The 72,089-nt window shown below is 37.3% G+C and overlaps 2 protein-coding genes across 6 annotated transcripts; both read right to left on the bottom strand.

Annotated features, from left to right (window-relative positions):
• Positions 1 to 25,973: 25,973 nt before the first annotated feature.
• LOC122035065 (SPX domain-containing membrane protein OsI_21475-like) lies at positions 25,974 to 30,930 on the bottom strand. Of its 5 annotated transcripts, none has more exons than XM_042594436.1 (6): positions 30,731 to 30,930; positions 29,560 to 29,861; positions 29,277 to 29,444; positions 28,744 to 29,186; positions 26,464 to 26,514; positions 25,974 to 26,385 (listed from the first exon to the last, which is right to left on the bottom strand). In XM_042594436.1, exons 3-6 carry the CDS (start codon positions 29,307 to 29,309, stop codon positions 26,007 to 26,009), a joined length of 906 nt encoding a protein of 301 aa, XP_042450370.1. In that variant the 5' UTR covers positions 29,310 to 29,444; positions 29,560 to 29,861; positions 30,731 to 30,930; the 3' UTR covers positions 25,974 to 26,006. The 5 variants fall into 5 exon arrangements, with proteins under 5 accessions (XP_042450370.1, XP_042450371.1, XP_042450369.1 ...); XM_042594437.1 differs by lacking the exon at positions 30,731 to 30,930 and adding an exon at positions 30,284 to 30,357; XM_042594435.1 differs by lacking the exon at positions 30,731 to 30,930 and having other exon boundaries at positions 29,560 to 30,071.
• A 752-nt stretch (positions 30,931 to 31,682) lies between these two features.
• Positions 31,683 to 51,052, bottom strand: LOC122034390 (probable pectinesterase/pectinesterase inhibitor 12). Its single transcript, XM_042593627.1, has 3 exons — positions 49,979 to 51,052; positions 32,158 to 32,543; positions 31,683 to 32,074 (listed from the first exon to the last, which is right to left on the bottom strand). The coding sequence occupies exons 1-3, from the start codon at positions 50,919 to 50,921 to the stop codon at positions 31,772 to 31,774; spliced, it is 1,632 nt and encodes a 543-aa protein (XP_042449561.1). The 5' UTR covers positions 50,922 to 51,052; the 3' UTR covers positions 31,683 to 31,771.
• Positions 51,053 to 72,089: the final 21,037 nt, after the last annotated feature.

The raw sequence follows: 72,089 nt of genomic DNA, 5'->3' as shown, positions 1-72,089 counted from the left end.
TTAAAATCCGGTGTTAATGAACCAAAATAAAATATTTTAATTTTCCCACCAGCCAAAATTTACAACACTTCACAAAGTTCCTCCAAACCTAAACCTATATCGCGCCCCTTCCTCCGACCATCTCTCTCAGCCTAAACCTAAACCTAAACCTCCGACCATCTCTCTCAACCTCATCTCCCTCTTCCCCTTCCTAGCTCGACGCCCCTTCCTCTCTCGATTAGGATCAAGACACGACGCCCTTGCTTCTCCGTCCAACCACACCGCATCTCCTCCAACTCCTCCCTTTGGGTGAGAAGAGGAGGCCTTCTTCGCATTCTGGTAGTTTTTCCTTCATCCATCTTCGGTCCAGCATTCACTGCCACCGCTGAAGTCCTTCTTCACATTTCGATAATTTTTCCTTTATCCATCGTCGCTACTGAAGTTCTTCCTCATCTTTGACAGTTTCATCTTCTTGATCCCTTGTTTGCAAGTATTAATTGATTGATGCATGTAATGTGTTTGATGAATTTCGTCAAACACTACCTTGAGTTGATTTTATCATTTTTGTTTGATAGATTGAGGAGTTGTTAGTTCCTATTGCTAAGTTGGTTTTATGTAATCCTTGAACTATCAAGTTTCTTTTATGTCTATGCTAATTCTTTTCACTGATATGTCATGGTTTCTGGTTTAGAAATTTACCTCTTTTTGTTGTTGTTGTTTCTACAAGATTTGTGTGTTGGGCTTATTAGATGTGCTACATATACAACTTAAAGGCTTTGATCATTAAGTGAGTATTTTCTTTTGACCTTCTTGTTAAATCGATTCATGAACAAGTTAATTATGATTTTGTGAATTTCTGAATCCATCTGAATAGTTCCTAATATGGTTTAGGGTTTAGGTGATGATTCATGAATGATTCATAGTTTATTTATTGGTATAATGATGAAGTACAAATTTTGTTTGTCATACTAAGTTAATTGTTGATTCTGAAAATATGAAATAGTATGTAATACGACTCATTGTTGTAATTGTCTTGATATTTTTGATTGATTTTAGATTCATTAGTACAACAAAATGGACAAGGCATGGATGGCAAAGGATAGATTATCACATGAGTTTGAACTTGGACTAGAATCTTTCTTGCAATTTGCACTGCAACATGCTACTAATCCTACTAGTATACCTTGTCCTTGTAAGAAATGTGGCAATCTATCGAACAATAATATTAATAGCATAAGGGCACATGTGTACGGTAATGGTATAGACTTAACATACAAAAAATGGATATGACATGGGGAAGAATCTGTATTAGGAGATTTAAAGAAAGAGAATGATGCAGTTGGAGAAAGTGAAAACTATTTTGCTGATAAACCTGTAGATATGGTACACGCTGCATATGAAAGTTTAGAGAATCCAAATTAATTTATAAAATTACTTGAGGATGCTGAGAAACCTTTGTATACTGGGTGTACTAAATCTACAAAGTTATCTGCAATTGTGCAATTATATAACTTGAAAGCGAAATACAGCTGGAGTGATAATAGTTTTACTGAACTACTTGTCTTGTTTGGAGAAATGCTTCCCGTTGACAATGAATTGCCTTTATCTTTATATGATACAAAGAAAAGCTTATGTGCAATGGGGATGACTTATAAGAAAATACATGCTTACCCTAATGATTGTGTCTTATACTGGAAGGAGTATGAGGATTTTACCGATTGTCCTACTTGTGGGTTGTCAAGGTGGAAGTTTGCCAAGAATTCTAGGATAATTGAAGGAGTCCTTGCAAAAATTTTATGGTACTTTCCTCCTAATCCTAGATTTCAAAGAATGTTTCCGAGCAAGGAAATATCTAAGGAGTTAACTTGCCATGCTAATAAAAGAATATGTGATGCCTATATGCGACATCCAGCTGATGCACCTTGTTGGAGACTTGTGGATCATAATTGGTCAGATTTTGCTTCTGAGACAAGAAATCTAAGGTTGGCCATAGCAGCTGATGGAATCAATCCTTATAGTTTGATGAGTTCTACATATAGTTGTTGGCCAGTTATAATGATCACCTATAACCTTCCTCCATGGTTGTGTATGAAGAGAAAATATATGAAGCTCACGTTGTTGATTCCTAAACATCTGGGAAATGACATTGATGTGTACTTGGCAACTTTGATTGACGATTTAAAAGAATTATGGGATGTTGGTATTGAAACATATGATGCACACCGAGAAGAAAGATTCTTACTTAGAGTTGTCCTATTGTGGACAATTAATGATTTTCCGGCATATGGAAACCTTACACGATCCACTGTAAAAGGATATCAAGCATGCCCTATCTATGGTGAGAAAACTTGTGCAAAAAGGTTGAAGCATAGTAAAAATCTAAAAAAAAATTATTAGGGAACATATGACACACTTGAAGCAAAAATTTCCTATTAAAGGTGCAAAGTGGTTACAAGATAAGCACCACAGAAGTTTTATTTCTTGGTTCCATGAACATGTAAGTACCATAAATATTAGCATGTTTATTATTTAACATAAGAATTTTAATAATTAAACCCCCTTATGATGAATTGTAGGTTACAAATACAACATCATCTTCCTCCAATCAATTATCAGAAAAAGTGAAGTTGTTGGCGAATGGACCTAGCAAGCAAGTGCTAAAATACTCTAATTATATGATCGATGGGGTCACTTATTACAGGAAAGAATGTGATAATACACGAGTTGTTCAAAACTCGAGTATAAGCTTTCTCGCACAAAAAATGCAAGTTGCAAGTTCAAAGGATAAGAATCCAATTATAACACACATGATGTATTATGGTGTGATACAAGAAATATGGGAGCTCAATTACCATGATTTTCGAGTTCCAATGTTTAAGTGTGATTGGGTAGAGAATAACACTGGTATTAGAGTAGATGATAATGGTTTCACCTTGGTAAATCTTAAGAGAATGGGATTCAAATCGACCCATTTATCTTGGGCACTCAAGCGAAGCAAGTGTTGGTTGGTCCTAGGAAGATCGTACCGGTTCCACAGTACAAAAATTTTGTACAAGTGTCGAACCCTTTCTAAACAACTTATTGTGTTCTTTAGAAGTTAAATTAGGAATCGCAAACAGAACTTAACATTATTGATTCCAAATTTAACTTATCTGTTCTTAATGGTTTAGATTTGGATCGCAAGCGGAACTTAACACTATTGATCCAAATCAACCTATGTTATAAATCCAATTAAATATTAATTTTCAAAATTGGCTTCCAGGACTGCATGGTGAGGCACATGACCTTCTTGGGTATGAGAGCATCCACCACCACCTAGACAAACCCTTTTAAGTAAAGTTAATATTTAATTTCCTTATATAACTCTAGGTTTAACCAAAAGGAATAATCGAATCACAAATTCGAAAAACAAACAAAAAAAAACACAACTTCGAAACAAATCCGAAAAACTAGAATCTAATGCCTCTTGTGTTTGGAATTCATACAAAGAAAAATAACTAGCATGATGCGGAAGAAAATTACTAGTTATACTTTCTCTTTGTATGCTAATGACCTCAAGATCTTTTACCGTATTCCTCGCCTCGCCTTGGACGTCGTGTGGGCGACAAACCTCCAAGATGAACACCACCCAAAGAGCTTCTCCTTCTTCTCTATGTTTCGGCCACCACCACCACCACCACCAAGGAAAAGAGAGCAAGGGAAAAGGAAGAGGGGAGAGGTCGGCCACAAGAGGAGCACCAACAAGAGAATAAGAATTGTTATCTCATGAGGCCTCCTCTCCCCTTCTTTTATATTACTTGCCCAAGGCAAATAAGGAAAGACTTTTTACAAAAATTAAAATCTTTCTCTTGTTTTTCCTTTTTCCTTTTTATTTTTCCTTTTCTTTCCTCTTGATTGATTTAATCAACAAACATGGATTGATTAACTTGATTGGCTTGCCCCTTGCTTGGGCACCAAGCAAGGGTAGCCGACCATAATAAAAGGAAAGAAATATTCTTTGTAAAAAATTTTATAAGGAAAGAAAAACTCTTAAAAATTTTTTACAAGCTCTCTTTCAACTTCCTAAAGTGAATGTTAAAAAAGGAAAGTTTTTAAAAATTAAAACCATGTTTTAAAAATTTAAAACTTCTTTTCTAAAATTTCCTTTTTTAACATGGTTAGAAAATTTCAAATTTAAAACTTCGTTTCCTTTTTTCTTAAAACCATGAGGATGGTTAAAAAAAAGAAAGTTTTAAAACTTTTAAATTTTCTTTTAAACCATGTGGCCTAATTCAAATAAGGAAAGTTTTATATTTTAAAACCTCTCTTTTAAAACTTGTAGTTTTCTACAAAGAGAAGATTTTAAAAATTCAAAACACCCCTCCTATTTGAATTTATTATGGCCAGCCCTTCTTTGCTTGGACCCAAAGCAAAGGGTCTGCCCCTTTGTGAAGAAGATTGGCCAGCCCCTTTGGCTTGGTCACCAAGCCATGGGTCGGCCTCTTCTTGGACACCATGAAGGGCTTTATATGGGTGGACTTGAGGCTTTAATGAGGCTACGACAGGGACCTAGAGGAGAAATTGGTTTTGTCCTTCCGATGAGCTTGAGTATCCCATGTTCGCCCCGAACACACAACTCAAGTTCATCAATAATAACTCATTCCACTAGAGAGTTATTATTGCATTACCGCACCAATCCCAAATTACATTATGGGCTCCTTCATATATGAGTATGTTAGTCTCCCTGTGTTTAAGATAACGAATGTCCACTAATTAAGTAAGTTACTGACAACTCACTTAATTAATATCTAGCTCCAAGAGTAGTACCACTCAACTTCATTGTCATGTTGGACTACGTACACCTGCAGGGTTTAACATGACAATTCTTTTGAGCTCCTCTTGGGGACATTCTCAACCTAGATAACTAGGACACAAATTCCTTCTATAATCAACAACACACACTATAAGTAATACCATTTCCCAACTTATCGGGCCTATTGATTTATCGAACTAAATCTCACCCTTTGATAAGTTAAAGAAATAAATACTAAATATATGTGCTTGTTATTATATTAGGATTAAGAGCACACACTTCCATAATAACTAAGGTCTAGTTCTTTTATTAAGTCAGTATAAAAAGAACTTACCTAAAAATGGTCCTACTCAATACACTTAGAGTGTACTAGTATAATTTATTAGTCAAGATAAACTAATACCTAATTACACTACGACTATTCCAATGGTTTGTTCCTTTCCATCTTAGTCGTGAGCAACTGTTTATAATTTATAAAGAACTGATAACATGATCTTCTGTGTGTTACACCACACACCATGTTATCTACAATATAAATTAATTAAACAACTACACTTAACAAATAAAATGTAGACATTTGACCAATGTGATTCTTTTATTTCAAAAGTAAATGTTTACAAAAACTAGGCTTTTAGTATACACTATAACAATCTCCCACTTATACTAAAAGAATAAACTGCCATATCTGCTGCAATACATCTGATTCCCATCCCCTCCACATGCCGATCAAAAGCTTTCGCCGGAAGGGCCTTAGTGAAAGGATCTGCCAGGTTATCTGCTGATGCAATCTTGGCGACGACAACTTCTCGCTTGACGATGTCTCGTATCAGGTGGTACTTACACTCTATATGTTTACTCGTCTTATGGGCTCGTGGTTCCTTCGAGTTTGTAACTGTACCACTATTATCACAATAAATTGTGATGATTTTGGGCAAATCAGGAATCACATCTAAGTCCATTAGGAAGTTCCTGAGCCATACAGCTTCTTTGGCTGCCTCAGAGGCTGCACATACTCAGCTTCCATGGTTGAGTCTTAAACGCATTTCTGCTTAACACTCCTCCATGCAATGGCTCCACCTCCTAAAGTAAACACATAGCCTGATGTAGACTTACTATTGTCCCTATCTGATTGGAAATCTGAATCTGTGTAACCCACAGGGAGCAAATCGTTTGCTTGGTAAACTAGCATATAATCTCTAGTCCTTCTCAGGTACTTTAATATATGCTTTACAGTAGTCCAATGTCCTTGTCCAGGGTTACTCTGATATCTGCTAACCATGCCCACGGCAAAACAGATATCCGGTCTCGTACACAGCATTGCATACATTAGGCTTCCCGCAGCCGAAGCATAAGGAACTGCCTTCATGTCCTCTATCTCCTTTGATGTCTTTGGAAACATCTCTTTGGATAAAGCTACTCCATGCCTAAAAGGTAAGAAACCCTTTTGGAGTTCTGTATGTGAAAACGAGCAAGGATTGTATCTATATATGAAGCTTGAGATAAGCACAACATCCTTTTCTTACGATCCCTTATGACTTTGATCCCAAGAATGTGTGTACATTCTCCTAAGTCCTTCATATCAAATTATTTGGATAACCATACCCTTACGTCTGATAACACTTTGACATTGTTGCCAATTAACAAAATATCATCTACGTATAGTACAAGAAATACGACCACGTTTCCGTTACACTTCTTGTATACAAAAGACTCATCCGGACACTGAATAAATCCATATGACTAGATCACTTCATTAAAACGGATGTTCCAAGATCTTGAAGCTTGCTTCACTCCATAAAAGACCGATTCAGCTTGCACACTAGATGCTCTTTGACCTTTTCAATGAACCCCTCTGGTTGCTTCATATGGATGTTTTCTTCAAGACTTCCATTAAGAAAAGATGTCTTGACATCCATTTGCCAAATCTCATAATACATATGAGCAGTAATGGATAAGAGTATCCGGATAGACTTTAGCATAGCTACCGGTGAAAAAGTCTCCTCATAATCGATTCCCTCTTTCTGAGTATACCCTTTCACAACAAGCCTTGCCTTGAAGGTTTCTACCTTCCCGTCTGTCCCTCTTTTCCTTTTGTAGATCCACTTGCATCCAACGGCTTTTACACCATCTGATGGTTCTACAAGCTCTCAGATCTTATTAGAATACATAGACTCTATTTCAGAATTCATTGCCTTTTGCCAAGATACTGCATCTATATCTTGGAGTGCTTCGTCATATGTCCGAGGATCAGGTTCATATTTACCCAGAATCAGCAGTCTCTTGTGGTACTTCATCTTGTACTGTTGGTACTGAAGTAGACGTGTCCTCTCTCATTTGTTCTAGAATAATTTTACTTTTGGGCTTGTGGTCCATTATATAGTCTTATTCTAAAAATTGAGCATTGGTGCTAACAATGACCTTCTGGTCTTTAGGACTATAAAATAAACCACCTTTAGTTCCTCTAGGATAACCCATAAACACGCGAACTTCTGTACGAGATTCTAACTTATCAGCATCTGCTTTCAGCACATGTGCTGGACTACCCCAAATACGAATATGTCTTAGACTAGACTTTCGCCCATTCCACAATTCTGTGGAGTAGAAGTTACTAATTTAGAAGGTACTAAGATCAGAATGTGCGCTGTTGTTTCCAGAGTGTTTCCCCAAATTGAATTTGGTAATTCTGAATAACTCATCATCGATCTAACCATCTCTATAAGAGTCCTATTCCTTCGTTCTGCCACACCATTCTGTTGGGGGTGTTCCAGGTGCAGACAACTGGGATTGAATCCCGGCCTCTGATAAGTAATTCCTAAACTCTTCTAAGAGGTATTCACCACCACGATCAGACCGTAGTGTTTTGATACTTTTACCATGACGTTTCTCCACATCAGCCTTGTACTCTTTGAATCTATCAAAGCACTTAGACTTGCGGCGCATCAAGTAAATGTATCCGTATCTCGAATAATCGTCTATAAAAGAGACAAAGTATTCAAAACCACCTCTTGCCTGGATAGACATAGGACCACACAAATCAGAATGAACCAGTTCTAATACATCTTTGGCTCTATACCCCTTGGCCTTAAAAGGTCTCTTGATCATTTTTCCTTCCAAGCGAGATTCATAGGTTGAAAAGTTTTCCAACTCTAATGTACCCAAGAGTCCATCAGCTATAAGCCTTTGAATCCTACTTAAGTTAATATGATCAAGCCTTAGATGACAAAGATATGTTTGGTTCATTTCCGAATGTTCTTTTCTCTTATTAGAGTTAGAAGATGTGTTATTAATTTTCATTTGTTGCTTTATGGGAGAAATTGGATTTAATGTATATAAATCGCTAACCAATGCACCAGGACAGATAATAACTCTATTTCTCTTTATAACTACATTGTTACTGAATGAAACAGAATATCCATCCAAATACAGTTTAGAAACTGAAATTAAATTCTTTTTAAAACTGGGTACATAAAGACAATTTCTTAAAACCAAACTTCTATTCCTATCAAAAGATAAGTACACGTCTCCCACTACAACAGCCGCCACCTTAGTAGCATTACCCATGTAGACGGTTATCTCTCCTTCAAATAGTCGTCGGGTTTCCTGGAACCCCTACAAAGAGTTGCAAACATGATCAGTGGCTCCCGTATCTACACACCAGGTGCTGGTAGATAACACCACTAAACATGTTTCAACTACTAGAGAATGAGATATACCTTTATTGTTCTGATTCCTATGAGGGCAGTCCGCCTTCCAATGTCCTGACTGTTTACAGGTGAAGCACTTGCCGTTCGGCTTCTTCATTCTAGCTTTTTGTCCTGTACCCTGAGGTTTATTCACCTTTTATGCTGAAAAGACCTGTTCTTCTTCTTCTTGCCTTTCGACATAGAAGTAGAACCATTTTCAGCATAGTGAATATGAGAACTGTGATGAAATATACCTTCTGCTGCCTGTAGTTCTGTCAGAAGTTCCACCAACGTATACTCCCTTTTATTCATGTTATAGTTCAGGCGGAATTGCTCAAAACTTCTGGGTAGCGTTTGGAGAATTATATCGACCTGGGTTTCCCCATCGATTTTACCTCCAAGGACTTGTATTTCATTCAAATAAGCCATCATTTTGAGGATATGATCCCTTACGGGTATCCCCTCCGACATTGTGGCTGTCATTAACTTTCTAATTGCCTCTTGTCTAGCAGTCCGACTCTGGTGCCCAAAGAGTTCTTTGAGATTGTTCATTATATCATAAACTGTTGGTAAATCTTGATGCTAATGTTGCAATACATTTGACATTGAAACCAAAATTTAACACCGCGTCATCTCATCTGCTTTTACCCATTTCTAATGATACTCAATATCCTCTGGGTTAGAATCACCATTAGGTGTATCTGGGCATACCTCTGACAGTACAAACTTACCTCTGACAGTACAAACTTATAGCTTTCAGCAGTTAAGACAATATTCAGGTTTCTTTTCCAATCTATATAATTGGGACCAGTAAGTCTATTCTCTTTTAGAATAATGGCCAGTGGGTTGAAAGTCATCCTAAGAATCACAAAAATAAACTTTGGTCAATACTCTAAATTTAGAATAATATTGATTCCTCAAACAATATTATTTTAAATTAACCAATACCTCAAATCACTGTGAATTTTGCATGCCACGATAGTGTGGATGTACACAAAATCAAACATTTGTAAGAGGAGGTTTTACCTATTAATTTTATTCTTGTCAATCTAACTTTATGACAAATAAAATTAATAGTTTGTTTTCCTTCGGTCACACAAATAATAGCAGTGACTTCGATGGGGAGGATACTATTAGACGTGCCTAAGTGTATACCATTACTTGACACTTAGTCCATTAATAAGATTGTGCCCCTTCCGATGGGGAAGATCACACACTCTTAATTAATTTCCTATAGTCATCCAAAATTGAAGTTTGATCTAGTGATCCACAAACAAGCTCATCCGATATGGAGGAAGGCACTCAGAGCTAACGCGCAAGTTTGTTTGCATCACTTACAAACCAGTAATGGAGACCATGGAATTTATTAAAATTCCTCTCCCACTTAGTTATTTAAAATTGAGGATTTTAACCTATGTTAGCATATCATGCACACATACATCACAGTAAATAAAAGCAATAAATTTGAAAATTGATTTTCCAACTATTATGGCATTTTCCATCACTGTCTTCAGTATGCTTCAACCCTAGCTGCTGCCATCTTTAGCCACCGCCATCGGGTCCAGTCATCGCATCTATCTTGCTTCTTATTCTGCTGCGTCTCTAGTCCTCCAATAGCACCACACCTTGCAAGATTACGATCTGCTACAAATATAGAATTTTATATATATCGATCCTATATTCCACAAAGGAATGTACATGTAATCTAGATCGAAAAATAAAATTCTAAAAACCTAGGGCTAATATAACTCCTTCTATATTAGTTAAATACAATCATGCACACAAAAAATAATTCCTTTGACATGTCCAAGGGTCCAATCACACATAATATCTATATGCCATAATAGTTGGAGCCTGCAACCACAAAGTTAGCACATCCTACTATTATCCTACCTAAATTATGTATGACATGTGCATAATTAATTTGAAAACCAAAACACACAGAGGCAAACCCTAGCTCTGATACCAATTGTTAGTTGATCCTAGAAAGATTGTACCGGTTCCACTGTACAAAAATTTTGTACAAGTATCAAACCTTTCCTAAACAACCTATTGTGTTCTTTAGAAGTTAAATTAGGAATCGCAAACGGAACTTAACATTATTGATTCCAAATTTAACTTATCTGTTCTTAATGGTTTAGATTTGGATCGCAAGTGGAACTTAACACTATTGATCCAAATCAACCTATGTTATAAATCCAATTAAATATTAATTTCCAAAATTGGCTTCCAGGACTGCATGTGAGGCACATGACCTTCTTGGGTATGAGAGCATCCACCACCGCCTAGACAAACCCTTTTAAGTAAAGTTAATATTTAATTTCCTTATATAACTCTAGGTTTAACCAAAAGGAATAATCGAATCACAAATTCGAAAAACAAACAAAAAAAACACAACTTCGAAACAAATCCGAAAAACTAGAATCTAATGTCTCTTGTGTTTGGAATTCATACAAAGAAAAATAACTAGCATGATGCGGAAGAAAATTACTAGTTATACTTTCTCTTTGTATGCTAATGACCTCAAGATCTTTTACCGTATTCCTCGCCTCACCTTGGACGTCGTGTGGGCGACAAACCTCCAAGATGAACACCACCCAAAGAGCTTCTCCTTCTTCTCTATGTTTCGGCCACCACCACCACCAAGGAAAAGAGAACAAGGGAAAAGGAAGAGGGGAGAGGTCGGCCACAAGAGGAGCACCAACAAGAGAATAAGAATTGTTATCTCATGAGGCCTCCTCTCCCCTTCTTTTATATTACTTGCCCAAGGCAAATAAGGAAAGACTTTTTACAAAAATTAAAATCTTTCTCTTGTTTTTCCTTTTTCCTTTTTATTTTTCCTTTTCTTTCCTCTTGATTGATTTAATCAACAAACATGGATTGATTAACTTGATTGGCCGACCCCTTGCTTGGGCACCAAGCAAGGGTGGCTGGCCACAATAAAAGGAAAGAAATATTCTTTGTAAAAAAATTTATAAGCAAAGAAAAACTCTTATAAAATATTTACAAGCTCTCTTTCAACTTCCTAAAGTGAATGTTAAAAAAGAAAGTTTTTAAAAATTAAAATCATGTTTTAAAAATTTAAAACTTCTCTTCTAAAATTTATTTTTTTAACATGGTTAGAAAATTTCAAATTTAAAACTTCTTTTCCTTTTTTCTTAAAACCATGAGGATGGTTAAAAAAAAAAAATTTAACACTTTTAAATTTTCTTTTAAACCATGTGGCCTAATTCAAATAAGGAAAGTTTTATATTTTAAAAACTCTCTTTTAAAACCTGTAGTTTTCTACAAAGAGAAGATTTTAAAAATTCAAAACACCCCTCCTATTTGAATTTATTATGGTCGGCCCTTCTTTGCTTGGACACCAAGCAAAGGGCCGACCCCTTTGTGAAGAAGATTGGTCGGCCCCTTTAGCTTGGTCACCAAGTCATGGGTCGACCTCTTCTTGGACACCAAGAAGGGCTTTATATGGGTGGACTTGAGGCTTTAATGAGGCTACGATAGGGATCTAGAGAAGAAATTGGTTTTGGCCTTCCGATGAGCATGAGTATCCCATGTTCGCCCCGAACACACAACTCAAGTTTATCAATAATAACTCATTCCACTAGAGAGTTATTATTGTACTACCGCACCAATCCCAAATTATATTATGGGTTCCTTCATATATGAGTGTGTTAGTCTCCCTGTGTTTAAGATAACGAATGTCCACTAATTAAGTAAGTTACTGACAACTCACTTAATTAATATCTAGCTCCAAGAGTAGTATCACTCAACTTCATTGTCATGTTGGACTAAGTCCACCTGCAGGGTTTAACATGACAATCCTTATGAGCTCCTCTTGGGGACATTCTCAACCTAGATAACTAGGACACAGATTTCTTCTATAATCAACAATACACACTATAAGTAATATCATTTCCCAACTTATCGGGCCTATTGATTTATCGAACTAAATCTCACCCTTTGATAAGTTAAAGAAATAAATACTAAATATATGTGTTTGTTATTATATTAGGATTAAGAGCACACACTTCCATAATAACTAAGGTCTAGTTCTTTTATTAAGTCAGTATAAAAAGAACTTACCTAAAAATGGTCCTACTCAATACACTTAGAGTGTACTAGTATAATTTATTAGTCAAGATAAACTAATACCTAATTACACTACGACTATTCCAATGGTTTGTTCCTTTCCATCTTAGTCGTGAGTAAGTGTTTATAATTTATAAAGAACTGATAACATGATCTTCTGTGTGTGACCCCACACACCATGTTATCTACAATATAAATTAATTGAATAACTACACTTAACAAATAAAATGTAGACATTTGACTAAGTGATTCTTTTATTTCAAAAATAAATGTTTACAAAAGCTAGACTTTTAATATACACTCTAATAGCAAGTGTTTTATGTAGAAGACCCTCAAGATCCCACATGGTCTATTATACTTTCAACTACAAATAGAGAGTATTTTGAATACATCACTGATGATAAGTTGGGAGATACTTCAATCCACTACCAATGCTTCACAAAAGGGATGCCATCAATGGATATTGACGAAACTGATGACAATGAACCACCCTGTATTCGTGGAGATTGTGATGAGATTTGGGTTGACAATGAGAATTTTTAGTTTAGTAACTTTATTTATGGTTTATATATGTGACTATTTAATTTATTTTGGTAACTTTGGTTCATTGTTTGGTAGTAGTTTTTTTTTTAAATATACGAATGTTTACTTTGTTGTGATTTTGAATGATATGCTCTGCTCTATTTCAAATTCCCACTGTTATGACTAGGTTTTGGACACTATGAACACTAGAAAAAAGGTCAAATCAGCATGTGATGATGAGATAGTTGAACAAGATAAGAATTCACAAACAAATACTGAGGATAGCCAGGACATAGGATCAGACAGGACGACCCAAACAACAAGATCAAAAAGAGGTCGTACACAAATGAATAAGCTTGTTGTTCAAAGGGTTCAGGGAGTCAAACAAAGTGTAAAATTTAATGAGTATGGACAGCCAGTTGGCCAAAAGGCTTCTGAATTGCAGAGTTTTATTGGTGTGCTTGCTCGGGAAAAAGTTAATATTAATTACCACTCTTGGAAGCAAGTGCCGAATGAAGTTAAGAACATGATATGGGAATCCGTCAATGTAAGTAACATGATACTTTCTTATGTGATGCATTTTTTTCTTTTCTTTTATTTATTTACTTAAGATATTTGTTTGTGTAGTTGGCATACCAACTGGACCCAAAATGAAGGAATGGGTGTTTGAGCTCTACAAACACCAAGTGGCGTCAGTATAAAACTCACCTCACTAGGGCATTCATCCAACCAAATAGAAATAATCCGAAGCTTCTCAACAAGGTACCTCAAGGGAATTGCATTTCACGTGAAGATTAGAGTAGTTTTGTGATTAATCGGATATCTGAAGACTTTATAGTAAGTTGTTTAAGGTGGCCTTTTTAAACTCTAGTTGATATATGTGGTTATAATTCATTTATCACTTTGTAGAGGAAAAGTGAACTATAAAGTCAGAGAAGCAAGGCAAACTTAAACCCTCATCGTCTTTCTCGAAAAGGATATGCGGGTTTGTCTTAAGAAATAGTAAGTATTTAGTTAGCATTAAATTCCTACTTATGGTTGTCGTAGTTGGTGTTGAGTATGTTGACTTCATGTGGTTTCTTTCTTACAGTCCAGTGTTTTATGTGATGACGATGAGATAAACAGAGCCATCCTCTGGAAGAGAGGGTGGCTCAACAAAGCAGGGGAATTTGTTGGCGATGAGTTGAAGCAAACAGTGAATAAGATTGTAAGCAAAAGTATACATAAATTGCTTATTTTGTACATATATAATATATATATATATATATATATATATATATATATATATATATATATATATATATATATATATATATATATATATATATATATATATATATTTAAAGTTATTGTATTTGGATGCATGATAGGATGATTATATTGTCCAAAAGAAGATGGTAAGTTGTCCTTTACCAAACCATTTGAAGATATTCTCATGAAGGCCTTGAATTCTAACGAACATGGTGGACGTGTGAGAGGCATAGGAGCAAATTTCACTCCATCATCCTTCTTCAAGGTTGCTAGAGGGAATGTGCAAATTGATAAGGATGCCTATGATAGGAAACAAAAAGAGTTTAAGGAGGCAAAAGCTATGCTTTCTGACCAAGGTGAAAGAATAGAAAAATTGGAAGCAATGATGTTGAAACTATCTGGTCGAGAATTTGAGAGTCGGGAGAAGGGTAGCTGCTCAGTTAAACCACAATGCCTCCTCGATATAAAACCTAAAGTTGAACGTCATCGGCGCCTCTCAAATGAAGGCCTAGAAGAACATGATGATGATGATGTGAAATTTATTGAGAAGGATTCGGCTTTACAGGTTAAATATATATTTCACGTTGATATTATTATCCCATTGTTAGTATCTAAAAAGGCTTGTAAAGCAGTATATGTTGATGATTCATGAATTGTTTGTCTTATAGGGAAAAACAGTGATGTTGTTATTGCAGCCTAACGACAAGACTGTTGCATATGGGACAATTGTCTCTATTAATGGACCTGGCAACTTTATTGATGATGTTCCATTACCCGTGAATTGCATGAGGATCGCCATTGATAAAGCAATTGATCAATCAGCACCACTTCCTATTGCAATCCCGTCTACGTGTCAGAGTATTGGGGATGCTGTAGGTGGCCATGTGGCTTGGCCTGTACACTTGATCAGCATGCGGATGAGGTAAATGTGATAAAGTGTTGTCTAAATTTTGTGTACATTTAAAGTATGTCACATATCTAATATATATATGGTTGCATCTACATATGTAGAAGACCAGGAAGAAAAAAGTTGACAACAGAAAAGAGAAGTCTAAGTTACAATCGTCCAATGTGCCAAGACCCTTACACATCTTATATAGTTATTTTTAGCGTCTTGATGAAACAGAGAATGTGATTTTGGAATTAGTTCCTGATGTATTTGGCATGGAGCGCACAGTCCATGTTAATTGCGATGACATATTTCCCTTTTGTGAATTGAAGCCAATCACAGACACTTGCATAGTTGTGTATATGTGGTAAGCTTTCGATCGAATTGGACTTTATTTATGTGTTTCATTAATTTAGATTTCATCATTTTTTGGGGATATTTTCCAATTGTAGGCATTTATATAGAAAGATGTAGGAAAAGATGTTGCTGTAGGATTTCAGATTGGTGGATCCAGTGCCTGTGGAGTATGTACCATCAAGAAATCAGAATAGAGATTTCATCCAAGAACAGTTGAATAAAATGGCTTGTTACTTAAGCAGTAGGCTAATTGGTACCTCAACTGGTCAATTGGTTGTTGTGCCATGCAATGTTGGGTGAGTAAGAATAACATTATATATCACTCTCACTTGCATATTTTGAGAACTTGCAAGATGCATATATACACTAATTATATTTCTTTGTGTAGTTTTTACTGGATTTTGACTATCATCAATGTTGAGAAGGAGATTATTTTTTTGTTGGATCCTCTTAGTCACCGCATTCATGATCAAGATTGGAAATATATTGTCAACATGTAAGTTTTTTGGCTTCTTTTCTTACCTTTGTTGAAACATGTATGTATTTTGATGTGGCAATACAATTCCCACGGGTTATATACATGAAGGGCCTTGAAAATGTATAATGCGGAGGCAGGAAGGAAAGGGAAAAAACAACCAACATGGGTAGTTGTCAAGGTATGTCCTTTTGATTAGCAACTGTTTCACTATCCTTGAAGGAGTTATTCCAATATTTCTTTTCTAATATAGGCTCCTCAACAACTGGATGCGAAGCAATGTGATTTTTATATCATGCGATATATGAAAGATATAATTGAAAATTTTGGAGTTGACCACAAGGATTCACTTCCAGAAATGGTAATAATACAAACTCATATTTGATTTGATTGATTATGAACTTCTCTTAGCTTTTCCCTCATTATATCAGATCTTGCTACTGCTGTGCTTCCCGTGGTGCTTGATGTGTTTCTATGTAGTATTATGTGAGATGAACAAGTAAATAGATCCCTTTTAGATGACTAGTTAGCATTTTATTCCATGAGACCATGGAGAGATGTCTTGGGACTAACTATGTGCAGCTATTATGCTTTAGAAAATGTCATTTTTTTATGGTGGAATGAGATGGTTATGCTGAGTACCCGTCATGGGAAATTCAAGATAACAAGCTGTATTTAATTATATTTTCTTATGTGATGCATTTTTTTCTTTTCTTTTATTATGTTTGTCTAGTGCTTGTATGGAGGTGCTCAGAAAGGACCCCAGTTAAGAGAGTTGGATCGTGGAGCTAATATCATTGTTGCTACACCAAGACGTTTGAATGATATTCTGAATATGAAAAGATTGAACCTCCATCAAGTACTGATTAATTAAATTGCAACTATGAGAAAACATTGTTACAATAATTTCTGGTTTGGAATATATTGTTAGTGCGGTTAGCACTAACGGTCTAACTCAGGTTTTGATAAATGATAAATTAGGTTAAGTTAGATTTGTCGTTGTCTAACACTCTAATCAAGTGTGCAGGCGAAGTCCAGACAGGTCGACGGGCTCACCGGATGTCTGGCACGAAGCCCAGCTAGATCAACAGGCCGACCGGATAGCTGGCACGAAATCCAAATGGGTCGAAGGGCTAACTGGACATTTAGCACGAAGTCCAGCTAGGTCGACAAGCTGACCGGATAGCTGGCGAGAAGTACAGACGGGTCGAAGGGCTGACCGAACGTCTGGCAGGTGAGTAAAGGTAAGTCACTAGAAGGGAATGACTGTGAGGACGCGTTCCCGGAAAGGGAACTTAGGCGCCGATCCGACTTAGAACCATTTTGGAACTCTAAGTCGAGATCTTGACTAGATTCTGGCCTCGGAGAGACGGAATCTAATTCATACTCTTTACGTTGAATTTATAAACTGTGCTAATACGTTGTTTTACAGGATATACATTATATATTTGCCTCGGACTAACCTTGTCTTGCAGGAGAAGGACTTTCTAGAGAAAGATGGTCCGGGTGCCCGGAAGGGATCCGGGCGCTCGGAGGCAAATTCTATCCAAGTCGCAGCATCGACACGTGGAGGTCGCTGGTTGGGACTGCTACGTCACACCAGGGCGCCCGGAAGGGATCCAGGCGCCCCGAGCATCCTATAAAAGGAGGGTTAAAGGCGGAGCTCAATACTACAACTCTGAATTGACGATCTGCTCTCATGCGCTCCTGCGACATTGCGATGCTACTCCGACAAAGCTCCATTCTTTTCTTATTGCTTTATATTTGTCGATATTTTATTTCTAGTTTTTATGTACTTAATTCTTATAATCAATTATTCGAATTGCTAGTGGATTGCCCAACGAAAGCACTCGACGGGTGTGGGCCTTGGAGTAGGAGTTGACACAGGCTCCGAACCAAGTAAAAAGAACATGTGTTAGCCTTGTTCCTTTTTACTTTACTTTTCCACTTCGTTTACTTTGTTCAAAAGTTTTATATCGATATTCACCCCCCCCTCTATCGATTCTTCACGATCCAACAAGTGGTATCAGAGCAGGTACCGCTCTGATTTGGTGCAACCACCAGTCAGACAAGGGGTGACATTTTTTTTCCTTCATTTCTTTTCGTTTTTTTTTGTTTTCAATTTTTCGTATAATTCCAAACTGGTATTATTACTTTTTTGGAAATTTTTTACGTTGCAATTAAATCTAAATTGGTGCAACACCAATTTAGTTCTTTTTATTATATCTCAATTCTTCCCGCATTACTAATCCAAGACCAAGTCTTGGGATATTTTGTCAGTTGTTTACTTGTGTGCAGAATGTCTCAAATTGAATGTTTCAGTACGGTGCATCCTCCCCTGTTCAACGGGGATGATTTCCCGTACTGGAAGAAGCGGAAGGAGGTGTATCTCAAGATGGATTTCGACCAGTGGCTTAGCGTCACAAAAGCCTACAAACCGCCAGTTGACAACTCCGGAAATCTGCTTGATCCAGAACAATGGACGGCAGACATAAAGAAGAAAGCGTTGACAGAAAATAAGGCGATCAACACATTACAATGCGGATTAACAAGAGAAGAGATGAATCGGGTCGGACCGCATCAGAACGCTAAAGAGCTATGGGATAAATTAATCGAGCTGCACGAAGGAACTAGCGATGCTAAGGTAACAAAAAGGGATTTATTATTAAATAAAATATTTAATATAAAAATGCAGGAAGGAGAAACAGCGAGTCACCTACACGCGAGGATCAAGGATATTCTCAACGGGCTCCACGCGATAGGCCACCAGATGGATAACAGAGACCTAATCAGGTATGCATTAAACTCGTTTCCACGCAATAGTTTGTAGGCATCCATCGTGGATGCCTACAAAATTTCTAAGAATTTAACTAAACTTAAATTAGATGAATTGTTTTGTGAATTGGAGTTACATGAGCAAACTAACGCTGGAGCCAAGAAAGGTGTTGCTTTATATGCAGGTTCCTCCAAGAAGAACAAGCCTGAACCTGAAGAAGACTCTGACCAGAGCTCTGAAGATGAAGAACACCTGGTGAACCTGGTAAGGAAGATGTTCACCAGGAGGAAGATAAGCTTCAGCAAAAAGGATCTACAAAAGATCAGTTCTCCAGCCGAATCAAGGAACATAACATGCTTCGGATGCAACAAAAAGGGGCACTACAAGAACGAGTGTCCGAGACTGAAGATCGACAAAATGAAGCCGACTAAAAAGAAGGTCCTCAAAGCGACGTGGGACGACTCCTCCCTGGACGAATCGGAGGCTGAAGATCAGAAGCACCAGAGCCACCTCGCGCTGATGGTCTGTGAAGCAGAGTCGGAAGACGAATCGGAAGACGGGTCCGAACCTGAATCGAGCCACGAGTCCGTACTCATTTCCGAAGATTCCGAAGAGGTACTCCTAACCTTAAATCAAAAGTTTTTTAAAATTATTTCTTGTTTAAATAATAAATTAGTCAAATTAGAAAGTGAAAACAAAGTACTCCTTGAGGAAAATCAAATCCTCAAGAAACAAATTGTAAATAATAATCCAACTTAAGATTTAACACTTGAGGAGGAAATGTATCACTAAAATCAGAAATTAATAACTTAAAAGAAATGTTAGAAAAATTTACAACAAGATCTAAAAACTTAGATCTAATTTTAAATAATCAAAAAGTATGTTATAACTAAACCGGACTTGGATATAAGTCAAATTCAAATAAAACTTTTAAATCATTAATAACCCAACACAAACCAACGAGTAAAGCCTGAGTTCCGAAAGCGTGTTTAATCACGCAAGTAGGACTTAACCAATACTACATACCTAAAGAAAAATTATATTATATAAAATCAAATAAACCAAATCAAAAATCAGAATACAAACCTAAACCAAAAAATTCAAAATCTAAATATTTTAAAACTCACCAAAACTTAGACTATCACCAAGTAAAATATAACTATAAAAGAAATAGACATAAACCAAGAACTAAAAATTAAATTAATGGCCAATAATTCAGGGGGAGGCTCCAGAATAGCTGACACCTCCAAAACTAACTTACCCGACAGGGTAACCCTAACCAACCTACCCGATAGGGTAATTAGGACTAGTTAAAAAAGGTTCAAGTTTAACTTGAAAAATGGTACTTGTGAAGTTTTGGATGATAGTACGTTAGGGAAGCTTAGTCTATGCATGTCTAGGAAGATATGGCTTCGACCTAGTGCATTTGGCTAAGTGGAACTGACCGAAGCTACCCTCTACGGATCCTAACTAGTTAGACCAAGGTTTTGTACTAAGTCTAGTGGATAAGACTATTTGGAAAACCTCGAAGGCATGGTTACTCTAATGATGTCCAAGTGACTCACCATAGCCCAGAAGTTTATCCAGAGAATGTCTATTTGTTGAACTCAAAGCTAAAACTGAATCTAACACAAGTTGAAACCAAACCTTAAAATTAAACCTAATCCATCTCACAAAATAATAGGATTCCCTGATTGAAAACATAGATTGGGTGAGATGACTAAGGACTAGAATTAAAATTAAATTAAATTAAATTACAATTAAATTAAATTAAATTAAATTAAAATTAAATTAAATTAAATTAAATTAAATTAAATTAAAATTAAATTAAAATTAAATTAAATTATATTAATTTAAAATTAAATCAAAATTAAATTAATTTAAATTTTTTTAACTTAAAAATTTATTTTGAAAACTTAAATTTTTCTCAACTTAAAAATTTATTTTAAAAAATTAAACTTAAATTTTTTAACTTAAAAATTTATTAACTTAAAAATTTATTTTAAAAATTAAACTTAAATTTGTCTTAACTTAAAAATTTATTTTAAAAATTAAACTTAAATTTTTCTTAAACTTAAAAATTTATTTTAAAAATTAAACTTAAATTTTTCTTAACTTAAAAATTTAAACTTAAATTTTTCTTAACTTAAAAATTTGTTTTAAAAATTAAACTTAAATTTTTTTTTAACTTAAAATTTTATGTTAAAAATTAAACTTAAAATTTTACTTTAAAATTAAAGTTAAAAGTTTACTCAAAATAAAAAATCCTATTCAACTTACATTTCTCAAATAAAAAAAAAATGACTATGAGTCCAAAATTTAGACTAACCCCAATTCCTACCTATTGTAGGAAACTAAGTGGATTTTGGACAGTGGTTGTTCCAAACATATGACTGGAAATCACACCAAATTCACTCAACTCACTTACAAAAGCCTAGGAACAGTTGCCTTTGGAAACAACGGCAAACTCAAGGTAATTGGTATAGGTAATATTAAACTAAAAATTGACTTTATTATTACAAATGTTTTACTTGTTGAAAACTTCAAGTATAATCTCCTAAGTATTAGTCAATTGTGTGATACTAGATATAAGATTAGGTTTTTATTTACAGAATGCTTAATCAAACACTTAGATAACCCTAATATAAGCCTAAAAGGGTTTAGAAATGACAACATCTATGCAATCAACTTAACCACTTCTTCAATTAAGTGTTACTTAACACAAAAAGAAGAAACCTGGTTATGCCATAGAAGAATGCCATACACGAATTTTAAAAATATAAGCAGACTAAATGGATTAGTTAGAGGTCTACCAAGATTACCTAACTTAGATTCAACCATATGTAATGCCTGTCAACAAGGTAAAAAAATAAAATCTACCCATAAACCAACTAATCAATCACAAACCAGCTCAATATTAGAACTTTTACACTTAGACCTATTTGACTCCCATGGAGTCAAATCAATAAATAGAAGCTTATACTGTCTAGTAATAATAGATGACTATTCTAGGTTCACTTGGGTAAAATTCTTAAAAAATAAAGATGAAACCTTTGAAATATTTATAAATTTCTGTAAACAAATTGAGAATGAAAAAGATATCAAAATTAAAAGAATTAGAAGCGACAATGGGGGAGAATTTAAAACGGATATCATCATGAATTTTCGTGTCCAAAAACCCCCCAACAAAATGGAATTGTAGAAAGAAAAAATAGAACCCTATTTGACGCTTCCAAGACTATGCTAAATGAATATAATCTACCTAAGTATTTTTGGGCAGAAGTTGTTAGTACAGCCTGCTATGTGCAAAATAGAACAACACTAAATAAAACACACAATAAAACCCCTTTTGAAATGTACTATAACAAACAACTCAATATAAAATATTTTAGAGTATTTGGGTTCCCAGTCTTCATCCTAAACATAAGAGAACATTTAGGAAAATTCACTTCAAAAGTAGAAAATGGAATCTTTGTAGGCTACTCCTTAAATAGTAGGGGCTACAGAGTTTATAATAAGGTTACCTTAAGAATTGAAGAGACTACCAATGTGAAATTTGAAGAATCCAACCAAAACTTAGAACAAACTCAACTACAACCAATTGAATTTATTCAAGAAAACAATTCTGAAAGAACCAACCAACCCCTAAGTCATGAAGAAGAAGATCAACCTCAAGAGAATCAACATCCTAGAACTATAAGAGTCAACCCTAATCATCCAACTGATCAAATAATTGGTGACCCTGACCTAAGGGTTCAAACTAGGTCATCCTTTAGAAATCTAAGTCAAATATCTTTAATCTCAAAAATTGAACCCAAAACCATAGCTGACTCCCTACTTGACCCAGACTGGGTCATAGCTATGCAAGAAGAACTAGCTCAATTTGAGTGTAATGAAGTTTGTGACTTAGTACGACTACCCCAAAACAAGAAAGTAATAGAAACAAAATGGGTATTTAGAAACAAATTAAGTGAAACTGGGGAAATTACTAGAAATAAAGCCAGGCTAGTTGCTAAAGGGTTTAGTCAAGTAGAAGGACTTGACTATGATGAGACTTATGCCCCGGTAGCCAGATTAGAATCCATTAGAATGTTACTTAGCTATGCAACCCACAAAGGATTCAGATTATATCAAATGGATGTTAAATCTGCATTCCTAAATGGACTAATAAAAGAAGAAGTCTACGTAGGACAACCACCTGGATTTGAAAGTCAAGAACACTCTGACAATGTCTACAAACTTAAAAAAGTTTTATATGGACTTAAGCAAGCACCTAGGGCATGGTATGAAAGACTAACTTCTTACCTAATCTCTAAACGGTTCAACCAAGGTCAAATTGACCCAACATTATTCGTTAAGTTAATAAAAGAAGATATTTTTATAGCCCAAATCTATGTAGATGACATAATCTTTGGTTCAATAAATTTAGAATTTTTAGATGAATTTACAAGTCTAATGGAACACGAGTTTGAAATGAGTCTAGTAGGTAAATTAACCTATTCTTTATGATTACAAATCAAACAAACGAATGAGGGAAATTACATTTATCAACAAAAATATACTAAGGAGTTACTCAAGAGATTTGGAATGGGAAATACTAAAGAGATAAAAACACCCATGGCAGTGAACACAATCTTAGATAATGACCCCAATGGAAAACCAGTTGATTTAACGGTCTAACTCAGGTTTTGATGAATGACAAATTAGGTTAAGTTAGGTTTGTCGTTGTCTAATACTCTGATCGAGTGTGCAAGAGAAGTCCAGACAGGTCGACGGGCTGACCGGATGTCTGGCACGAAGCCCAGCTAGGTCAAGGGGTCGACCGGATAGCTGGCACGAAGTCCAAATGGGTCGAAGGGCTAACCGGGCATTTGGTACGAAATCCAGCTAGGTCGACGGGCTGACCGGATAGCTGGTGAGAAGTCCAGACGGGTCAAAGGGCTGACTGGACGTTTGGCAGGTGAGTAAAGATAAGTCACTAGAAGGGAGTGACTGTGAGGACGCGTTCCTGGGAAGAGAACTTAGGCACTGATCCGACTTAGAACCATTTCGGAACTCTAAGTCGAGATCTTGACTAGATTCCGGTCTCGAAGAGACGGAATCTAATTCATACTCTTTACGTTGAATTTATAAATTGTGCTAATACGTTGTTTTACAAGATATACATTATATATTTGCCTCGGACTAACCTTATCTTGCAGGAGAAGGACTTTCTGGAGAAAGATGGTCCGGGCGCCCGGAGGAAAATTATATCCAAGTCGCGGCGTGACATGTGGAGCTCACTAGTTGGGACTGCTACATCACACCAGGGCACCCGGACGGGATCCAGGTGCCCCGAGCATCCTATATACGGAGGGGCAAAGGAGGAGCCCAATACTACAACTCTAAATTGACGATCTGCTCTCCTGCGCTCCTACGACGTTGCGACGCTACTCCGACAAAGCTCCATTCTTTTCTTATTGCTTTATATTTGTCGGTATTTTATTTCTAGCTTTTCTGTACTTAATTCTTGTAATTAATTATTCAAATTGCTAGTGGATTGTCCAACGAAAGCACTCGACGAGTGCGGGCCTTGGAGTAGGAGTCGACGCAGGCTCCGAACCAAGTAAAAAAGAACCTGTGTTAGCCTTGTTCCTTTTTACTTTACTTTTCTGCTGCGTTTACTTTGTTCGAAAGTTTTATATTGATATTCACCCTCCCCTCTATCGATTCTTCATGATCCAACATATATTATGTTCCCAGGAATGATACATATATCACTATATGATGTGGTTGAGATAAATGATGAATGTGTCTCTTTTTAAGCATTTAAATTAGTCATCTTGTTACCTGGTGCTCGTACTAGTTTTTCAACTATGATTTTTGGTCTTGGTTTACTAATATATTATTTATGTATTTTTACAGTTTACAAATCTCAAGTACTCCAGAGTTGAAATTGTTGAAGTGCGGTTCGAGTGGGCTGAATGCATGCTAGATTACATTTGAGTAGGAAAGGTATTTGATTTTTGAAAACTTTGGATGATGCATGCATTTGCATGGAATGTAAATTGCATATATTGTCCCATGTCAATTTATTTCTGATGGTGATATTCTAAGATTTCTGTAGCATGTATAATTCTTCTGTTTTTGTTCTTTGTTGTAGTTAAGTAGACCAAAATAATACTTTTGTTTGACATATTAGAACAGTGGATGTTTTAACTCAGAAAACTAGGAATTTGAAGCTGAAAAGTGGTGAGATTAGGGAAATGAAAGGCGCAAGAAGAATGGAGCAGTATAGCAAGTTGAACAGATTCTGATTCTCATAATTTAATGTAGCCTCAGCTTGATTTTTGACTCATGATGGTCTACCTTGATGTGTACAATATCTATTAGCTTTTGATGTAAAAAGAATATTTGTGTATTTTGTGTAAGAACAATATTTCTGTAGCTTTTTATGTAAGAATAATATTTATGTAATTTGTGAATATTTGTATATTTTATGGATACTATTGGAAGAAGAATATTTGTGTAATTTGTGAATATTTGTGTATTTTCTTGGATGCTGTCGATTTTTCATTGTTTCAGAAATCAAATTTGTGTTGTTAAACAACATTGATATTACATTGGTTTTCCACCGCTGCAAAATCGGTGTCATTAACTAATATTACATCGGTCGTATACCGCTACCAAAACTAGTGTTACTAACATATAATATTACATCGGTTTTATACTGTTGATGAAACAGTGTCGTTAAGTGATACTACACCGGTTAATAACCGATTTGAAAATCGGTGTCGCTAAGTGATACTACACCGGTTTTAACCCGATGTCTAAAATGGTAGACCTTTTACATCGCCTTCATAGACATCGGTCAAAAATGTAATAGACAGAGGTGGAAAACCGATGTCTATGAGGGTTTTTCTTATAGTACGTTGTCTTTTAAATTATTATCTTTTAATACCAATATATCATATTTCAATATAAATATTTAATAAAGAATCATAATTACAAAAGAAAGAATATTCCCCACATCAATATAATTCAAAATGTTACTTATACAAGAATTACAATCACAAAAGAAGAAACATGTCTCATGTTCAAATAAAATTTATCCCAATACAAATAAACAAATACACTCTATTTACAACTAATGAACAATAGCCAAAAGACTAGAAACTTTTAATGATGGTTCATGTCATATAGGATTGCACTTAATTATTATCAACCCAAGTCCCATCACAATCTTCAACTTGTAGGATTTCATTGGACTCCTCTTTCTCACTTGTTTTTTTTTTCATACCAACCTTTTCCAATATGAAGTTGGTGGCGAAGACTTGATCAGGTGCTTGGATGAGAATGAGAAGGGAGACGAGGAGGCAAGCCAAGCCAACCTTGAGGGAAAAGGTCGCCCTGTCTGTGTCCTCTCTGGCAAACTCCCACACTTCCCTCATCAATTTCCTCATTGGTATCGTGGCTTTGCCATTATGATCCTTGGTAGATTTCTTCATGCTTTCTGATTGTGGTGTTGAGTTTGACGGCAAGCAAATGTCTATCTGAATAATGTTACCTTTCTTTCCGTTCATTGTAGTTCTACATGTAAGAAAACAATATCGATAGCACAGGTATACAAGAAAATTTAAAAAACAAAAGTCTATCTATATATCTTACCTGAAGAATAGGGTGATTGTTGATGTATATAAAACTAGCTCTTTGTTGGTGCTGAAATGAGTAAATGGAGAGATTGACATCGGAGAGCATTTAAAGAGAATTGGTAGATGAGATCATGTTAGTGCAAGTGAATAAAACAGTGGTGTAGTGGCAAAATTTTAGCTTAATATGGAGAATGATACATGTTAATAATAGAAAGAAAGATGCATTTAGTAAAATGCATAGACATAATTTGATGATGTGGTTATGGATGCTTGAGAACAAAATAATGTATTACAAATAGAGAATTAGAATCATGAATGCATGGTTTGCCATTGACGAAACATTAATTAATTAGTTGGCTACTTTTTGCTCAACATGGTTCCATCACCGTGCCTACTCAAAGCATGTGGAATAACAAGATAAATAGTATTTATATCTGGAACAAGTAAATTTCAAAACTTGAATATGATCCTACTGAAAAACACTGAAATTTTCAGCGTCCACCATTTATTTTACATGGAATAAGTGCATCTTGTGCCCAAGCTATTATATTATAGGTTTTCAAGAACCTTAAACAATTCATCCATAACACCTAATACAATATTTAAATGAACATGAGATTAAAAGTGTGTGCACAACATGATAATAAAAAAATTTTTGTATCCACATTGTGTAAAATAGCAAGATTCCTACTGAAAAGACTCATCTTCTATGGAGCAAAAGTGAAACAAGACTTCATATTTTTTCTTGCCCTCTTCCTAATCTCCACCTACAGATATATAGAGTTAAGGAGACTAATCATATAGATTTGATGGAAACAGCATGTGCAACCGCCTTATCACATACTAGCTGGTATCTATGTCTATACCAATAGATCCAATTTTAGGTTAACCATACTGATTTGCATTAATAATAATTAATGAAGAACATTGTAAGTCCTTAATTTACTAACATATGACAAATAGAAAATATTAAGAAAATAATAGAACTTCTTGTCATTTACTTGATTTAGTTTAGGGAGTTGAGAGTAATTGGACTCGGACTAAGGAAATTAACAATTTAAAGAAAACAACCCTAGCTGTTAATCTACTTATATTTTCTTATTCTCAATTTCAATGCCTACTAATGCTATATGAAGTTGGAAATGTAAATTTTTGATAATCAGCCTTCTTGGGAGTATATATAACTAATATACTATTTTTTCTTTTGATATAATCTTGTCCAGATTTCTATATATGACCACTGAACTCGAAACAGATTTCCCTTTTAATTCTCTCTTTCGCAGTGCAATGAGATTTAAGCGACATTTCAGCTCTTGTATTACGACATGCCATAATTGAGACCAACTCTCAGTTTCACTAAACCAGATTATCTGAAGATCATATCAAATTGGGTACGTACCAATTTTGGATGCGCACTAGGTTCAACAATATTTGATCTAAACATGTGACCTTAAACCCATGGACAGTGCATCAATCCGACTCCACTCCAACAAACAAGAAATACAAGAGAAGGAATTTGGAACATAAATACTAAGTCTCTTTATATGTTTGAAATTCAAACAAGTTAAATTATGATCACTCTCAAAGAAATTAGACTTTCACAAATGCCTAACTTCAAATTTCATTGAATTCTATATATTGCTTAATACTTCACATGTGTATCTGGAGATTCTATATATTGAAAAGTTGAGAATCTATTAGAGTAGAAGGTTGTAGGAGCAGATTGCAGAAGAAGACAAAAGAAAATATACTCCATTTGTACAGAATGGTAAAGAGATAGATCAACAGTGATAGGATCACTTTCTTCCAAGAGTCTAGTTTAGACATAGCCTATGCTCATTCAATTCTAATCCTAGAAAGTGACTGTGGACCTGTAGTAGTTTGGACTTTTAATATCACAAGTTTGTTAGTTAGTTTGCTTACAAAAAGTAGTCTAAAAGCATAAAATAATGTATGAACTTCACATCACTATTCCATAATCAATGTTACTGAACCTTGCTAGTGCCAAGGGAGAAACTAGAAACAAAAGAAACTTTATACAAGATAGTCAAATTCATCATATTATTTTTGTCTGACACAACTCTCTATATTGGTTTTAGAAATAGAATGAAATGTCAATCACCAATGCCCAACCTCTGAGGCAGGACTTTGCTAAATGATGACAGAAATTCAATAATCAATCACAATTAACACCTAACAAACCACAAGAGAGAGTAAGTTACTAGAATGGTGAAATGGTAAGTACTGGATCCACAGAATAGTCATAAAAGTGAAATAGAACAAACAATTCACTTACCCACACATAAGTCGACCTATGAGAAGAATCGTCAAGGAGTTGAGATCATAGGCCAATGCATAGAGAACGTTGCCCAAAAAGAGTACGATGCTGCTAAATACCAGAGGTCTGAAGTATAACTTGTTAGACCATGCACTAAAATAAACTGAAGAGAAAACTTGTGCTACAGCCATAGAGCCAATAATGATCCCACAAACTGTTGCAGCAGCTCCAAGGCTCATCGAGTAGTCATCAGCAGTTGGCACAATGATATAAGTGTTGACCATATAAAGTAAAGTATTAACCAAGTTCAAAAGAAGTGACACAAAGTGATATCTTCTCTCATCAACATGTTCCTCAGCTTCTTGGATAAGTGCATGTTGTCCCAAGAATTTCAAGAAATTTGTAGAGCGAGTCAATTTTTCCACTAATGCTTGTATTAAGCAAATGACAGGGTCTTGCACCTGATGCCAGAAAAATTAAAAAATATATAAAGGTCTAAAAATATCAAATATTGATAAGATAATTTATTACAAAAATATATAGACACACACATATGTATGGCTGAAACAAAATTGGTATTGCATTGACACTCAATTAACAAAAATATATCAAACCACCATAGCTGTCGAGGGCTGATCATAAAGACAGAGATAACTTCCTTGGTGTTCTTGAAGCTCAACAAGATTGCGAGACAAGGCTCCTACAACAGCTGTTATACCCTATTTATTCAAAATATGTAGCCTTTTAACATTAATTACCACGAGCAAAAGGAAGATACCAAGAATTAAAAAGGATGATTGGAAGGACAGTGTTGAAAAAAGGCAGACATATTACCACATGCTTAAATACTTGTTGTATATGAGAATAAGGATGATTTGATCTAGTACTTAGATAGTAATCAGTGAACTTGTAGCCAAATCGTTTATCAAATTTTTACGAATCCCAGTAGCATTCATATCTACAAATCTGAGAAGCTTTAAAAGATCATGTCCAACTTCAATATATGCTTCTCGCAAATTAGATAGCTTAGATATCTCTGGATGCTCAAGAATTATAGTACGCTCCTCTCCCAACTCTTTAATCCTGTGTGCAATAATTCCTTGTTGCTCCAGAAAGAAGAGTACAGTCTTCTCAATCTAGACAAAATAATGAAGGAATCTTAGACCAATCAGGATAGTAAACAAAATGTTCTCACAGAATAAACAGAAATAGGAAAAAAAATTGTAAAGAGAACCAGAGGATAGGTTCACAGCCATGGTTAATTAGAAAGAAATAAAATTCAACTTCCTCCAAATCAATGTGCCCATGGAGGGAAAATAGTTGATGAATATTGCCTTATAGTATGAAGTTAGGTTGACAGAATAACAACAACACCAACAACAACAATTGATAACCAAAATATAGAATAGGTTTCGAAGTTTCATATACTAGTTTGAAGCTGTCAGAAGTCCAAACTTGTAAAAGAAACCATAAGCCATTAAAAGAGTGAGATTGTTCATAATAGAGTAAAGTAATTGATCGAATCTAGCTTTATATTCCGAAGTTTGAAAGAGCTTACTGGATGCTTGATGACAGTAACTTTTAAACAATCTTAACCACAACTAACCTTACACAAGTGCCAATCCCCCCTCTTCTCTTTCATTCTGCTTGTTTCTCTTATCTTTCAAGTTGAAGTTTAACACTGTAATGATAGCTCAAGCACACATAAAGTCTCTTGGTTAATACAGGAGCTGAAATGTCGCTTAAATCTCATTGCACTGCGAAAGAGGGAATTAAAAAGGAAATCTGTTTCGAGTTCAGTGGCCATATATAAAATTCTGGACAAGATTATATCAAAAGCAAAAATAGTATCAGCCTTCTTGGGAGCGTCAGTCTTTGATTTCCCCCTCTTCATGGCGAGATCTGTACCAAAGATAATCAGATCTGTCTAGAAAAGTAAAAAAAACACACACACACAAACACACACACAAAAATCACATAAATCATGAGAAATCGTAAACTTTACCTTGAGATTAGGGTTCTACAACGTAGGAGAGGAGGAGCGATCGATCAATGGGATGCGGAGGCGAAAGCGAAGAGGATCAGAAGAGAAGGTGAGGAGGGGTTCGTAGATGAGGTTCGCCAGTGTGAAGAGACAAAGAAAGAAAAACATGGCGGCAAAAAATTTAGGGGAGAGGGAAAGAAAAAACGCGGCGGCAAAATATGGCGAAGGGGAAAAACAACGAAGGAAAAAAAAACAACGACATTCAACAACACTTAATAGACAATGGTTTTCAAAAATCGTTGTCGTAATCTCTAAAAAAGCACACATAGACAACAGTGTTCAAAAACCGTTGTCGTATCCTTAAAAAACCGTTGTCGTAGCTGTTAAAAGGTAAAAAAAAAATAACGATTTGGTATAAAACCGTTGTTGTTTGAGTGTTGTTGAATGAGAATTTTCTTGTAGTGTTTAAATGTTTTCTTTAGGCAGTATAAATTATGGAACTTGATGACAAGTACTTAATGTTTACTAGTGGATAATTATTTTGAAAATTATTTGGGTACTTTTGATAAGTTCAAAATTTATGTATAGATTCAAGTGCTTATATGTTCTAAATGTTCAAAAAAAAATTAAAAAAAGGGCATGACTCATTTAAGATAAGTTAGGGGATGTTTCACTTAAGTTCTGGACTCCAAGCCCCGAGTTTAGGGTTTGGATGTTGATCCCCTATAAATACTAAAGTTAGTAGTGGTATGGATTCGTTGATCCTAATCTTGACTTAATCTTACCTTTGTTACTAAATAATTGTTTAGCTTTCGTAGAACATCCAGACTTAATTAAACCACTGCTAGACCATTTCGATGCCCTGTGTTTTCGTATCTGCAAGTTCATTTTCATCTCTCACCAAGATACTTTGCTTAAGCATCCAAGAAAGATGTTAGAGAAATTAAAAATTAAACTTTTGTTGATTTAGTTTACCAAAGGGCTAGAGTATTTTTTTTTTTCAACTACTAATTAAATAGAGTCATCTCTTTTAATTATTCCAATTCCAATTCACGAAACAGGTCAAATTTCATTGTCGTAAGGGAAGGAGGTGGACTCGAGCCATTCATCCCCATAGATAAACTGCGACACAGAGAAGCTCGACGCCTCATCGTAGTCCATCACGTGGTAGCCCGGCCACGTGATCCGGGCGTCGGTGGCTGCCCCCGGCCCCTCGTTCATGTACTCGCCGTAGTACAACGTGTCCAAGCCCTGTCCTCCCGGCCACTCCTGCCACCCCTCCGGATCCACCAATCCGTCCATGTACGACTCTATGTACACCGTCGTCGAGTAGACCATCCACGGCCGCCCCAAGTACGTCCTCACCTGAAAAACGTACGGACCGATCGACCAATTAAAAGTAATTAATTATACTTAGCTTCTAACTAATTAAGGGACCAATTGATGACCTGGAAGTTCGCAGAGGCGAGCTCCGACGACGCGAGAACGGAGCAGTTTTGGATGGAGATGCCGGTGTTCTCGTTTGGGTCGTCCTTGGACTGGGCCGTGACGGCGTTGGACTGGCCGCGGAGAGGCAGCTTGGCGAACAGGTTGCAGCCCTGGAAGACGACGGCGGCGTTGCCGAAGATGAAGTCGATGGTGCCGGCGATGACGCACTCCCGGTAGAACTGCCGAAACGAATGAACGTACAGCGTGTCCTGGTACCCGTCGATCCCGCAGCGGTAGAGCGCCACCAGGTCGGCGTTCACGCGGAGGGCCACCGCCTGATTTTTCTCCGGCCCAGCAGTGTTCTGGAACGTGATGTCACGGGCCAGGAATCCGTCGCCCGACACGGCTGCAAGCATGTATAGTCATCACTAGATAGATAGATCAATTACCAGATGAGCATCTTTTTGTTTACAGAATTAACATTGACTATATCAATTAAAATTGACTAAATTTAACGTGCGATTTTGACAGGTGACCAAGAAGCTGATACAATCCTCCATGAATTAACACAGAAATCAATTCAGTGCATGTTAGTGCATGCAAAACATCAAAATTGGGGACCATTTTCGCGACCATTTCTTACTTTTAGTGCTGCCGGCCATTGCCAAAAATATCTTTTCCAATGAAACGCACAAATTAATTGTAGACAATGGACCTTGTGTTGGAAAAATACGAATGAAAAAAAAAGTAACAGAAGGAATAAACTCTACTATGAATGGGATACTAGACCCACATTAAGAGTTGAGTGGTTTGAAAGTTGGTTTATAAAAAATCATAATAATTAAAGTTGTGAATATATATGAGTCGGGACTCTCTTTCACATATAGATCAGTAGGAGATTCAAATCTAAGATTTGGATTACATTGAACCTAGATGATTCATATGTGAGCACAATTTATACACGTCGAATGTTTGACCAATCAGAGAAAATTTTACTAAAGTGGATTAATCTACATTTTATCATTTGAATTCATTTTGCTACTTACTCAAGTGTGTAACAAACACATTAATTTTTGATCTAAAATAGTTGAATGATAACTGCCCAGACAAAATGGCCAACCATTGACGGATGTCAGTTGGCGTTACTACCCGAGTAGGTGGAGACATTGAATGATTATTACTCAGTCATTCAAATGCAACCAAGGATCAAAGCCTCTATACAAGTAGTGAAAATTCTATTCATTCCCCCACATTCTCTTCTTCCCTGATAGATGACTCACTCTGTAGGTCTTCTATGATAATGCTTGGATACAGGCTTGGTTCGCCACAAGTAATTATTGATTGATTGTGTGCGTAGTCATATCATTGTATCTTTGAAAATAGACATTAAGCGTGACCTCGAAATACCACCAGAGGGAATGAATCTGTATTAAGGAAACTATATCTAACACATGCCTCGGTAGTGCTTTTCTCTTCTATTGCTTGACAGTCTTACCTCCCATGCTGATAGCCTTGCTTTTTTGCTTGGTTGCCCAACCTACTCAATGATCTTGCCTACCCGCTTGACACCTCTCTCTGCCTAGCCTTCAAGCTCAGTAGTTTGTGTTGGTATCTCGTAGTAATTTTGATATGATCAACCAAGTCAGGTTAGGTCATGTTAGGTGTTGTGTCTAAGTGTTCAGGAGTTTAGGAGCACAAGAAGTCAAGCGAAAGACGCGGCTAGCGAGAAGGACAGCACGGGAGAGAGCCGACAGGCTTGGTGTGTCTGAGGGATGAGGTGCTGCGGAAGAGTACACCAGTGGACGAGAAGAACACGCGTAGCGGTCCAAGGGACGAGAAGCCGCAGCGGAAGCTTGCTCGAGGAGAAGACCGGGAAATGGGTTCAGGTGAGCCCTATCCCGGATGGCGGCGATCACCCAGGTGATCGGAGCAGCAGAAGAGCAAAAGGAAAGCTGGAAATACTACTGGAGGCGCCTTCACGCTCCTTCGAGGCGCTTTCTATAAATAGTACGAAGGCGACTTACATCCCTATGGAAGGCGCCTTCAACCAGGCAAATTTTGTCGTTGGCAGTGGATAAACTTTTATCCACTAGCGCCTTACTGGAGATGCCTTCCAACCCTATGGAAGGCGTCTTCCAGCCCAGGATAAGATTTTCTAAGGGCTATAAAATGACCCCTGCACCTAGGAAATATAACACAACACTTGTAATTGAATCTTCTTGTAGAGCCCAAAAATTCTCAAAATAAATTTTAGAAATATTCTATTATTTTTCTGGAATTTTAGAATATTTTTATGGAATTTTTGGAGTAGCTGAAGTAGCAAAATCAAATAAAAACGTAAAATAGCCTAAGCGGGAATTGAACCCGAGACCTATTAGACCCTACGATTTATACAGGACTTTAGTAACCAGGTGGCCCCAGCAGGGGTGTGCTGAAAGAAGAGGAGAGGAATTATATTTATGATCAAGTTGGGTTGTATTGATCTCTTAATATAAATAAGGAATTTAAGCGGGAGTTTATTATTCTTGAACGACAACTCTCCCTCAAACCTCACCGCCGACCCTCCCTCTTCCTCACCCTCTCGGCACACCAAGCCCAAGAAAACCTAGGGTTCGATCCCTAGGGTCATAGGAGTACCTTCCGGCGACATCTCCGATACGAGGACGCTTCTCTCCGCGAGAAGAACGCGTAGACGTAAGAGGATCGCTGAAGAGATCTACTTCTCCGAAAACCTGGCGATCGGATTGTAAGAAAACTTAGCGCAAGATGTAAGTAACCCCTCACCTGCAGTATAAGTAGCTAATCGTATGCTTTTATGTTCTTAGTTCGCTTTTATGTTCTTAGTACAGCCATACGCAGAGTTAGAGCACACCAGGTACTCGATAAAATGACTAGTACAGTTATATGCTACAGTAGACATTTTAATAGCTCAGTTAAATGCCATAGTTGCATTTTAAATAGCATACATAGTCTTTCTTCAATTTATATGGGACTACGGACCAATGGGTAGGCTCCCATAGTCGCCTCTAGGTTCAGATGACCTAGCTCTAGGTTCAGATAACCTAGTATAAGCAAGATAAGATAAATTAGTTTATGAACAGTATTTTACTTTTATCAGTGGCACTGTACTGGACTCTCAGTTGTCCTTGGGTTGGGCTCCCATAGTCGTCCCTAGGTTTAGATAATCTAGTAAACCCTACTGGATTCGGGACTAGCTACCTCGGGTCTAGTTAGGGATGCGCGCATAGCAAGTACCGTTGTCAGGCCCATCAGCAACATGATTATTATTTTTATCTATTATGAAAGTAGTTTTCAAAGCTTCACAACTCAGTTAGGTGAATACAGTTCAGCTTCAGCATTAACCTAACATAGGTTTTAGCTTAGCTTATGTATCGGTTAGTTTCCTTGATCATACAACAATTAGTATTATGTTCAGTATTTGATTGCCATGACTTACATGCCCAGATGCCATGTTTTTTTGCATTTCCAGTATGATCATGTATTTCAAATAACATCTTTTAAAAGCATGATTTCATCGAATGCATGTTTTGTGAGGTAGATGGTTCTTACTAAGCTCCCAAGCTTATAGTTTTCTTTTCCTTATACTGCAGATAAAGGTAAAGGGAAGATGGATTAGCGGAGGCTGAAGGGCAATGCGATAAGATGTGTGTGAGAAGGAACCTGGAATAAAGATTTTTGGGAACTAGCAAATTTAAAAACTTAGTATTTCCTTATGTTGTTACTTTTCTGCACTTTTAGGATGTTAAGTATATGAATTGTGAAACTGTGTATTATGCCATGCTTAGACTGCTAATTGTCTTGATATTAGATAGCAAGGTATGAGTAATAACATACCTAGAAGTATTGTTTCATGTTTTAGTTGAATTCTGAAAGTTCTGTATGAGTTCGTGTGGGATTTCAGTGAAATCAGAAACCCAATCGATCAGCCGATCGATTGAGGAGTCCTCAATCGACCAGCCGATCGATTGGGAAGTAATTCCCTACGAATAGAGAGCAGCTGAATTGATCAGCTGATCGATTGAGAAGTCCTCGATTGATCAGCCGATTGATTGAAACGCGACTTCCGCGTACAGTGAGCTGTTGAATCGATCAGCTGATCGATTGAGGTTCCTCAATCGATCAGCCGATCGATTAGGAGAACTCCTCGCGTACAGAGCGTTACTGAACCGATCATTGGATCGATTGACTAGACTGGATCGATCAGCCGATCGATCCAGAAGGTTCTTCCGTGCACAGAAGTACGTTGAATCGATCAGTGGATCGATTGAATATTTTTCAATCGATTGAGTCCCAACTCAATCGATTGGGGAAGTCTGATTTCAGTTGGAAACAACTAATTTCAGCTCCTAAACTATATGAGAAGTTTAGATTCTAGATTTTACGGCAAATAGTAGAGATTTTAATTAGTACAGCTTTCCGCATTTTATAGTTTAGTTTAGCATAATGTAACCCCCGGCCTTACACCTTAGCCAGTAGAAGGCGGGGCGTTACCCTTCTTGAGTTATGTTCTTTAATTGATTGTGCAAATTGCTGTAAAGAGGCTTCTCCACCTGAAGGAGAGTTTTAGTATCCTTTTAATTTCCTTGGATTAACAACCTCCCCATGTAACCAAGTAAGTCGATTGTGTCTCTTTTTTTTATTTAATTTCTTAATTCCGTTTATGCAAGTATTAGATTTAATTATGCTATAAAAGTTCGAGGAAGGTTTGTTTTTGATTGCACGGCATTCTCCCCCCTCTAGCCGGCCACTAACGGGACCAACAAGTGGTATCATAGCCAGGTTCACTTCAGGAGGACTAACTGCCGAACGAAGCACACGAGATGGCCAGATCAAGCATCTACCCACCGAAGTTCGAGGGAGATTTCACCAACTAGAAGAAGAAGATGAAGGTATTTTTCAAAATTGATTTTGATTTACTTTTAATAATGGAATTTAGTTTTGTAGTACCAGAAGGCAAAGAAAAATACCACTAGATCAAAAAGGAGCAGGCCGATTTTGTGGCAAATGACAAAGTATAGTTCCATCTACTAAGCGTCTTACCACCACAAGAAGTCAACCGGATCAGAGCCTACGAGCTGTGAAGGAGCTCTGGGAGAAATTTGTGGAACTACATGAAAGAATCTCGGAGGCGAAACTCGCGAGACGGGATCTGCTCAGAAACCATATCAACAGCATCAAACTGGAAGAAGGTGAAACCGTTGCACACCTTCACTCAAGGATCAAGGAGCTCATCACTAGACTCACGAATCTCGAAGAAAATGTAAGTAACAGAGATTCACTAAGGTACGCTCTTAATGCATTCCCTAGAAATACTTAATGTGCATCATTAGTAGATGCTTATTATATATCTAAAGATCTAGATTCAACTACTTTAAAATAATTATTTTTAACTTTTGAAGTCCATGAAACGAGATGTACAGGTCTGAAGAAGGAGCATAATATTGCCTTAAAGGTAAAGGCGAATAAACAAAATTCAGAATCTTCTCTCAATGATAATGAAATAGCACTGATGGTATGTAAATTTAAAAAGTTATTTAAAACTAAAAGATTTAATCAAGTGTAGGGTAGAAAAAAAAGGATAAGATGCTACCACTGCAATGAAGAAGGACATATGAAATATAACTGTCCTAAATTAAAAGACAAGGACAAGAGCAAGAACAAGAAGCTGACCCAAGCGAACAAGTGTTGGGACCTTGACGCCTGCTAGAGGGGGGTGAATAGCGTCTCACCCAAATCGATCGCTTCCTATAATGTTAGTGCATAGCGGAAATATAAAAATAAATACTAACAAGAGAAAGCAAACCGAACACGTTGATTTAACGTGGTTCGGAGATAAAGCTCCTACTCCACGGTTGTCCGTAAGGTGGACGATCCCGATCCGTCGGTGGATGACTCCTCGGAAAAACTCCGGCTAGCTCAAGCTCCTTGTCGGTGGAGAAACCTCGCCACAAACACTTTAATACAAGCACACCGATCACACGAGGGCTTGGGAGACTCTAATAGGCTTTAACCAAGTCTATTTCGTCAACCATGCCAAAGCACCTCGAGCTCTATTAAATAGAGCTCGAGAGGAAAACACTAAGCTATTTTCCCGCTACCAGTCGACTGGTGTATGCACCAGTCGACTGGTCCTTTAAGTGAAGTCGACCGTTACCCAACGTTCGGCTACCAGTCGACTGCTACAGTGTACCAGTCGACTGCTACAGTGTCGCTATAGTAGTGCTATAGTACTGCTGTAGTAAATCCTAAAACACATAGAATTTTGCCCTGAGTACAATCACTCAGCACTCATCCTCGCCCGACCAACCTAGACCTAGCTTTCTAGCCTCCTCCGTCAGCCTCGTGTCCCTCGGATGTCTCCCCATCCTTCACGTCTTGCCTTCTGGAGCTTCCTTCGGCCTTGTCCATATTGTCGGATCTTCCTTTGCCAAGAGGCTCCTCACCTCCGGGACTTCATCCATTTCCAAGTCACACTTAGACTTACGTTGCCAAGACTACATGCTTGGACTTATATCGCCAAGACTCATTCTTGGACTTTCCTCCTTTGCCAAGATCACACTTGGACTTTCCTTGTTGTACCTGTATCCTGCACACTCACAATGCATATCAAATACAACAATAAACCTAACTTAAACCTTTCCCCAAACATCAAAACCTAGGGCACCTAGATTGCTCCAACAGCAAGTACAAGAATATAAAGGTGATGTGGGATGAAACATCATTCGAATCAGAAATTGAAGTCATCGTAGGACTTGCGCTAGTGGCAAGTCACCAAGAAGAAGGAGACGAAACAAGCTCATCTGAAATAAGCATCGAAAGCATCGATGAAGGGGGAGCGACATCGGAAGAAAGCAGTAGTACTTCAAGAGAAACTTTGGATCACGGGATCGACAAGATAAGCAAGGTACGATCTCTTTCTCCAGACAAGTTATTTCAATTTATAAAACTATTAACAAAAAATTACTGTAAATTAGAAAAAGAAATTAAAGAATTGAAATCAACTTTAGCTAAATCTTGTCGATTAGAAGAATTTGATAAAATAAAAAATAAAAATGAAAGCTTGAAAAATAAAATAGAAAATTTGAAAAATCATGCATGCTCAAATATTCAATATATTAGAAAATATAGTAGATTGAATTGGTACCTTAAATACCATAAGGGCCAAATTAGGAAAATTTCAAAAAATACATACTTAAGAAATTTTTAATTAACCCAGTAGGAAGGAACCTATATTGGATTCCAAAATCATATTTGGATTGAATGTTTTTAAATTAAGGTTTTCAGAGTAAATTAAATATTAAATTTTTTTAAGAGGTTTTGTTTAGAAAGTGGATGTTGTTCCAATATCCAAGAAGACCTAGTGCCTCGGCACAGCATGGAGGTCAATTATTGAAATAAATATTTAATTGACTAACTGTTAAGCATTTAGAAGTTATAAAAATACCTTAATTTTTTGTTAAAAATTAATTCGATATTTTTTAATTAATTCTTATCTTTTAAAATAGTTAGAAATTTTTTTCACTGGTTTTATTATTTTTACTCTTAAACTTTTAAATGAACCCCATTTTTAATGTAATCAAAAGAGGAGTAGGGAAGAACAAGTCTAGATGGTACTTGTAAATTTTTTTTCTTGTAAAAAGGTTAAAAAAATTTACTTGAAAATTTTTCTTTTTAGTAATTTTTTTTTTTGTAAAATTTTTCTAGCAAATTTTACATAGAAAAATTTTCTTACTTGCAAAATTTTTTTACCCTACCTTAACTTAGGTTTGATCACATCAAGAAGGGGGAGATTGTTGGTACCCCATAGTAATTTTGATGTGATCAATCAAGTCAGGTTAGGTGTTTAACCATGTGTCTAAGTGTGCAGGAGCTTAGGAGTATAGAAAGCTGAGCGAAATACGCAACTAGCAAGAAGAACGGTACGGGAGAGAGCCGACAAGCTCGATGCGTCTGAGGGACAAGGTGTTGCGGACGAGTATACAGGTGAATGAGAAGAATGTGCACGGCGGTCCGAGGGACGAGAAGACGGAGCAGAAGCTTGCTCAAGGAGAAGACCGGGAAATGGGTTCAGGTGAGCCCTATCCCAGATGGCCGTGATTGTTAGTTAGAGCCCTAGAGCCAATCATTTGATAATTGTATTATAGACTTATTGTATCATATTCTTATATAAATAAAGGCATTTGTTTTGGTTATTATACTTACTTGTATTGGTGCCAAATAAACTAAGTATAATAGCGTCCTTGAGTAGAAGGTTCTCACCTATATCAATCGGTTAGTTGAACCGATAGTGAGATGATATAGGGAACACTACTCTTAATCATTTCTAGTCGAGTATTAACATTCAGGGACAATGTTAATGCAATAAGACTAGCATGTAGGTCAACTCGATGACTTGATCTCACAAGTCATGGATATAGAGATATCAAGTTGACACATGGGTATGCATTGGAGAATGTATACTGAATGACCCGCCATGAGAAAGTATCATGGATCGTTATATGAGTGTCATATACTTTCTCATGTGGCTATTAGTATGACTACTAGTCCTTGGACCTGAAGTCACCATGGATCCCTACATAAGGAGTTATGTACTTTGGTTTCGTCAAACGTCACCCGTAACTAGGTGGACTATAAAGGCGATTACTGGGTATGTAACGAATTATGCATAGGGATGTGAGTGATGTAGATGAGATCTATCCCTCTTATATGACGGGAGCGACATCGATATTCTTGATAGAGTGAGACCACGAAGTGCATGGCCATGCCCAAATGAGTCAATATGAGATATTGAGCTCATTTGATTTGGTGAGTCTACTTGGAGTTCAAGATTTAGATTGATCAGAGGATGACACGGTCTATGCCTCACATTGATCAATCTAGATGTCTAAGATAGAAGGACACTTGTCATATATTGTGAGGAGTCACAATTAGTAGTCACAAGGTGATGTTGGATCTCAACATTCTTGTAACTTGGGTAGTAATGATGTGTTGCTAGATACCGCTCATTACTTATGCTCCTAAATGGGTTTAGGGGCATTGCCAACGTTACAAGAACCTATAGGGTCACACACTAAGGACAATTAGATGGAGATTAGGTTCATATGATGAACCAAGAGAATTAGATTCATTTGATGAATCAAATTGGATTAAGAGTAATCCTAATTGGGCTATTTGAGTTGGACTCAAGTTGATTCATGTGTTCAATGTGTCTAATTTAGATTATGACTCATTGAATCAATTTAATTAAATGAATTAGATTCATTATATTAAATTGACTTGAATTAAATGGTTGGATTAGATCAACCATGAGAGAGATTAAGTCAAGTTTGACTTGACTTGAGAGGAAGATGAAGAGTCAAGTTTGACTTGACTTTTTGCCACCTCATTGGTGAGTTGGCATTAAGTGGCCAATGATGAGGTGCCACATCATCATGTTTAGCACATGTGTGTACCACCTCATGGAGGTTACAAATCTCTTTAATGGCCACACTTAATGCAAAAATGGGGGTTACACTTTGAGAAAGTGGCCGGCCACTTTTGTTGTGAATGAGAATTCATTTTCTCATTCAAGGCAATTCACTTCTTCTTCCTCCTTGAGCTCTCTCTTCTTGCTCTCCTTCTCCTACCTTGGTCGAACACCCTAGGTGCTAGCACACCTTGTTTGGTCCTTCTCCATCTAGTGTGTTCGTGTGGATACGTGTAGAGGATTGTCTACGTTGACAATCTTGAGATCCGGCAAGTCGTTGGACGAGCGGGATACGAAAAGGGCACGCATCGAAGGTATAAAAGGTTTTCCCTTTGTAGATCTACTGTAGATCGAAGTTTTGAAACTCGTACTTGTATTTTTCGAAAGATTTTTCTTTGCACGGATCCGGTGGCTGGGGCTTTCGGGATTTCCGTGACGCGAAAACGTGGTTTTCGCGGCTCAAAAAATCCAACAGTGATCACCCAGGTGATCGGAGCAGCAGAAGAGCAAAAGGAAGGTTGGAAATACTGCTGGAGGCGCCTTCAATGGGAGTTGAAGGCGCCTCCGAGGCCGCTCTGCGGCCTCCATGCCTTTTGTGGAAGGCGCCCCTCTATGGCTGGAAGGCACCTTCTATGAACAGTATGAAGGCGCCTTCCAGCCCTATGGAAGGTGCATTCAACCATGCAGATTTTGCCATTGGCAGTGGTTAAACTTGTATCCACTGACGCCTTGCTGGAGGTGCCTTCCAACCCTATAGAAGACGTCGTCCAACCCAGGATAAGATTTTCCAAGAGCTATAAAATGACTCCTAGATTTAGTAAATAGAACACAACACTTGTAATTGAATCTTCTTGATTTCTGTTCAATAATTGAGTGTGCAAATTACTGCAAAGAGGCTTCTCCACATGAAGGAGAGTTTTAGTACACTTTTAACTTCCTTAGATTAACAACCTCCCCAGTTGTAACCAAGTAATTCGATTGTGTCTCTTTTTTTATTTAATTTTTTAATTCCATTTATGCAAGTGTTAGATTTAATTATGCTATAAAAGTTCAAGGAAGGTTCATTTTTTATTGCAGGGCTATTCTCCCCCTCTAGCAAGCTGCTAATGGGACCAACAATTTAACACAGCTTCGCTCAACCTATGATTCATAAGCTCTCTACTTATCTTTCTAGTTCAACCCATTCAAGTCACTTTGGAGTTAGACCCGCTCAGGCAACTCGACAGCTCGGCCCACTCAGGTCACTTGGGAGCTAGATCTGCTCAAGGCATTTAATGACCAGCTTGACTCGCTAGGGTCATTCAGCAACTTCCTGGTAATTTTGCCTTCCTAGCAGCTCGGTCTTCCAAGCAATTTAACCTTCCCTAGCATCTTGGATAATCTAATAACTCAACCTAACTAGCCTAACTTAACAACTTGAGTTCAACATCTCAAGTCATCTTGATAGATAAGTTTGAGTTATTTTTTCTGTAATTTCAATTCAGACTATTCTTTTGTAATTTTGGCAACAATCTTCGTAGCAAGATTGCCTGACAGCCTTAAAACATATTTTGATCAATTGAGATGGCCACAAAAACTGTTGAGAAGCAGGATGATCAACATATGATGATCCCCTCCGTACCGATTAAAAATATTCCAATCAACCATGAGGAGAAGCTAGAGAAGTTCATTAGGTTGAACTTTAAATGGTGGCAACAGGAGATGTTCTTCTATCTGACCATACTAAATCTAGCCCAATTTTGACAGAGAAACCTCCTAAATTGGCTAAGAATTCTATTGATATAATGGAATGAAAAAACCATTCAAAGTTCCTATATGTAAACTATATCCTTAACTGTCTTGTCAACTCATTGTACATTATGTATAACATGAACAGAATGATGAATAAACTATGGGAGTCCCTGAATCAAATATACAAGATGGAGAATGTAGGAAATAAAAGGTTTATTGTGGAATGATTTCTATATTACAAGATAGTGATCAGTTAAGTCCAAGAACTTCTAGTGATTCTACATGAAATTTACTCAAAAGATATGGTGATGAGTGAGACCCTTTTAGGTGCTCAACATCATTGAGAAGCTATCACTTGGATAGAAGGATTTCAAGAACTATCTTAAAAACAAGAGGAATGAGATTAATATCAAAGAACTCATCGTCAGACTCCGAATCGAGGAAGACTACCAAAGCTCCGATGTAAAGATGTTCACTCTAGTGACTGTTAAAGCCAATATGATCGAGCATGGTCAAAGATTGAAATGGAAGAATCTCAAATCTCCAAAGTGGAACCTACAGGTGGTGTAAGCAAGAAGAAATTCTTTGGAAAATGGTTCAACTGTGATTGAGTCGGTTAGAAATCTTCAAAATTCACGAAACTTAAGAAGAATCAAAAAGACAACCTAAGGACCATACATGGACCTTTGCACTGTGGTCTTTGAAGTAAATTTGGTAGGCTCAAATCCATAGCAATGGTAGATTAGTATGGGTGTCACCAAACATGTGTGTTGCAACAAAAAGTTTCTCCATAACTTTGAAGAAGTTAAATATGGAAATAAGTTGTTCATGGAAAATTTAGCAACCTCAAACATTAGGGGCTAAGGGAAAGTGGTACTAAAGACAACCTTAAAAAAGATATGACTCTGAACAATATGTTGTATATTCTGGTGATTTAAAAGAATTTAATATATGAATCACTTTTGAGCAAATATAACTTTCATATTATTTTTGAATTAGACAGAGTTATTATATTCAAAAATAGAATGTTTGTAGGGAAAAAATTATGTATCTGATAGTCTATTTAAGCTCAGTATAATGGTCATTAGGCCAAAGAATAATAAAAATGAAAGTTGTTCCATTTATATGCTTGAGTCTTACTATTTATGGTATGGTAGATTAGGATATGTTAATTATGATGTGTTGCATAGATTAATTAATATGCAAAATATACTAACATTCCATCTTGATCCTAAATACAAGTATGAGACTTGTGTTGAAGGAAAATTTGATAAGGTTGTCCTTTGAACATGTTGAAAAAAGTAGCGAATCACTCGATCAAATCCTCATTAATATGTTTGATCTAAAAGGGATACTGACATATGGTGGGAATACGTGCTTCATTATCTTTATTGATGATAACATAAAATATTTTATATGTATCTTTTTAAAAGTAAGGATGAAGCTATAGAAAAATTTATTCTCTATATATAAGAATGATATTGAAAAATATCTTAATAAAAAAAATTAAGGTGGTGTGAAGTGACCAAGAAGGTGAATATATATTATGGTTCGCTGAGTTATGTGTTAAACATGGGATCATACACTATATAATAGCTCCCTATACTCAGCAAAATGATGTTGTTAAGCAAAAAGAATCATACTTTGAAGGAGATAATGAATGCTCTTCTATTAAGTTCTAGATTACTTGAGTATATGTGGGGGAGTTGTATTAACAACTAATTACCTTTTAAATAAGGTGCTCTAGAAGAAAATAGATAAGAACCCTTATGAGTTGTGAAATAGAATAAAGTTATCTTATACATACTTATGAGTATGGGGGTGTCTTGTAAAGGTTTTGATGCATAATCCAAAAAGGATTAAGATATGACCACCCAAAACTATTGATTACATATTGATTAGATATGTACATAGCAATAGTGCTTACTAGTTTCTTGTATATAAGTCTCAAATACCAAAGATATACAAGAACTCATTTATTAAATTGAGAAATATTTCTTTCTTTGAATATGTGTTTCCATATAAGATCCAAGAGGAAACAAGTTCCTTAAAATGGGGATTTTATCCACAAGAAGAAGAAGAAGTAGATGAACCATTTGAGATTGAGTTTAGATGAAGTAAAAGAACTCAGGTAGAAAAATCATTGAGAACATATTTTATCACTTTCATATTTTGGAAGATCCTTAAAGTTTCTCAAAAGCCATAAACACTTTTGAAGGAAATCACTAGAAAGAGTTAGTTGCATCTGAGATTGATTCAATCTTGTGAAAACATACTAAAAAATTTATGGATCTTCCTCCAAGAAATAACCACTGAGTTTCAAATAGATTTTTAAAAAGAAAATAAAATCAGATGACATGATTTTAATAAGCCCAAGACTAAATTGGTATTTAAAGGTTACTAACAATGTGAAGTCCTTAATTACTTTGATATATATTTTTCAATATCGAGAATAACATTCATTAGAGTATCATTGTCTATTATCGCTCTATGGAATCTGAAAATAAATCAAATGGATATAAAGATAACTTTTCTAAATGAAGATTTAAAAGAGATAATCTACATATTGCAATACAAAGGGTTTTCTAAGTTAAGGCAAGAAAATAAGGTTTGTCGATTGATAAATTTATTATACGACTTGAAATAAGCTCTAAAATAGTGACATAAAAATTTTGATAATGACATGAAGGAAAGTGGATTTAAAATCAATGAATGTGACAAATGTTGTGCAAAAAGATGTCCACATATCTCCACAATGACATGATATTGTCCACTTTGGGCCTAGACCCTCATGACTTTACTCTTGGCCTCTCCCCAAAAGGCCTCATGGCAATGAAAATATCCTACATCCTTTTAAACCCATGATCTTTTACCAAATCTTTCCAATGTGGGACTTTGATCGAACCCCAACAATTCTCCCCTCAAATGAAGGACCACAATTACTCTCATGTTCTGGACCCCTCGTGAGCATTCAGTCATCCTGACCTGTTCCGGGCCTCCCCGCAAGCAGCTGGATCCGATCAATCTTGACCTGCTTCGGGCCTATTCGCGAGCATCTGGTCACCCTGACCTACTTCGGGCCTCTCTACGAGCATCCGGTCACCCTGACTTACTTCAGACCTCCCTACAAGCATCTGGTCACCCTGACCTACTTGCCTCCCTATAAGTATCCGATAACCTTGACCTGCTCCAGGCATCCCCGCAAACATTTGATCACCTTGACCTACTCCGGGCTCCCCGCGAACATCCGGTCACCCTAACCTACTTCGAGCCTCCCCGCAAGCATTCAGTCACTCTGACCTGCTCCGGGTCTCCTCACAAGCATCTGGTCATCCTAACCTACTTCGGACCCACCGTTAACTTTGTTCAAGGCCGCCCCACATGACATCTAATATGGGCCATGCCTCTGATATCATTTGTTGTGCCCAAAAGGATGCCCACATATCTCCACAATGACATGATATTATTATCCACTTTGGGTCTAGGCACTCATGGCTTTGCTCTTGGACTCTCCTCAAAAGGTCTCATGCCAATGGAAATATCCTACATCCTTTTAAACCCATGATCTTTACCAAATCTTTCCTATGTGAGACTTTGATTGAACCCCAACAACAAATATGTCTATATTAAAAACACTTAGTATGACTGTCATTTTATGCCTTTATATAGATGACATACTTATCATTGAGTGCTTAGGAAATAAAATTTATAGGATATTTGAAGGACTTGTTCTAAGTTAGTTCTTATTATGCGGACAAGATTTTTGAAAAATTCATCAATTGTGATATTGCATTGGCATGAATTTTGATAGATACGAATCAACATCTATAAAAAAAATCGAGGAGAAATTATTTCTCAGATAGAGTACTCTAGAGTAATTAGAAGTCTAATTACTTGATGAGTTGTATATAACCACTTAGCCTACGCAGTGAGTAAACTAAGTAGATATACTAGTAATCTCGATGTTGAGCATTAGAAAGGGATAATGAGAGTATTGAAATACTTAAGATACACTCATGATTATAGACTGCACTATATAAGATACTATGTTATGATTGAATGATACAACGATGCAATTGAATATCTAATGTGAAAGACTCAAAATCTACTAGCGGATATTTGTGTTCACATTAAGAGGTGTAGTCATTTTGTGGAATCTTCTAAGAAAATCGTAATAACCAACCAAATCTACTATACAATTTGAGTTCGTAGCCTTTGATAAATAAGGCGAAGAAGCTAAAATTCTAAGAAGATATTCCTAGATGTTCAAAATCTGTGCTAATAATTTTTATACATTATGACATACAATCAATTATTAGACAGGCATAGAGTTAGTTATATATATAATGGTAAGTCTAGACATATACATCATAAATATAATACCAATAAATAACTAATCTCAATAGGAATTATCATTGTTTACTATGTAAAGTCAAAGGATAACCTAACGGATCTACTAACCCAAGTTTTAAATAAAAAGTTAGTTGCAAGCTCATCATGAGGAATGAGATTGATGCACGTGAAGTATGTTTTCCTAAATGAACCCCAACCTATGTTAACTAGAAATTCCAAGAACTAGGTTTAATGGGACAATCTAATTGTATTGACTAAGTAGATAACAGTGGAAAAACTACCTAATGAGCCAGTGATACTAATAAAGGATGAACGTTAAATATATGACTTTTAATGATCCAATGAAGTAATATATATTCCTCTTGAAAGATCACGTATGTAAGAAATAAGTGAGATATCTTTGAAGAGAATTGAAAGCCACAATTTTTAGAAATTTTCACAAAACTAGACATTTTCCTGGCTAAAAACGAACACACCTATGAGAAGTGAGTTGTATGAGGGAGTGTCTTGGGTGAACTATGTAAATACTTACCCAAATGACAGAACATGACATCACGTCTACTAGTTAGACAGTAAGTAAATATGTCTTACAAGGAAAGATTCAAAGGGTAAAACTTATTTATCATATACATGACTCAACTACTAAATGTTATTATATATTTTATTTCTATTCATGTGGAGGATTGTCGAAAAAATATGAATGAAAAAGTGGTGGATGAAAGAAACTCTATTATGAATGGGATATTAGTCTCAAGTTGAGAATTGAGTTGCTTGAAGGTTGGTTTATAATGAGCAATAACAATTGAAGTTGTGAACATGGAGAGGAGCTCTTTCTCATGCTCAATCCTGCATAGGAGGCATAAATCTAGGATCCCGATTGCATTCAACCCAAGTGAATCGTGTGCGAGCACGATATACGCGCATTGAATATCAAACCAATAGGAGCAAAATTTCTCTAAGCATAACAACTTACATTTATCCATTTTACTACTTGCTCAAGTGCATAACAGACCCATTAATTTTTGAAACGGTTGACTCTTCTCCCACTTGATAGTCTTGCCTTCCATCTATAACAATACTTCTTTCTTGGCTGCAACCTAGCTTGCTCGATGATCTTACCTACTCTCTCGGCGTCTCTCCGCCTGGCCTTTGGGTTATGTACGTAGTTCGGCTCAACTTCGCTTGGCCTTTGCCTTTGGTTCAAAAGCTCTTTGTCTAACCATCAAGTTCAATTCACTCAGGTCACTCGGGAGTTGTACCCTCTTGGCCTACTCGAAGTCTCGGCCCATTCAAGAAATTGGGAGACACTCGACGAGACGACGTAGTTCGGATCCTCTGTCTCGAACTGTCTCTGTCCCCATGTCCCACTGCCGATCGGACGGTCCAGATTGCATCTCAAGATGCATTGCATATCACAAGAATATTGCACACATCTTAAAGATGTCATGATACCTTGAGATGCAATCTGGACCGTCCGATCGACAGTGGGACATAGGGACAGAGGCAGTTCGGGACAGAGGATCCGAACTACGAGACGACGACCACTACTTGGTAGCTTAACCCGCACGGATCAATCAGCAGCTTCTTGGCAACTCTGCCTAATTAGACCAACTTGATAGCTTGAGTTCAACCTTTCAAGCCTGATAGATAAATCTGAATTATTATTTTTATAATTTCAATTTAGATTATTTCGTTGTAACCATAACAATCTTAGCAGCTAGATTTCCTTCCAAATTGTTGACCCATATTGCATGGTCTCCAGCAGGGACGTGTGGTTCTCCGCGGCTATAAAGATTGTTTCGTTTTAGTATATTTTATTAATGCATGGAATAAACCTGATTAATATAATACATTAAGCTCGTTTTAGTCCTTGGTCATGCACGAGGAATATTAGTTTAATTATAAATTATTATATATATATATATATATATATATATATATATAGAACTGCTATGCTATGGACAAAGCCCGTGCGGATCGTTGTGGACATGCTTCCTGATCAGTCTGGTGACCGATCAGGAGGTCCCCTGATCGGTCACGGTCTACAGACCGATCAGGACGTTCCCTGATCGGTCCAGAGACCGATCAGGAGGTCCCCTGATCGGACTGGTGATCGATCAGGAAGCATGTCCGCAGCGGTCCGCACTGACTTTGTTCGCAGTATAGCAGTTCTGATATATATATATATATATATATATATATATATATATATATATATATATATATATATATATATATATATAAAAGAAGATTGGGAATATACGACTCACCAACCGTGGCTGATCGGAAAGTGGACCAGCCGTCGGCGACGCTGTGGTTGGATCTGATAACAGTGACGTCCTTGCCGTCGCCGATGAGGACGATGTTGGTCTTATTGCTGGTGATGAAGACGTTCTCTTCGTACACGCCGGCTCGAACTAGGATGATAATGCGATCGTCGTTGTTGGTGGGTGCCCACTCCACCGCCTCCCCCACCGATGAGAAATTTCCCGTCCCGTCCGCCGCTACCACCACCACAGAGTCAGGGTCGTACTCACCATAGTCCCAGCCCTGCAGCAACCGCCTTCCTTTCCTCCCGACCCATGCCGGGAACGGCGACGAGGAGGCCGTACGGATCCCTTTGTGCTGGCCGCCGGACGAGCGGGCAACGAGGGAAAGCGAGTTGCTGACGTGGGCGTAAGCCGCGTTCCAAGCGTCGAGGAGCGGAGCCTTGCGCGGGCCTTTCGCACCGGATAAGCCTTCCAGGCAGGTGGCGCGGTTGGTGAGAGCGGCGGAGAGGAACCCCTTGGCGTCGGCGAGCTTGCTGGGCTCCGTCCCGATGAGGCCGACCGACCTCTGTATAGCGGCGAGGGTGATATCGTTAAGTTCGCGGCAGTCCTGTAGGGAGCCTCGCTGTGACTCGGTGAGGCCGCCGGCTTCTGGGGAGAGGAGTGGGGATAGCTTACTGGCTTCGTCGTGGGCCACTCGAAGGGACTGGAGGGCGAGGAAGAGGACGGTGGGGTTGATGTTTACGGAGATGGAAAGCTTCACGACGGAGAGGCAGGCGGTGGGGTAGGGCGTGGATTGGCACAGAGCGTGACCAGCCGAGCTATTTCGGGCGGCGGCAGCGGAGGGATCGGTAGAGGCATTAATGGAGGTGATTGTCGGTGGCGGCAAAGCAGAAAGGAGGAGGATGAGGAAAAAGGTCTGCAGCGGCGGGGAAGTGGGAGCCATTGAATTTGGTCTGGTCCGTGCCAGAATAAAGACGCTTATATTGCCAAAAAATTAAGTAATCTTCTTGGAACTTAGAATTTGTTTGGTAGCTTGCAGTGGCGGTGCTAGGCTAAATAATTTTCGATTTTGATCGCAAAGTGTTACGCAACTCAATTATGTGAATTTCTCGATTGCGTGTCAGCGCCGACACAAGCATGCAGCAGCTGGCTCACGACGTACGTGAAGACAAGGCACCACGATGTGAAGGATTTTGTTGCTTTGCTTTGCCCATACTCAGTTGCGATGACTTGCTGCCCGTGAGGGCTGATCTCTTAGGGGTTCAGACCACCGAAAGCGAGCGCTTGGTTAATGGACACAACCCACAGACTTAAAAAAGACAAAGACAACATGTGTTACATAATCACTGCATGCGCTTATGCATAGGGCTGTAAAGATTGTAGCAGTTTACTAGTGATACGACGATTGAGATTAAAGTAAAAAAAGGTCGGTTGATATAGTGGTCAAAGTTAAAGAAGAGTCAACCTTAACAATCTGTACAGTTGGTTCCTTCGAATGAGAGATAGTAGATAAAATCGTCATGCCAATCAAACTGAGGGGCCGGTCGGACTGAGCCGAGTCTTATTCTTGGTTCAAGAATAACATAGTTAACTAGTTCAGCAGAGTGATCTAGCCGATCGGACCATACGTCCGGTCGAACCAATTAGATACTCAGTCTTTTCGAACTTCCTGACTCAATGAAGAGGTTGAACGAAGGCCGAGTCTTTGGCTAGTTCTTTAATCCGATTGGGCGGTACCTCCGAGGGGCACCCAGTCAGGACACTTGGGAGGGTCGGTTAGATTATCAGCTTCACACATAGTAGGCCCTTCAATCCAACGACCTCATATGACCTTTTTGGCATTTTGTGTTACAGAGGACAAAGTGTCATGCCCCGAGAGTAAGGTTGTATGATGAAAATCAAACAGCATCTCCCCTATAACAATAACAATTGAAACCTGGATATATAGCCACACAACTGAACAAGAATAATAATATCAACCCACATGGCTGGAAACAACCACAATGAAAGAGTTAGGGTAAATTACATGAACAAAACAATAGACTGTGAGGCAACAAAAGAAAAAAAAACTGCACTCAAGTTAAGTATTACATGAACATGTTCGGAAAACCAAAATATGAGTAAAAGTAACAGAAGAAACTAGACTCTCGATGCAACGTGAGACTGGCAGGCAGGATACTCCGAGCAACTTCAGACAAATATCATCTACCTATTACCTGAAAGAAGAATAAAAGTATAACAGGTAGTGAGTCCAAATGAACTCCGCGGATAATAGAAGATAGTGCATGATAATAACATAAGGAGGGCAAAAGTATAATCTCAAGAAAATACTTACTACAAAAGTAAGTGTGCCACTAGAATCGTCTGCTAACTAAAGCATAACCAATAATAATAATCCTTTACTAACCTGCTCAACCAGAGGTGATCGATAAATCGGGAGTACATACGGTACATCCCAACCTGCACGAACAAATACATGACCAATATATAATAAGTATATAACAAGCACTAACTGCAGGAGAACACTCTACCACGGATAGTCCCATGGACAGTCGGGGTAAACAAATAGTCACTATCTACAAGTGAACTCGCTACCACAAATGGTCTTGTGGGTAGATAGGGTAAGCAGACAATCACTATCTACGGGCGAACTCACTACCACGAATTGTCTCGTGGGCAGACAGTGTATATACGTAGCTGTCTAGCTACGGACTGCACGTGAACTCGCTACCACGAATGGTCTCGTGGGCAGTCGTATATATATTATAATCGCTAACGACTCTCTAACCAAGAGTGGGAGACAATAGTCGATAGAATATAACAATGATTGCTGACAACTCTCTCAACCATGAATGAGAGACAATGGGCAATAGGGTATAACAAATGTAACAATACATAAAAGGGTCTAACCTCACTAGTGTTTAGGCATGAGCCTAAATAACATACAAGGTCACGTAGGATGCTCGATATCCTACACTACGGTATGATCTTACAAATACACAAACATGAATAAATCTCAAGACAACAACTTAGTTCAATATTCTACAGCTATAGTATAGTATAGTATTGCTAGCATAATAGTACGAGCATAAATGGTTATAAATAGCATTGATAACAGTGAGATTGTATGAATATCAAAATAGACCAACATACAAGATCAAGAAATAAAAGGTCAAAGCTCAAAAGTAAGAATGAATAGAGTCAAGATAAATATAACAACTATCTAGACATAGATCATGCACTAAGGTTAAAAGGTTAAAGTACTAAAGGAATAAGGCAGGAATTACCCGCCTTTGTAAGTAGATCGTTCCAACCATCTTCAAGTTCGTGAGATCACAACAAGTTTGAATCCCACTGCTTCTTATCTAGTAACAACCCACGATGGTTGGCTGGAGGTGGTAGCAATGACCAGGTAGGTTGTGGTAGAGGTGGCTGGAGCTCCGACATGGCTAGGCTGAGATTAGTACTAACGAAGAGAGTCAACAAGGGAGATCACAGTCGCTTGCTTGTGGTCGGAGAGGGGTTGGCCACATCAACTGTAACTTCTCGTGGGAAGAGAAAAGAGCTTGGTGGCTATGATTCAAATCTGGCAAAGGGAAATGGTGAGGCAGTGAACTGATTGCTAGGGTTCTGTAGCCGATAAGCCTTCAACTGCGCCTTTGATTTGGTCCTCAAATCGGAGGTGAGTAGCTCTACTCCTTCGTGCATCGATCCCTCTCCCATCAGCAATAGTAGTGTCCGACAATAGGGTGGCATTAATGGAAATTGGGTTCCTCTCTTTGTCGAAGACCCGCCTGCGTAGAGGAAGCGATCCGGGAAGGACAGTGGATGGACGATTTTGAGTGGACGAGTTGGTGAGACGATGTCACCTCGACGAGCAGAGACCAATGATGATGGTCAACAGACAATAGTAGATCGGGTGGAGAGGAGGAGATGTCGACACTCGGGTCGGGGGGGGGGGGGGCTCTTGGGCCCCGATGATGGTGGATCGGGGCAACGACAAGTTGAGGTGAGGAAGAGAGTCGACGATGAGAGTATTGGGAGAGAAGTATGTTAGAGTGTATACTAAAAGTCTAGCTTTTGGTATAAACATTTATCTAGAAATAAGAATCACATTGGTCAAATGTCTACATTTATGATAAATGAAGTTGTTCAATTAATTTATATTGTAGATAACATGGTGTGTGGTGTCACACACAGAGGATCATGTTATCAGTACCTTATAAATTATAAACAGTAGCTCACGACCATAATGGAAAGGAACAAACCATTGGAAGGTCGTAGTGTAATTAGGTATTAGTTTATCTTAACTATATAATTACACTAGTACACTTAGAGTGTATTGAGTAGGACCATTAGAGGTCGTTTCTTTTATACTGACTTTATAAAGAAACAAAGACCTTAGTTATTATGGAAGTGTGTGCTCTTAATCCTAATATAATAACAAGCACATATATTTGATATTTATTTCGTTAATTTATCAATGGGTGAGATTTAGTTCGATGAATCAATAAGCCCGATAAGTTGGGAAATGATATCACTTAAAGTGTGTGTTGTTGATTATAGAAGGAAACTGTGTCCTAGTGATCTAGGTTGAGAATGTCTCCAAGAGGAGCTCATAAGGATTGTCATGTTAAACCCTGCAGGTGGACTTAGTCTGACATGACGATGAAGTTGAGTGGTACTACTCTTGGAGCTAGATATTAATTAAGTGAGTTGTCAGTAACTTACTTAATTAGTGGACATTTGTTATCTTAAACACAGGGAGACTAACACACTCATAATAAGAAGGAGCCCAAAATGTAATTTGGGATTGGTGCGGTAGTTCAATAATAGTTCTTTAGTGAAATGAATTATTATTGATGAAATTCAGTTGTGTGTTCGGGGCGAACACGGGATGCTTAATTTCATCGGGAGACCAAACTAGCCTCTAGTATATAGAGATTTATACCCACCGCATATCCACCTTCTTACCCATCCAATGGGGTCGGCCAAGCTAGCTTGGAACCCAAGCTAGGGCCGGCCAAGACCAAGTGGATGAGTCATGTAGGTGGCCGGCTAAAGCTTGGGTCCCAAGCTTAGGTGGCCGGCCACTAGAATATTAAAAAGGATTTTTATTAAAATTATTTCTTATGTGGATATCATGATTTTAAAAGAGAGTTTAAAAAATTAAAAATTTCCTTTTATAACTTTCTACAAAAGATTAAGAGAAGATATTAATCTCTTTCCTTATTTGTAGTTTAAAAGGATGGTTTTAATTTTTGGTAAAAACTTTCCTTATTTGTAAATCATCTACATGTTTAAAAGAGAGTTTAAAATTTGAAATCTTTCCTTATTTATTGATTAAAGGAGGATTTTAAATTTTAAGAAAAATTTCAATTTTAATCATGTTCATGATTTAAAAGAGAGTTTAAAATTAAATATTCTCTTTTATAAGTTTCTACAAAAGATTAAGAAAAGATTTGATATCTTTCCTTATTTGTAGATTAAAAGAGATTTTAATTTTTTAGAGATAACTTTCTTTTTATCCACATGTTTAAAAGAAATATTTTAATTTATAAAATTTCCTTTTTATTAACCACCATGAAGGGAAAAATTATTTGAGAATTTTTTTATTAATTTCCGGAAGCAAATTAGGAAGTTTTAATTCTTGTGTGAATTAAAATTTCCTTGATTAAAGGGATTAAGGTGGCCGGCCATTAACATGATGAAAAGAAAATTATTTTTAATTAAATAAATTTTCCTTTTCAATGGCAAAAGAATTAAGGAAATTTTTATTAAATTTTCCTTATTTGCCCAGACCAAGGATTATAAAAGAGGGGATAGAGGAGGCTTCATTATGTATGTCTCTATTATTTTTCTCCCTCTCTTCTTCTTTGGGTATGGCCGGCCCTTTTCTTTTCTCTCCTCTCCTTTGTGTGGCCGAAACTCTCTCATGGTGGAGATAGCTTTGGTGGCCGGATCTAAGAAGGAGAAGGAGAGAAAAGAAGCCTCTTTTCTAGCATCCCTTGGAGCATGGTGGTGGCGGCCGAACCTCTTCATCCTAGAAGAAGTTTTGATGGCCGAAACTTACAAGGAAGAAGAAGGTGCTTGGTGGTTCTCATCTCGGAAGATCGTTGCCCACACAACGTCCGAGGTTAGAAGAGGAATACGGTAGAAGATCAAGAGGTTTTTCTAAAAGGTATAACTAGTATTTTTCTTTCCGCATCATACTAGTTGTTTTTGGAAATAATATTAAATACAAGAGGCATACGATTCTAGTATTTCGAATTTGTTTTCGATATAGTGTTCTTTTGTTTTTCTTTTCCTTGTGATTTGATTGTTCTTTTCAGTTAACCTAAAGTTATTTTAGGAAATTAAATATTAGCTTTCCATAAAAGGTTTTGTCTAGTCGGTGGTGGTTGCTCCCATATCCAAGAAGGCCATGTGCCTCGCCACGTCAGTATTGGGAACCAATTATGGAAATTAATATTTAATGGAATTAATAACTTAAGGTGGTTTGGGTCGAACGTGTTAAGTTTCGCAGGAGATCCAAGTCTAAACCTAAAAGAACAAATAGATTAAGTTTTGGATCAAACGTGTTAAGTTCCGCAGGTGATCCAAAATTTAATTTAAAAGAACACATGGTAGCTAGGAAAAGATTCAGACCTTTGTACAAAATTTTTGTACAGTGGAACCTCTAGGTTTTCCGAGTAGCAACCAACAATTGGTATCAGAGCTAGGGTATTGCCTCTGTGTATTTGGTATTAGTTTAATTATGCACATGTCATACATAATTTAGGCAAGTTAATAGTAGGATATGCTAACTTTGTGGATGCAGGATCCAACTATTATGACTTATAGTTATTATGTGTGTGATTGGACCCTTGGACAAGTCAAGGGCATTTTATTGTGTGTGTATGATTGTATTATAAAATACAGCAGGAGCTGTATTTAGTTTTATTTGGATTTTATTTTTTGATTTAGATACATGTACATTCCTTCGAGGAATATAGGATCTAAAAATGTAAAATTCTATTTATGTCGCGGATCGAGTCTTGCAAGGCGTGGAACCTTTTGAGGACCAGAGGCGCAGCGGAACAAGGAGCAAGATGGATGCGACAAATAGACCCGGTGGCGGTGGCCAAAGATGGCAGCAGCTAGGGTTGGCAACACACGGAGGACAACTAGAGATAAAAGCCATAATAGTTGAAAATTAGATTTTCTATTTATTGCTTTTATATTGTGCTGTGTGTGCATGTTGGTTTACATATTTAGTAGGCTAGCATAGTTAAAATTCCTCATTTATAAATAACTAAGTGGGAGAGGGATTTTTAAGTAAATCCCATGGTCTCCATTACTGGTTTGTAAGTGATGCAAACAAGCTTGCGCGTTGGCTCTGAGTGCCTTCCTCCATAACGGATGAGCTTGTTTGTGGATCACTAGAACAAACTTCCATTTTTGGATGACTATAGGAAGTTAATTAAGAGTGTGTGATCTTCCCCAACGGAAGGGGCATAATCTTATTAATGGACTTAGTGTCAAGTAATGGTATACACTTAGACACATTTAATAGTATCCTCCCCAACGGAGTCACTACTATCACTTGTGTGACCAAAGGGAAACCAACTATTGATTTGTCATAAAACTAGATTGACAACATAATAAAATTAATAAAACCCTCTTACAAATGTTTGAATTTGTATACGTCCACACTAACGTGGCATACAAGATTCATGATGTTTGAGGTAATTTTATTTGTCAAAAAGTTATATTGACAAGATAGTCAATGGGTAAAACCCTCCTCTTACAAATGATGAATTTGTATACGTCCACACTAACATGGCATGCAAAATTCACGGTGTTTGAGGTGTTGGTGAATTTAAATAATATTGTTTGAGGAATCAATGTTATTTTAAATTCAAAGAGTTTTGACCAAATATTTGATCAAAGACAGATCAACTATTAATTTTATTCGTCATAAAGTAAAGTTGACGAGATAATAAAATTAATGAATAAAATCTCCTCTTCGATTTTGTATACACAAAATTGATGGAGATTTTAAGGAGTTGATCTTGACCAAATATTTTTGTGATTCTTAGGATGTTTGTCAATCCCTAGTAGTCATACTATAGAAAAAGACTTAGTAGTCCCAATTGTAATGATTGGAAATAGGACTTGGACATTAAGGTACACTGTCTTCTTAGAACTAAGAACAATTTAGGTGTATTTAATTCATTAGTTGAAACATGTCTAGTGGTGTTATCTACCAGAACCTGGAGTGTAGATACAAGATGCCATTAATCATGTCTGCAATTCATTGCAGGGTTCCAGGAAACCCGACAACTAAATGAAAGGTAAATCACCATCCACATGGGCACTACTGTAAAAGTGGTAGCTGTTGCAGTGGGAGATGTTTATCCTTTGATAAGAATAAAATATGGATTTTAAGTAATTGTCTTTACGTACCAAGTTTAGAAAGAACCTGATTTCAGTTTCTAAACTATTATAGATATTGTGTCTATTTTGATAACAAAGTTGTTATCAAGAAAAATAGGGAAGTTATCTATTCTGGTATGATGGTTGACAATTTATAATCCAATAACTCCCACGATGCAACAAATGGAAATTAGTAACACATCTTCTAATTTTAAGAGAAAGCAACCTTCGGAAATGAACCAATTATATCTTTGGCATCTAAAGCTAGGTTATACTTGAGTAGGATTTATTGGTAGTGATGAACTTTTGGGTTCATTGGTAGTGGAAATCTTTCCAACTGCGAGTCTTACTTGGAAGGAAAATAACCAAGAAGCTTTTAAGTCCAAGGGTATGGAGTCAAAGATATGTTGAAATCGGTTCATTCGATTTGTGTGATCCTATGACTATCCGGACAAGAGGTAGTATTGAATATTTTATCTATTTTATAGACAACTATTCAAGATACAAATAAATTTATTTAATATACCGCAACTAAGTACGTTGATTAGTTCAAAGAGTACAAGGTGATGGAGAAATGTTAAAGTAAAAGTCACTATGGTAAGATCGTGTGACAAGTACCTCTTGGGAGAATTTAGGAGTCACTTATCAAAGTAGGATTCAATCCCAACTAACTGCACTCCTACAGAATGGTGTAGAAAAAGGAAGTTATAGGACTCTTATGGAAATAAGTAGATTGATGAGTTATTTAGAATATTACCAAAATCATTTTAAGGATATACTCTGGAAACGGAAGTGAATATAGTACCTTCCAAAGACAGAACTCTCTACTCATATAAAATTGTTGAATATGCGTAAGCCTATTTCGAAGCATATTCGGATTCGGGTAGTTCAGCACATATGCAGAAGAGAGACAATGATAAGTTGGACAGGAATTCACTTGTTTGTGGGTTATCCTAGAGAAATGAAAGTAGGTTTATAGTCTTAAAAATTAGAAGGTCATTGTTAGCATCAATGACCGTTTTTTTAGAAAATGACTATGTAATAAACTATGTGCCCATAAGAAAATTTGTTCTTAAGGAAATAATAAAAGATGTGTCTAATCTAGTACCAACTGTACAAGATGAGATACCACAAGGAAACTGCAACACGTATCACAAATGATACACAATTACAGAAAGTGCCTTGTTGTAGTGGGAGGGTTGTTAGGCAACCTAAATAGGTTCATGTTTTGAGAGAGTTTTTGGACTCGATCCCTGGAGGACATGAACCTGATCTCCGGTCATATAATGAAGCACTCCAAGATAAAGATGCAGCATCTTGGCAAAGAGTAATGAATAACAGAATTAGAATATATGTATTCTAATAAAATCTGGAAGCTTGTAGAATCACCAAATGGTGTAAAAGCCGTTGGGTGTAAAAAGGTCTATAATAGGGAAAGAGGGATAGACAGGAAGGTAGTAACTTTCAAAGCAAGACTTGATGAAAAAGGAAACTTTTTCACTGGTACCCATGCTTAAGTTTATCCGGATTCTTTTATCTATTTGGCAAGTGGATGTTAAGACAGCATTCCTTAATGGAAGTCTTGAAGAAAGCATCCATATAAAGCAACCAGAAGGGTTCATTGCAAAGGGCTAAGAGCATCTTGTGTGCAAGCTCAATCAGTCTATGGACTGAGGCAAAGCTAGCTTCAAGGTCTTAGAACATCCGGTTTATCAAAGTCTATGGATTTAGTAACCGGATAAGTCTTGTGTATACAAAAGGTGTGATGGAAGCGTGGTGGTATTTCTTGTACTATACGTAGATAACATTTTTGGTAGTTGGAAACAATATCAAAATGTTGTCAGAAGTAAGGGTATGGTTGTCCAAATAATTCGATATAAAGGACTTGGGAGAATGTATATATTCTTGAGATCAAAGTAATATGTGATCACAAGAAAAGAATATTTTACTTATCCCAAGCTTCATATATCAGAAAAATCCTTGCTTGTTTTAAGCATGCAAAATTCCAAGAAAGGTTTCTTAACTTTTCATGATGGAGTAACTTTATCTAAAGATATGTCTCTGTAGACATCAAAGGAGATAAAGGAAATAAAGGCAGTTCTTTATGCTTCGGCTATCGGAAGCCTAATGTATGTTATGCACGAGATCAGAAATCTGTTTTGCCAAGGGCATAGTTAGCAAATATCAAAGTAACCCTGGACAAGGACAGTGGATTGCAGTAAAGCATATATTGAAGTACCTTAGAGGCACTAGAGAATATATGCTAGCTTACAAGGCAGTTAATTTGGTCCTTGTGGGTTGCATGGATTTTGACTTCCAATCGGATAGGGACAATAATAAGTCAACCTCGGGGTTTTGTGTTTACTTTAGGAGGTAAAGTCATAACTATGGAAGAGTGATAAGCATAGGTGTTTTTCTGGACTCCACCATAGAAGTTTAGTATATGGCAAGCCTCTGAGGTAGCCATAAAAGCTGAATGACTCAATAACCTCAAGATAGACTTAGATATGATTTCTGGTTTGTCCAAAGATTATTACAATTTATTGTAATAATATTGGTGCAGTAGCAAACTCGAAGAAACCATAAGTCTATAAAGGCAAGTAAACACAATAGAGCGCAAGTACCACCCAATACGAGAAATCGTATAAACGAGGAGAAGTTGTTGCTGCCTAGAATGCATCAGATGATGACCTATAGATCTTTTCACTAAGGTCCTTAAGGAGAGAGCTTTTGATGGACATGTTGAAGGGTTGGGAATCAGATGTATGGCAGCAGATATGGCAGCTTAGTCTTTTAGTATAAGTGGGAGATTGTTAGAGTGTATACTAAAAGCCTAGCTTTTGGTATAAACATTTATCTAGAAATAAGAATCACATTGGTCAAATGTCTACATTTATGATAAATGAAGTTGTTCAATTAATTTATATTGTAGATAACATGGTGTGTGGTGTCACACAGGAGGATCATGTTATCAGTCTTATAAATTATAAACAGGAGCTCACGACCATAATGGAAAGGAACAAACCATTGGAAGGTCGTAGTGTAATTAGGTATTAGTTTATCTTAACTATATAATTACACTAGTACACTTAGAGTGTATTGAGTAGGACCATTAGAGGTCGTTTCTTTTATACTGACTTTATAAAGAAACAAAGACCTTAGTTATTATGGAAGTGTGTGCTCTTAATCCTAATATAATAACAAGCACATATATTTGATATTTATTTCTTTAATTTATCAATGGGTGAGATTTAGTTCGATGAATCAATAAGCCCGATAAGTTGGGAAATGATATCACTTATAGTGTGTGTTGTTGATTATAGAAGGAAACTGTGTCCTAGTGATCTAGGTTGAGAATGTCTCCAAGAGGAGCTCATAAGGATTGTCATGTTAAACCCTGCAGGTGGACTTAGTCCGACATGACGATGAAGTTGAGTGGTACTACTCTTGGAGCTAGATATTAATTAAGTGAGTTGTCAGTAACTTACTTAATTAGTGGACATTTGTTATCTTAAACACAGGGAGACTAACACACTCATAATAAGAAGGAGCCCAAAATGTAATTTGGGATTGGTGCGGTAGTTCAATAAAAGTTCTTTAGTGAAATGAATTATTATTGATGAAATTAAGTTGTGTGTTCAGGGCGAACACGAGATGCTTAATTTCATCGGGAGACCAAAACCAATTCCTCCTCTCGGTCCCTATCGTAGCCTCTAGTATATAGAGATTTATACCCACCGCATATCCACCTTCTTACCCATCCAATGGGGTCGGCCAAGCTAGCTTGGAACCCAAGCTAGGGCCGGCCAAGACCAAGTGGATGAGTCATGTAGGTGGTCGGCTAAAGCTTGGGTCCCAAGCTTAGGTGGCCGACCACTAGAATATTAAAAAGGATTTTTATTAAAATTATTTCTTATGTGGATATCATGATTTTAAAAGAGAGTTTAAAAAATTAAAAATTTCCTTTTATAACTTTCTACAAAAGATTAAGAGAAGATATTAATCTCTTTCCTTATTTGTAGTTTAAAAGGATGGTTTTAATTTTTGGTAAAAACTTTCCTTATTTGTAAATCATCTACATGTTTAAAAGAGAGTTTAAAATTTGAAATCTTTCCTTATTTATTGATTAAAGGAGGATTTTAAATTTTAAGAAAAATTTCAATTTTAATCATGTTCATTATTTAAAAGAGAGTTTAAAATTAAATATTCTCTTTTATAAGTTTCTACAAAAGATTAAGAAAAGATTTGATATCTTTCCTTATTTGTAGATTAAAAGAGATTTTAATTTTTTCGAGATAACTTTCTTTTTATCCACATGTTTAAAAGAAATATTTTAATTTATAAAATTTCCTTTTTATTAACCACCATGAAGGGAAAAATTATTTGAGAATTTTTTATTAATTTCCGGAAGCAAATTAGGAAGTTTTAATTCTTGTGTGAATTAAAATTTCCTTGATTAAAGGGATTAAGGTGGCCGGCCATTAACATGATGAAAAGAAAATTATTTTTAATTAAATAAATTTTCCTTTTCAATGGCAAAAGAATTAAGGAAATTTTTATTAAATTTTCCTTATTTGCCCAGACCAAGGATTATAAAAGAGGGGATAGAGGAGGCTTCATTATGTATGTCTCTATTATTTTTCTCCCTCTCTTCTTCTTTGGGTATGGCCGGCCCTTTTCTTTTCTCTCCTCTCCTTTGTGTGGCCGAAACTCTCTCATGGTGGAGATAGCTTTGGTGGCAGGATCTAAGAAGGAGAAGGAGAGAAAAGAAGCCTCTTTTCTAGCATCCCTTGGAGCATGGTGGTGGCGGCCGAACCTCTTCATCCTAGAAGAAGTTTTGATGGCCGAAACTTACAAGGAAGAAGAAGGTGCTTGGTGGTTCTCATCTCGGAAGATCGTTGCCCACACAACGTCCGAGGTTAGAAGAGGAATACGGTAGAAGATCAAGAGGTTTTTCTAAAAGGTATAACTAGTATTTTTCTTTCCGCATCATACTAGTTATTTTTGGAAATAATATTAAATACAAGAGGCATACGATTCTAGTATTTCGAATTTATTTTCGATATAGTGTTCTTTTGTTTTTCTTTTCCTTGTGATTTGATTGTTCTTTTCAGTTAACCTAAAGTTATTTTAGGAAATTAAATATTAGCTTTCCATAAAAGGTTTTGTCTAGTCGGTGGTGGTTGCTCCCATATCCAAGAAGGCCATGTGCCTCGCCACGTCAGTACTGGGAACCAATTATGGAAATTAATATTTAATGGAATTAATAACTTAAGGTGATTTGGGTCGAACGTGTTAAGTTTCGCAGGAGATCCAAGTCTAAACCTAAAAGAACAAATAGATTAAGTTTTGGATCAAACGTGTTAAGTTCCGCAGGCGATCCAAAATTTAATTTAAAAGAACACATGGTAGCTAGGAAAATGTTCAGACCTTTGTACAAAATTTTTGTACAGTGGAACCTCTAGGTTTTCCGAGTAGCAACCAACAAAGTAGGCCCCGACGACGGTGGATCGGGGCGACGACAAGTTCAGGTGAGGAAGAGAGTCAACGATGAGAATATTGGGAGAGAAGTATATTCGGGTGATTATATATACCTAGGTTTTAATAATTAAACCCTAGGTTAATTTTCTCAATCAACTCCCTCTAAATGGATATACTAAATAGATTTTTCGCTAAGCCTAATTGATTCATCCCCTTAAAATGTGTTATACGAGTTTTTTCTCAATCAACTCCATTTAAATCATGAAAAATCTCTAAACATTCTAAAAAAATCTAATAAGGTTATTTCTCCAATAAAACTTATTATTTAATTATTATTTATTACCATATCTCACATAGAGAATATTTTGTAGGTAGGCTGTACACTAGAAGCTTCCTCCCTACCATGCATAGAATTGCGGGTCAATTTTGAGAAAGGTATCAGAGCATCTTTATTGTCTGTCTTTTTTTGGAAATACTTTGAGATTTGTACATAAACAGTGATACTATAAAAAAAAAGAGTCTTCATTTACAAGTACAGATATGCTCACAAGACCTGATACTACCAATTATTATTCACTAATCATTCATTTTTACTCTACTCGATCATTGATTTGAGCGTCGGAGGGCTAATGCGGAGACCCCTTCTTTAGCTAGGCAACTAATGCTCTTTTTGAAATATAGGACCATTTTGGAGGCATCTTGGGATGGTGTGGAATCTTCATTTGGTCAACATTAGAGCCACCATTCCCAGCCAACCATCTTCTCCATTTTTGCATAGGATCATATTTGGTGCTATTTATGGAAACTTCACCTGCATTCGAAATGTTAAGATGGATGAGACTGGATGACTCACCACCGTGACCTTATCGGAAGAGGATTTAGAGATGTTGATAGCTGCTCGAGTGGCAAGAATGTTATAACAACAAGCAACAGTTGAGAGCCACTTGCCGAACATCCTGCTATATCTGCGACTGGCCAGTATGCTAAGCGTAGGACTCGAGTGGAAGGCCCGACTAGGTTCCAATCAATCCACCCTCCCTTGGTCGCCTTCCCGTAAGTACCTTCACAGCCGACTAGCTTGCCGCCTGTGCCCTCGTCGCCAATTGCATATCACCGGGTGCTATTCCGCATGCCCCTTGATGACATCGACCCAACAGATAGACCTCAAGGCTCATCTTCAGAAAATGTGCCTGCCCGTGATCATCATAAAGGCAAAGCCCCGATGGTCAGTAATTCCCCCGAGTGGACGAGCATGCCATTCTCCCAAGAAATCTTGGAATATAAACTGTTGGCCAATTTTTGACCACTGTCGATAGGAGAATATGGAGGGGCAACCGATCCCGAAGACTCCTAACTCAAATTTGAAAATACGACTATCCTCCACTAGTACACGGATGAGATTAAGTGCCGAGTGTTTCTCACTACTCTCTCTAGCTTGGTGCAGAGATGGTTTAACCAATTCTCAATCGAGTCCATATGCTATTTCAAGGACTTTCACAAAGCTTTTTTTGCATCACTTCGCCAGCAGTCATCGTTACCATAAGATGACATTGAGTTTGTTCTCTCTCAAGCAGGGGCCCAAGGAGACGTTGAGGGCTTATATTAAAAAGTTTAATCAAGTGGCCATGGACGTTCCCTTGGCCACCTCAAAAATTTTGATAAGTGTCTTCTCACAAGATGTAAAATACCGAAAAAGGGCGAATTACCATAAGGGAATTTTTCGAAATTTTTCTAAAATTTTTCAGAGATCGTATAATGAGTTAACGGGGATAAATATTGGACCCCAGAAAAGCCTGTTTAGGCTACCCCGTTTTAAGCGAGGAAATGTTTATTTTTTTAATTCCTTTTCTTTTTCTTTTTCTTTTATTCTTTCCTTTGTTTCTTCCCTTCCCTCGCGTGTCGAGCCTCACCCGACGCCACTCCTCGCGCCGATTTGCCCTAACTGACGACGGTTTACCTTGCGACTTAAAGCCATCCCATTCCTCTTCTCGATTATCTTCCTCCGATCACAACCGACGCTGATGCCCTAGCCTCTCCACCGCCGCACACCTCCCTTTCCTCTGCCACTTCGCTGAGCAACGACGCCGATTGCCACCCTCCACGTCCATCCTCCCTCACCTCTCGCGACGCCGGCCAAGCTTCTATTTCCCCATCTCTTCATCTCTTCCGGCAGAGCATCGCCGACCTTCCCTTTTGCCCTAGCACCGGCGGTCGTCGTCCATGTGCCCTAGCCGCCGCTGCTAGGACCGAGCGACGCCATCTTGCTTTTCTTTTCTCTGATTTCTGACGATCTTGAAGGTAAGGTACATAAATAGTTTTCGGAATTAGGTATTTTTGATTTGTGATCTCCTCATCTTGAACCGACAGTGAGAAAGAATTCCAACAGGACTTGCTCTAGTGTTGGAAGTGTGATCGTAATGTGAAGTAAGACTTGCTGTGGGGTTGTTCTTGGATCCGACAGTCACTCCTTCCAGCAACTCTTTGATTCTAGCAGCAAGAATGACTGTGAACTTGAGGTAAGGGTAGGGATTTGATATATGAGTTGAATTGGGTAGGTTATGGATTACGTAATTAGTTGTTTATGTGTAAAAGGTATTAGGTTTTTATTAATGGTTGATTGGGGATTAGCTAACTAACCCTAATTGATCGTAAATTTTGTATAGGCAGGATGATGGTCATGTGATTAGGGTTTTACCCTAATTTAGGGTTAGAGATTTTATTTAGCTATTTATAAGAATTGTAGTTGGTAACATAGGACTTTGACGCGAGACGAGCATCTCGACGTCGGATTTGGATTGGATTGGACCTTTCTATTAGAGGCGGGTACCTTGACTTATCTTTTAGATTTTTCATTTGATGTGCATAGTAATTTCTTAACCAATAGTAATGATTATGTTTTATATCTGCATCGGTATGCCATTGTCTATTTCCTGTGCATGCTTTGATTGTTTCCTGTTTGCATTCATGTTTATACTTTCAGATTACTTATGATCATTGTTAGTTAGAGCCCTAGAGCCAATCATATGATGATCGTTGTATGGACTTATTGTATCATATTCTTATGTATACAAAGACATTTGTTTTTGGTTATTATACTTACTTGTATTGGTACCAAATAACTAAGTATAATAGCGTCCTTGAGTAGAAGGTTCTTATCTATACCAATCGATTGGTTGAATTGATAGTGAGATGGTATAGAGAACACTACTCTTAATTATTCCTAGTCAAGTATTAACATTCAGGGACAATGTTAATGCGACGAGACTAGCATATAGGTCAACTCGATGACTTGATCTCACAAGTCATGAATATGCAGATATCAAGTTGACACATGGGTATGCATTGGAGAATGTATACTGAATGACCCGCCATGAGAAAGTATCATGGATTGTTATATGAGTGTCATATACTTTCTCATGTGGCTATTAGTATGACTATTAGTTCTTGGATCTGAAGTCACCATGGTTCCCTACATAAGGAGTTACATACTTTGGCTTCGTCAAACGTCACCCGTAACTGGGTAGACTATAAAGGCGATTACTGGGTATGTAACAAATTATGCGGAGGGATGTGAGTGATGTAGATGAGATCTATCCCTCCTATATGACGGGAGTGATATCTTGGTTCTTGATAGAGTGATACCACTAAGTGCATGGCCATGCCCAAATGAGTCGATATGAGATATTGAGCTCATTTGATTAGAGTGAGTCCACTTAGAGTTCAAGACATAGATTGATTCGAGGATGACACGGTCTATGCCTCATTTGATCAATCTAGATATCGTGGATAGAAGGACATTGTCACATATTGTGAGAGTCACAATTAGTAGTCACGAAGGTAATGTTGGATTTCAACATTCTTACAACTTGGGTAGCAATGATGTATTGCTAGATGCCGCTCATTGCTTATGTTTCTAAATAAGATTTAGAAACATTGCCAACGTTGTATGAACCTATTGGGTCACACACAAAGAACAAGTGAATGGAGATTAGGTTCATATGATGAACCAATTGGATTAGGTTCATGTGATGAATAAAAAATTAGATTAAGAGTAATCTAATTTAGGCTTTTTGAGTTTGACTCAATTAGGTTGGATTTAACTCACCAAGGAAGATGAGTGATCAAGTTTGACTTGACCATATGGAAGTGGAAATATCAAGTTTGACTTGATGCCACCTCATGAAGGATAACTTATCCTACATGGCATGGCTAGCCAACACATCCTTGCTAAATCATCAAGGGAGAGCAAGATTCCTAGTGTGGCCGGCCATATGAATGGAAGATTCATTGGCCGCCCAAATGAATGCATTAAGATTCATTGAATGCAATTAATTGCATTCCTAGTGTGGCTAGCCACATGAATGAAAGTTTCATTGGACGCCCAAATGAATGCATTAAGATTCATTGAATGCAATTAATTGCATTCCTTGTGTGGCCAGCCATATGAATGGAAGATTCATAGGCATTGAATTAATTCATTCATTTTGTATCATCTTACTTACTTCTTCCTGGATCCTTCTCCTCTCTTTGCCGAGAGCTCCAAGCAAGACAAGAAAGTTAGTGAGTTTATCCAAGAAGAAAGGTAGAGTGATAGTCACATAGAAAAATAAGAGGAGCGTTTGTGATTATATCTTTCTCTTTTCTCCTACCATTCTTCCAATTCCACCCAAGAGCCCTAGGGAGTGCTAGCACACTTGTTGTGCTCTCTTCTCCATCCTTGAGTGTTAGAGAACACTTTTTGTTCGTGTGGATACTACTAGAGGTGTGTACGCTTGAACACACTCGAGATCCGAAGGACCTTGGACGAGCGGGATTGCGAAGGGCTTCGCTTCAAAGGTGTAACACTCACCATGTAGATCTAAAGTAGATCAATCTAGAGTAGGAAATAAGTACAAGAATTTTATTAATTTTCGCATGGATCCGTGGCTAGCATTCGGTGTTTCCACAACGCAAAAAGTATTTTTTGCGGCCCGAATCGCTATCAGTGGTATCAGAGCCACGTGCGAACTTGTACTTGCTTTTGTTTTTGTTTTATGAAAAAGTTTCATTTCTGTAAGTCTCTGTGATTTTACTAATTTTATGGGTTTTTTTGAGTATTTTTCTCGTAGAAGCGAAGCAACAAGTGTTTGGTCACTTGTAGGCTTCGACGACCGAGAAAAACCTTCCGAAACGGCAAGGTCTCGCCTAAACAAATTTATTTTGTTTGGGACAACGACTTAAGGCGCTGTAGGATCGCTTAGGAACACTCGCGATGGTTATATCGCGAGTAGGGGTGCTGCCCCTAACCCCGCAAGGGGCTTTGTTCCGCGATTGCGCCCGAAAATTGCTAATCGGAACCGCCGGGAAGTTGTAACTCGTAAAATAGATAAAATAGTAGTAAAATTATAGAAATTTATATAAAATACATAATTTAGAATTATGTGTGATGTTGTGATGATCATGGCCCAAAAGACCCAATACGATTGGTTAATAATGTGTTGTAATTCATAATATGACCTACGCACCATCTTTGTGTTGTGCGTGTTGTATTTGTTACGCGACCTGCGTGTCGTGCCCTCTCTTTTATATTCTAGTTGTAAAATAGTTTTAGACTCGAATGTAACTCGAGTTTCACATTTGTAATGTACAAAATTGAAGCCGTGGAAGGTCCACTCAAGGAGGAGTTACGAGGAGGCTGAAGTCAACACATGGTGGTCAAAGAAGGCGCTTGATGAAGCGACTAACCCTAGGTTGACCATCCGATCTTCTCATTGGCTTGAGAAGATCGTAGTAGGGCCATGATCTCATCACAATTTAATATATATATATATATATATATATATATATATATATATATATATATATATATATATATATATATATATATATATATATATATATATATATGCATGCTAATTTATTGAAATTAGTGCCTTTATACGTATTTGATACACATCATCGATTAGATTAGAACATAATTGAATCAACTCGAAAAATGCCTACCATGCCGTGATACCCATCACTACCTCGATCACATATTGTTGTTTAATCTGCCAAAGCATAGCAACACATATTATCTTGGTAGGGTGCGGAGGGACAATCTTGGTCCCGCCTATCAACGCATAGGTGACGACAAACTCAATTAGATTGAGTATAACTAGTTAAATCGGATTTAACTGTAGGCATTATCTAATAGTTGGAAGATAGGAAAAAATCACATTTATATTAAATCTTGGGCGATTTAGCCAAAGCTAACTCAAGTTTTAATATACATGCGGATCTTGATCCTATAAACAAGAGTTGCATGTAGATGTAATTGGTAATTAGTTACCTATCGATCATACTAAGTCTTGGGAGATTTAGCTAAAGCTAACTCAAGGCGTAGTATGATGTGGATCTTGTCCCACAAAAATTATAGCTAGTTGGTTAGAATCTAGTAAGTGTGGTTTGACCACATCCTTGACTTGATTCTATAAAAGTTCTATAATTCAGTGGGAGCATCGTTTAATTAAAGGCCTAATTAAATGATAATTGGAATATGATATTTATTTTCTACATTTTTCTGTTGTATATTGCCATGTCGTCAAACACAAACTCCTTCTCCCTGCGTTCTGTCCTCGATAAGGACAAACTCAATGGAGCTAACTTCCTTGACTGGTACAGGAATATGAGAATAGTTCTCACACAGGAACGAAAACTGTACGTCCTGGAGCAGCCCATTCCCGAGGCACCTCCTGCCACTGCCACACAAACTGACTGAGATGCTTACAAGAAACATCAAGATGACGCATTAGATGTGTCATGCCTCATGCTCGCAACCATGAACTTTGAGCTTCAGAAGCAACATGAGTTGATGACTGCTTATGATATGGTTGAACATCTTCGTCAACTATATCAAGGACAAGCAGGGCACTGGAAGGGGAATTGCAAAGGATACCTGGAAGATCTTAAGTAGAAGAGAAATAAGATTTCTACTTCAGGTATACATGTTATAGAAGTCAATCTCTCTATTTCTTCATTGTGGGTATTAGATACCGGATGTGCTTCTCACATTTGTACTAATGTACACGCGCTGAGAAATAGCAGGGCTTTGACGAAGGGCGAGGTAGACCTACGAGTAGGCAATGGAGCACAGGTTGCTACTGTTGCTGTAGGGACTTACTATCTATCTCTGCCCTCTGGGCTTGTACTAGAACTAGATGATTGTTGTTTTGTGCCTGCTCTTACTAAGAACATAATTTCAGTTTCTTGTTTGGATAAGAAAGGTTTTTCATTTATAATAAAGAACAAATGTTGTTTAGTTTATTTAAATGATATGTTCTATTGTAGTGCACCTCAGATGAACGGACTCTATATTCTAGACTTAGAGAACCCCATCTATAACATAAATATCAAAAGGTTCAAATCAAATGAAATGAACCAAATCTATCTCTTGCACTGTCGCTTAGGTCATATAAATGACAAACGCTTATCCCAACTCCATAAAGATGGTTTGCTGGACTCATTTGATTTTGAATCATATGAGACATGCGAGTCATGCCTACTAGGCAAGATGACCAAGACTCCCTTTAGTGGACACAGCGAGAGAGCGACTGACTTGTTAGGACTCATACATAGTGATGTATGTGGCCCTTTCAATGTCGCTGCCAGAGGTGGTTATAGGTACTTCATTATATTTACTGATGACCTCAGTATATATGATTATGTGTATCTGATGACACATAAATTAGAATCCTTTGAAAAGTTCAAGGAATTCAAGAATGAAGTACAAAACTAGCTTGGCAAGAGTATCAAAATACTTTGATCAGATCGAGGTGGTGAATACCTTAGCCATGAGTTTCGTGACTATCTAGCTGAGTGTGAGATTCTTGTTGGGAGATTGTTGGTGCAATATTCCCCAGGTCAAGGTTGACCTAGTTTGACTGAGCTTGAATTGGGTCAAGCTCGAGTCTTAATGTTTATGTTTTGATGGTTTGACAATACATGTTGACAATACATGTTTGATAATACATGTAGTCAACAGATGGAGATTGCAAGTGCAATTGTTCATGTGTGGAGATTGTGATGGAGAGTCAAGTAGGTCAAGGTTGACCGGATACTTGACTGGAAAATCCTGGTGAGTGAAGCCAGGTGAAAGACCTAGTGAGTGAAGCTAGGCAGTGAGGAAATCCTAGTGAGTGAAGCTAGGTGAAAATCCTGGTGAGTGAAGCCAGGCAGAGGAAAATCCTGGTGA

The sequence above is a fragment of the Zingiber officinale genome, chromosome 11B (assembly GCF_018446385.1).
Source record: "Zingiber officinale cultivar Zhangliang chromosome 11B, Zo_v1.1, whole genome shotgun sequence".
Lineage (NCBI taxonomy): Eukaryota > Viridiplantae > Streptophyta > Magnoliopsida > Zingiberales > Zingiberaceae > Zingiber > Zingiber officinale.
This window is presented reverse-complemented; position numbering and strand designations above follow the sequence as displayed.

What these genes read in the sequence shown, in the direction of transcription:
- LOC122035065 (XM_042594436.1), bottom strand. Translation starts at nt 29,309, where the DNA reads ATGCAATACCAATTTTGTTTCAGCCATACATAT. An exon ending in TTTGTTTCAGCCATACATAT is followed by an intron (nt 29,187 to 29,276) that starts GTGTGTGTCTAT and finishes TTCTGGCATCAG; the next exon opens with GTGCAAGACCCTGTCATTTG. An exon ending in ACAATCACCCTATTCTTCAG is followed by an intron (nt 26,386 to 26,463) that starts GTAAGATATATA and finishes TCTTACATGTAG; the next exon opens with AACTACAATGAACGGAAAGA.
- LOC122034390 (XM_042593627.1), bottom strand. Translation starts at nt 50,921, where the DNA reads ATGGCTCCCACTTCCCCGCCGCTGCAGACCTTTTTCCTCATCCTCCTC. An exon ending in TTTCCGATCAGCCACGGTTG is followed by an intron (nt 32,544 to 49,978) that starts GTGAGTCGTATA and finishes ACATGCTTGCAG; the next exon opens with CCGTGTCGGGCGACGGATTC. An exon ending in TCGCCTCTGCGAACTTCCAG is followed by an intron (nt 32,075 to 32,157) that starts GTCATCAATTGG and finishes TACGTTTTTCAG; the next exon opens with GTGAGGACGTACTTGGGGCG.